The 59,579-nt window shown below is 41.1% G+C and overlaps 1 protein-coding gene across 1 annotated transcript; it reads left to right on the forward strand.

The window, feature by feature from the left end:
* Positions 1–8,832: 8,832 nt before the first annotated feature.
* On the forward strand, positions 8,833–36,933 carry LOC128139202 (ribosome production factor 2 homolog). Its single transcript, XM_052781270.1, is given in 12 exon segments — positions 8,833–8,992; positions 10,248–10,328; positions 19,263–19,405; positions 23,828–23,960; positions 24,800–24,837; positions 25,558–25,597; positions 28,308–28,389; positions 28,483–28,559; positions 29,764–29,863; positions 34,735–34,837; positions 35,819–35,963; positions 36,274–36,933. Coding segments are annotated over 12 exon segments (1,191 nt in total). The 5' UTR covers positions 8,833–8,926; the 3' UTR covers positions 36,457–36,933.
* The last annotated feature ends 22,646 nt before the right edge of the window (positions 36,934–59,579 follow it).

Here is a 59,579-nt window from a genome sequence, read left to right on the forward strand (position 1 = left end):
CACTGCCATCTTCAAAAAGGGCAAGAAAGAAGGCTCAGAAAACTACAAGCTAGTCAGCCTCACCTCAATCCCTGGGAAGGTGATGGAGCAGCTAATCCTGGAAACTAGGCACATGAAGGTCAAGAAAGTCATCAGGAGTAGTCAGCATGGCCTCACCAAGGGGAAGTCATGCTTGACCAACCTGGTAACTTTCTGCAGTGAAATGACTGACTTGGAGAGCAGTAGATATCATCTACCATGACTTAAGTAAGGCTTTAGACAAGCTGTTGAAATATGGGCTGGATGAACAGACAGCACTGTGGACTGAAATCTGGCTGAATGACTGGGCCCATAGCATGATGATCAGCGGCACAAAGTCTAGTTGGAGGCCAGTAACTGGGGCCAGTAACTGGCCAGGGTACCCCAGGAGTCAATACTGGGTCCAATCTTGTTTAACATCTTCATTAATGAGCTGGACGATGGGGCAAAGTGTGCCCTCAGCAAGTTCGCTGATGACACAAAACTGGGAGGAGTGGCTGGTATGCCAGAGGGTCATGCTGCCATCCAGAGGGACCTAGACAGGCTGGAGAAATGGCCCGATGGGAACCTCACACAGTTCAACAAGAGGAAGTGCAAAGTTCTGCATCTGGGGCGGAATAATGCCAGGCATGAATATATGAAGGGGGCCACGAGCTAGAAAGCAGCTTTGCTGAAAAGGACCTTGGGGTCCTGGTGGACAGCAAGCTGACAATGAGCCAGCAATTAGCCCTCACGGCAAAGAGGGCTAATGGTAGCCTGGGCTGTATTTGAAGGAGCGTTCCCAGCAGGTCAAAGGACATGATCCTTCCCCTCTACTCACCACTGGTGAGGCCATACCTGGAGTGCAGAGTCTGGTTCTGAGCTCCCCAGTACAACAGAGATATGGACATGCTGGAGAGAGTCCAGTGAAGGACCACGAAGATGATTAATGGACTGGAGCATCTGACATATGAAGAAAGGTTGAGAACTGGGACTGTTCAGCCTAGAGAAGAGAAGGCTCAAGAGGGACCTTATCAATAAATATAAATACCTGAAGGGAGGGTGCAAAGAGGATGGAGCCAGGCTCTTTTCATTGGTGCACAGTGACAGGACCAGAGGCAATAGGAACAAACTGAAACACAGGAGGTTCCCTCTGAACATCATGAAACACTTTTTCACTGTGAGGGTGACCAATCACTGGCACAGGTTGCCCAGAGAGCTTGGGGAGTCTCCATCCTTGGAGATATTCAAAAGCCATTTGGTCATGGTCCTGGGCAACCATCTGTAGGTGATGGGCAACCATCTGCTTTGAGCAAGGGGTTGGACCGGATGACCTCCAGAGGTTCCTTCCAACCTCAACCATTCTGTAATCTCACAGGCTATTACTCGGCTCAAAAAATTTAAATGTGTGGTTTAAGATGAACTACCAGATTAGAAGTGACATCTTCCTGTTATACAGCAGTGGCAGAAGCTGGAGACAGTAGCATGTTCAGCTGAAACAGCTGCGGCCAGAAGGGGACCCTTTCCAATTCTGAGCACACCAGCTTTAGCTCAAAGCCACGTAGTCCAATAAAACAAAGAACAGCTCAGTGAAATCCACTATCATCTCAGCTGCTGAATGGGTAGATAGCATGGATCTTCAAAAAGGTTTTTAAGGGGCTACATAGGGAACAAGTTCATATCTGTCCAGAAGCAGAACTTGGGAGGCTAAGATATGCATGGTTTCTCAGTTATTTTTTAAACAGAATAGTAAAACAATTTCTCCTAAGTTTCTCCTGCTCTTAACTCCTCTCATCTGCTACCTCAGCCCAGGAAGCAGGAAAAAAGAACACTTCCCCGTGCTTCTTCTCCCATACAGGACAGCATGCTCTGGGGGAATGGCACAAGTGGTGCCGTTTATGCTGTATGCGCATATAAGGCAGGCATAAGAAGACTCTCAGTAAGAAGCACCCACCCCTGCCTGCCTCTTCTTTACCTCTGATTCCCCAGCCCTTCCCAGCTCAATTCCCCTTTCACAGCTGAGATGTAATGGGTGGTGGGATGCTCTCCATGCTGCTTCTCAACTTTCCCTGCTCCTACCATGACAGACCTTGCTCTGAGTGTCTGTAGAGATGAAATGGAAGATACCGGGGAAGCAGAGGCCCAATAACAAGCACCTGGGCAGACTAACTGCCTTGTATAACAACTGGGTCTATGACACTTAGACTGGCATGAAGTGTCCGGACTCCTGAGCACAGAACTCAGGGAACATCTAATCCCTTCTTTAATCTCCTACTATGCTGGCATCTGATTCCAGCTGCTAAAAGTAAAGCAGAAGCCCAGCAAAATTCTGTAGGATCACCTGTGCCTGAGTCTCCCTCCCAGCCCCTCTTCTCCCTCCTCTTACTGTGCTCTTACTATGCTCATTCCAAGACAACTGGAGTGAGGCCATCTAGATTAAGAACTGGTGGAATAGAAAGGTCTCCTTCCCTCCTTCCTTCCCTCCTTCCTACTGTACTGCATCTCACTCCATAGTCTTAAACTAGAGAAAGTAAACAGAATAAGCACTGTGGAAATAAAGCACCCCTTACTTTACCCTATTCTTCTCTGACTGTGCTTTGTCTGTTAGGGTTGCTAGGATTTCCTTACATGATCTTTAAGGAGCTTTTTGAAAAGACAAAGGCACAGATGCAAAGGAATCCAGCAAGTCATTTTGGGGGGGTTTTTTGTGACACTTACGAGCTGGTTTGGCTTGCTAATTCCTAACTGAAGAGGCTCAGTAAGGTAGCTGCAGGGAAGTGGAAATCATCCTCTGTAATACTATCAGCAAATTACTTTTGTCCTGGGGCTGATTTACCTTTTGTAACCCTGGCTAGAGCCAGAAATACACACTGGTTTCTTACAAGCTTTCTTCTGCATCTCTCTGCACCTTACAACACTGTATTATTATATTTAGTCATTTCACATGGTAACATTTTACTGAGGAGTCTCTTCTGATATTCACAGGCAATCACCTTTTGTCACATCATGAATTTTAGTTACACTTCCAATTTAAAATAAGCCTAGAAACAACACCACCCTTCTCCTGAGGCAGTCAATTCAGCAAATAGTACAGATACATAGACCATATATGTAGTGTGTGTGTGTATACACACATTACATAGACTATATATGTAGTGTGTGTGTGTGTATACACACATACATATCATCTATTATCACTCTTTAAATACTAAATTCTGTGTTTTTTCACTACGTAATACAAAAGGTTTTCAACCAGAGGCACTCACAGTCTAAACAGACAGACAAAACTCAAGAACTTAAACAAAGACTCTATCTTCCTCTGTTTTTTTACAAAACATTTAACCTTTTACTTAGATAGACTAGTGCCAGGGCCTCACAAAGAAAGTAAGTGTTCAGGAGGGAATGGAGAAAGGGCGATTGCCTTCTGCAAAAGGATTGGGAAGGAATTCCAAGCATGAAGATAAAAATCAAAAGAAAATGGAAAAATGAGACAAAGTAGGAAGCCAGAATTTATTCATTATGTGTTTCAGTGAACTTTCTGATTTCCTGTAATGTACCTTAGCTGCAATAATGTTTATTTGCTACAATAGACAGTCCAAGTCTCTAATCTATGAACTTCCACAACTAAAATTTGCAAACTACAGGGCCTAAAATAAAATACGCATTACCATGCTTAAATGCAAGTGAACCCACTGAAATTAGTGCATACATATTACGTATGTAGATCTCAAACATGATCATTTTAAATTTACTATTTGGTCGTCACTGACTCAAACTGACCTAAGTGCCACCTAGGTACTTGCCTCTGGCAGTATGCACACATAAATCTGTTCAAGCACTGACAGGATTGTTAGCTGGGGCCTCAGAAATACCAACACCTGGATCCTCAAAACATGTATTTCCATATTTATCTCATCAAGCAGTTTAATCTCCCTGGCAGACTCTGAGGAGAGTCTGTTTTAAGAGATAAGTTGTTGACATACTCTCGCCAGGATATGAAAAACCAAGGCAAACCACTAATGCCCATGGCAAGTTCAGCCTGACAATGAGGTAGTCTCTTTTAAAACACATTTGGTGCTAATGCACCGAAAATTTCCCATAATCCAACTGCACACCCTGACCCCATGATAACTAGGAGACTGAGATGACCCAGATACTATATGACACTTAGGCTGGTATAAAAGCAAACAAATGTACTGGCTCCTCCATCAGCAGTTCATGCCAGTCTGTGATTTACACAGGCTGATCTGGCACACATTTATGTTCTTGTAAGGGCTTTCTGTAGTTTTAGCTAAGTCACTTAACCTCTTCCCATATATAAAAAGAGAATGATGGTATTAATTTAATGTTACAGAAGCACTGTCAGTTATGACAATTTTTAAATATATATTCAGAATAGAGTTTATTCTGCTTTATTCAGGTAGAACTTTTTTAAAACAACAAAAATTTCATCTAAAGGCAGGAAGACCTGGTGCAAAAATGTAATTGCAAAATATAATGATTTAATAAATAGAAACCAGTAGCTAAGAACTATTAAAAGACTGGGTTTACTACACATGTACTCATATTACACAGCGTAAGATCAACTAGCTAAAGTTAGCAACATTTACATACAGCTTTAAAAGTTAATAGCTCATTAAAAGCCTCTATCAGAAATGTTGAACAAGCTCTCTAAGCATAATTTTATTTATCTATCTCCTTCTAGTGGCAGAACATGAAATCAAATACTCAAAAACTTGGTTTTGTTATCTTCTAAACCCCTTAAATACAGCAGCCCACACTAGCAAATTATATAAACTATTATTTTAAAATACCTGATAATTAACACTTGTAATATTCCAAACATCTGTTCCACAGCTATTATCCTCTGTAGTCAAAATTCAAGCCTTTGCAACTTGCCTGATTAAAAGGTAACACTCCCCAGCATCTTTTTCTATATTTAGAACTAATCCAAATTTATAGGCTGTTCTTACCACAGCAGTATGCAATATCATAGAATCACAGAATGGTTTGGGTTGGAAGGGACCTTAGAGATCATCTAGTTCCAACCCCCCTGCCATGGGCAGGGACACCTTCCACTAGACCAGGTTGCTCAAAGCCCCATCCAACCCGGCCTTGAACACTGCCAGGGATGGGGCATCCACAACCTCTCTGGGCAACCTGTCCCAGTGCCTCACCACCCTCACAGTGAAGAACTTCTTCCTTACATCTGACCTAAATCTACCCTCCTTCAGTTTAAAACTGCTACCCCTTCTCCTATCACTACACTCACTGATAAAGAGTCCCTCCCCATCTTTCCTGTAGGCCCCCTTTAGGTACTGGAAGGCTGCTATAAGGTCTCCCCGAAGCCTTTCTCTTCTCCAGGCTGAACAACCCCAACTTTCTCAGCCTATCCTCATAGGAGAGGTGCTCCAGCCCTCTGATCATCTTCGTGGCCTTCCTCTGGACTCGCTCCAACAGGTCCATGTCCTTCTTATGTTGGGGACCCCAGAGCTGAATGCAGTACTGCAGGTGGGGTCTCACCAGAGTGGAGCAGAGGGGCAGAATCACCTCCCTCAACCTGCTGGTCACGCTGCTTTTGATGCAGCCTGGGATACAGCTGGCCTTCTGGGCCGCGAGCGCACATTGCTGGCTCATACTCAGTTTTTCATCTACTACTACCCCCAAGTCCTTCCCCGCAGGGCTGCTCTCAATCCACTTATTGACCAGTCTGTATTTGTGCTTGGGATTGCCCTGCTGGCACTTGGCCTTGTTGAACTTCATGAAGTTCGCATGGGCCCATCTCTCAAGCCTGTCAAGTTCCCTCTGGATGGCATCCCTTCCCTCCAGCATGTCAATCACACCACACAGCTTGGTGTCATTGGCAAACTTGCTGAGGGTGCACTCAATCCCACTGTCCATGTCACCAACAAAGATGTTAAACAGTGCCGGTCCCAATACCGACCCCTGAGGAACGCCACCCGTCACTGATCTCCACTGGGACATTGAGCCGTTTACCGCAACTCTTTGAGTGCGACCATCCAGCCAATTCCTTATCCACCAAGTGGTCCATCTGTCAAATCCATGTCTCTCCAATTTAGAGACAAGGATGTCATGCGGGACAGTGTCAAATGCCTTGCACAAGTCCAGGTACCTGACGTCAGTTGCTCTTCCCTTATCCACCAATGCTGTAACCCCATCATAGAAAGCCACCAAATGTGTCATGCATGATCTGCCCCTAGTGAAGCCACATTGGCTGTCACCAGTTACCTCCTTATTTTCCATGTGCCCTAGCACAGTTTCCAGGAGGATCTGCTCCATGATCTTGCCAGGCACAGAGGTAAGACTGACTGGCCTGTAGTTCCCCAGTTCTTCCTTTTTTCCCCTTTTTAAAAATGGGGGTGATGTTTCCCCTTTTCCAGTCAGTGGAAACTTTCCTGGACTGCCACGACTTCTCAAATATGATGGATAGTGGCTTAGCCACTTCATCCACCAGTTCCTTGAGGACCTGTGGATGCATCAGGTCTCATCAGGTCCTATGGACTTGTGCACCTTCAAGTTCCTTAGATGGCCTCGAACCTGATCTTCTCCTACAGTGGGTGGCTCTTCATTCTCCCAGTCCCTGCCTTTGCTTCTGTGACATGGGCAGTGTGGCTGGAGCACTTGCTGGTGAAGACTGAGGAAAAAAAGTCATCGAGTACCTCAGCCTTCTCCATGTCATGGGTAACAAATCTCCTGTTTCCTTCTAGAGAGAGCCCACATTTTCCCTAGTCTTCCTTTTATCACCAACGTACCTGTAGAAGCGTTTCTTGTTGCCCTTGATGTCCCTGTCTATCAGGGCTTTAGCTTTCCTAACCTGATCCCTGGCTGCTCAGACAATTTCTCTGTATTCCTCCCAGGCTACCTGTCCTTGCTTCCACCCTCTGTAGGCTTCCTTTTTCTGTTTGAGTTTCTCCAGGAGCTCCTTGTTCATCCCTGCAGGCCTCCTGGTGTTTTTGCCTGACTTCCTCTTTGTTGGGATGCATCACCCCTGAGCTTGGAGGAGGTGATCCTTGAATATTAACCAGCTTCTTGGGCCCTTCTTCCCTCCAGGGTTTTATCCCATGGTATTGTACAAAGCAGATCCCTCAAGAGGCCAACGTCTGCTCTCCTGCAGTCCAGGGCAGCGAGCTTGCTATATGCCTTCCTCGCTGCCCTAAGGATCTTGAACTCCACCATTTCATGGTCACTACAGCCAAGGCTTCACATTCCCTACCAGCCACTCCTTGTTGGTGAGAACAAGGTCTAGCATAGCACCTCTCCTTGTTGGCTCCTCCATCATTTGGAGAAGGAATTTATCATCAACGCATTCCAGGAACCTCCTGGATTGCTTATGCCCTGCCATGTTGTTGCTCCAACAGGTGTCAGGATGGTTGAAGTCCCCCATGAGGACCAGAGCTTGCAAATGTGAGGCTGCTCCTATCTGTCTATAGATGGCCTTATTCGTTCAGTCTCCCTGGTCAGGTGGCCTGTAGCAGACCCCCCCTATAATATTCTAAAAGAAGCTCTAATAAAAGAATAATTAAAAATGTGAAGCTTAACAGAAAGTGAGATGAAGCCTAATACTGGCTTCCCAAAGAAAAATCCTGCTAAACTTACTTGATATGTTTCAGATCAGTGATTTTTCTAGGAAAAGGAGAAACGCATTAGATCACACATATCTGGACGTTGTTAAACACTTGATATGTTGCTATGCTGACATTTATGTTTATCTTATGAAGGTTAAGTAGATGGTGGAAGAAAATCTACAGTGAATTCCCTTGGGATCAGTTTTTATTTAACATTTTTGACACAATGAGTAGGAAGACACTTTTGGTACAAAATAAGAAACATAGCATACAGAAGGAAAACAAGGGAGAACTACATTACAAAAAACAGTATGAAACTGAGGATTATGGAGTGCAACATCCTGCACTTATAAAGAAATAAATTAACACGTTATCTCAGAAATCCTTGTCAGAGGGAAATCAGACAGGAGCGTATTCGAACCTTACAAGATAACCAGAAAGCATCAGGCAAAGGACGTGAATATAGCAAATACAATTTAACCGTGCACAAAGCAAAACATTTCCCTTTCTTCCACTGAAGAACGGCCTGGCAAGATTTAATCTGCGATGGTGCATATAAGGCTAGCCCACAAGAAGGGAGATGAGCAGCACAGGTACAGAGACAGGGCTACTAGGATGAAGAGGGAAACCAGGACTCTGCCTAGGAGGGATGATGCGCCTTGTTCAACTTGGGAAACGAGGGCTGAGCAACGGGGTTGTGACTCCACTCTGGCAAAGTGCTGGGCCTGTGGAAAACCTCATAGTTGGCGGAAAGCTCGGGTCCAGCCGACCCGGCGCCGGCAGGAGGGCAGCGAGATACGGCTCGCAACGGGCGGGCAGGGGCAGGAACACGAAGCCGCTCAGGCTCTGGAAGCCGCTCCCTGACGCAGCCGCCCCGCCCCAGCCTAACACCCGGGGAGCCCTCCTCACCCCCCCGGGCTGCCACTCCTCCTCTCCCGCCCTTGACACCGCCCGTCCTTCCTCCCGCTCCCACAGCCCCGCATCTTACCCCCGGCCTCTGGCTCCTCCTTAGCCGAGCTTCACCTTCTTCCCCAGGGCCCTGCGCGCCGCCGCGCACCCCTGCATCGCCATACTCCCCCCCCCCCCGCCGCCCCCTGCTCCTCACGTCCCACCGCTTAACGGTCGCTGAGGCGCGCGCCTCACACCCGCCTCCTGCTGGGGGCGGCTGGGCGCGAGCGGCAGCTCGCGGGCGTTTGGGCGGGGCCACCGTTGGCGCCGTTTCCAGCCGCCGCCGCAGGGAGGGGCGGAGGGGGCCGGTCGCCCTCTAAGATGGCGGCGCCGGGGCCACGTGGTGCGCGCTGAGGTGAAGGAGGAGGGGGGAAAGTGGGGCGTTCACTGGTGACATGGCGGCGGTAGAGAGTACGGAGGAGGGCGAGAGGAAAGATGAAGCAGAGGAAGATGAGGTGGAGGTTAGTGCCTGCCGGCATCGGGACGCGCTCCCCGGGCGTTCCCCTTCTTAGAGGAAGGGACGCGGGCCGGCCCCCCTCGGGGCGTGTCCGTCCTGTGGACCCGGCCCGGCCCCCTCTCCGTCCCCCGCCGCTGAGCCGGCCGGGACGGGCTGCCTGCCGGGCGGCAGCGAGGGGCCCTCCCTGCGCCCGCCCTCCTGTGGGCTACCGGGGCCGACCACCTGCTCCGGGGCCCCAGTGAGGCAGGGGGTGGCTTTTCTCCTCTCGCCGTACCTCTGCAAGGCCTTCCCCGCTTCCCGGGAGCCGGTGCCTGCCGTCCGCCGTCGTGCTGCTGCTTGGGGGACGGCTGGTGGGGCAGGCGGGACGCCTGAGGAGAGCCGGGCGCGGGGGCCGCCATCGCCCGGGCTGGCGGTGGGGTCGGGCCCAGGGCGAGCGCCTTTCCTTGGGCCCGTCGGGCTTCTCTGCCCTTCGCAGCGGTCGTGTCCGGAAAGCTGGATCGTTTTGGCTCTTCTGCTTCAGGTTTTCCGGAAAACGGCGTTGTCGGAAAGCACTCCTCCAGTTGCAGTTGCTTCCTACCCCCATGACACCTGAAAATACAAACTATTACTTTTCTATTATTGTGTATATTTATTCATGGATGCTTAGTAAGCCGGTGATCCTTGAAAACTTATTTTCCTTGAATAGAAGATTTTTTCAAGGTGGCTATTTTTTTGTTTGTTTTTGCACTTTCCTCACCCAAAATTGTAAGGAATTGCAAACAGGAATTGATTTCAAAGCAATATGTTATAAAGAGTTAAAAGTAACCATTTCAAGCAACATGTTGCTTAACTTAACCTCTTGCTGTGGTGTCTTATTTAGGTAGGTACTAAAGCTTTGGAAAAAAGGTATTTTGGAATATGTAGCCAGTCATATTGTTACAGTTCATAAATCATTTATCTATATCCATCCTCATTTTTTCAAGGGTGAAAAAAGAGCTCCCTTCCTAGCTAGGAAGAAAAGCCCAGGAAAATCAGGTGTGAAACAGGTGTCTGATGGAGTAGTGGGTCACTGCATTCCCCTGGGTGTTGATTGCAATATGTCTGCCATTCTCTCTAGACAAAATGCAGAATAAGTCAGATCTGGGGTCTGTTTATTCTGAAGGTCTGGGTCTTTATATGCTGTTCTTTTTGTTTTGGGTTGTTTGTTGGGTTTTTGGGGGGTGCCCCCCCCAAGTTCAGGTATATCAATTACAGGTGTACATTATAAACTTATCTTGTAGGAGCAACTGGTCATGGTGGAACTATCAGGAATTATTGATTCAGACTTCTTAGAAAAATGTGAAAACAAATGCAAGATTTTGGTGAGTGATTACAGCACAATAGGAAAGGGGTAAGTCAGTACACATGTGAACAAGGGACTGAGGCTGTTTCTAAATTCCTTGAAGTGAAAAACATTTAGATCAAATCATTGATAGAGAATTGTATGTGCTGTCTTGGCTGTATTTGGCTGCATGTTGTGGGCTATCTCTATTTCAGAAATGGCATATGGTCTTTGAACATAGTATTATGTAAATATAAGGAAATATTTTCAGAAGTATTTATAAGCTAGGACCATTATCCCCTCTGATTTCAAGCTCTAAGTTCATTTTTTTTAAATTATGTATTTTACATGTTTAAAAAAATATATTATTAAGCGTACTTCTTCAAGTACCTTAAATACAGCTGACGGGTAAAGCCAAAGTCTTTCTGAATTGCACTGTATTTGCAATGGGGTTTTTTGCAGATACTGCCTGGCAAGTTCAAGTGTTGTGAATGTAAAGGATAACTGGGTATTAAGCATTTGGTAAACAGTTTTGGATGTTGTTTGCTTCACTGTGAGGTTGTTGTAAGAACCTGGCTTACCTGTCCTTCTCCTTTTGAGTTGTTTAATCACTTTCTCTGTATGGGACAAATTTTTTTTGCCCTTCAAAACTTATGTGGACTCTGAGAGCCCTATAGATAGTACAAGTACTATTGATTTGCAAATACTTTCTGAAACTAGGCCTTTATCATAGACTGAAGAGTTGGAAGAGAACATCTCAGAGTATGCCACTGATGACAATATATGTGAGGTAGTAAAGTCAATTCTGAAAATCTCAAATGTAGAAATACAATCAAAATTCATAAATTATCCATCACTGGATGGATATGCTTTTATAAGCAGATTTGCTTTCTGAATCCAACCTAAGTTGCTTGACATGTATTACACAGATGATTCATTACTGGTGGCTGAATGGCTACATATTCTTCAATAACGTTAATGGGATTCTTTTAAATTTTGTGCTTTGAGTTTCTCTAGTAATGTTACTAGAAAAACCTTTAAGTATCTATACTGTATCCTACTCATATCCAAATCTACCTGTTCTTGCTCTGCAGAGTAAGCATTCCTTGAGATTTCTCCTAATGGACAGCTGTTCTTAAAACTCCAATAAAAGATTCTGCTTTGGGTTAGTCTGTTTAGCAAGTTTTCTGTGATGCTGGTCATATAAGGGGAAGACAGTCCCCATTTTTGCATAGTCCAAAAAGGAATGCAAATTAGCCAAAGAAATAAAGTTTTGAATATTAAAAACCTTAATGCTGTTGCCTCATACTGATGTGTTCGGTTTTTTAACTTCCTGTAGTAAAAAAACCAACCAAAAATATGTTCTACACATTAGGTTAATGCTATTTTTGTTCTCAAGTTATGCAGCAGAAAGAGAATCCCAGAGCTTAAACTTTTCTGATCTTAGATACTTCTGTTTTTTAAAAGTACAGGAGGAAAATTGCACAAATTCCTATTAACCTGTGTGATATTCTGTATTTTATGCAATTTACCACATAGTGCCTCATCTTCAAAACTTTTAGCATGTGCTTATCTTCATGTCCTGAATAATGTTCATGATGTACTATTAAAAGACATTTTGCCTTAATTAGTGTATTCTGTTCAGGCATTAATTTTTATCAAAATACAATTTATAGGTATATCTTATATTAAGAATAATGGGATCCTGGCCTGTATATTTGAAAGAGCTCTGCTGTAGAGGAAGGGAATGAGCTGATAGAACTGCTGCCTTACTCTCCCACTCCTTGTTTAAAAAAGTAAAATTAGATAACAACAATTTCCAACTCCTTCACAATGTAGACACACAGTAATCACAGAAGCTTCTCTGACCCTGCAGTTGCACTTCTGGTGCTGGTGTAATGCTTCACGCCAGACTTATTCACCTTGTGTATTTTCAAAAGACTTTTGAAAGTTATTCCACTTTATAGAACTTGTATTAATTGGAGCTTAGAAAATAACATCTTTTTTCATGCAAATACATATATTTTTATTTGTTAATTTAAAATAGAGGTTAAATTAATTTCCTAGAGGAAATAACAGCACTTTAAATTTATTTACTGTAACCTAAATAGACTGTTGGCTGCAGTTTGATCTAAATTTCTTTGATCCTTTTTAACATACTAGAGCATTTTCTATACCAGTTCAGCATTGTTGGTTTTGTTGTGATTAGTAGAACAGTATTATCTGGTTGAGAGAGTCCCCTGGGAGACGGTCCTGAAGGGCAAAGGGGTCCAGGAGGGATGGACATTCTTTAAAAAGGAAATCTTAATGGCTCAGGACCAGGCTATTCCCATGTGCCGCAAGTCAAACCGCCGAGGAAACGACCGGCCTGGCTGAATGGGGAGCTTTTGCTAGGACTTAAGAAAAAAAGGAGAGTTTATAATCTCTGGAGGAAAGGGCGGGCAACTTGGGAGGAGTACAGGGATCTTGTTAGATCATACAGAGAGAAAATTAGAAAGGCAAAAGCTCAGCTAGAACTAAATCTGGCCACTATCGTAAGGGACAACAAAATATCTATCCTTTAATGGATACAGAAGGGAACGTAGCAACCAGTGATGAGGAAAGGGCCGAGGTACTTAATGCCTTCTTTGCCTCAGTCTTTAATAGTGAGTCCAATCATCCTCAGGGTACTCCACCCCATGAGCTGGAAGGTAAGGATGAAGAGCATAACATACCCCCCTTAATCCAGGAGGAATTAGTTAGGGACCTGTTACGCCATCTGGACACTCACAAATCTATGGGACCTGATGGGATCCATCCAAGAGTACTGAGGGAACTGGCAGAGGTCCTTGCCAAGCCACTCTCTATCATCTATCAGCGTTCCTGGTCAACAGGGGAGGTCCCAGAGGACTGGAGGCTTGCCACTGTGACTCCCATTTATAAGAAGGGTCGGAGGGAGGATCCGGGGAACTACAGGCCTGTCAGCCTGACCTCGGTACCGGGAAAGATTATGGAACGGTTTTTCTTGAGAGCACTCACACAGCAGCTCCAGGATAAGAGGGGGATCAGGCCCAGTCAGCATGGGTTTACGAAAGGCAGGTCCTGCTTGACCAACCTGATCTCCTTCTATGACCAGGTGACCCGCCTAGTGGATGAGGGAAAGGCTGTCGATGTTATTTTCCTAGACTTCAGCAAGGCCTTTGACACTGTCTCTCATGGCATACTCCTTGAGAAGCTGGCGTCTTGTGGCCTGGATAAGTGCACTATTCACTGGGTGAAAAACTGGCTGGATGGCCGAGCCCAGAGGGTAGCGGTGAATGGGGTGAAATCCAGTTGGCGGCGGGTCACGAGTGGTGTTCCCCAGGGCTCGGTGTTGGGCCCTGTTCTGTTTAATATCTTTATTGATGATTTGGATGAGGGGATTGAGTGCACCCTCAGCAAGTTTGCAGACAACACCAAGTTGGGAGGCAGGGTCGATCTGCTTGAGGGTAGGGAGGCTCTACAAAGAGATCTGGACAGGCCGGATCGATGGGCTGAGGCCAATTGTATGAAGTTTAACACGGGCAAGTGCCGGGTCCTGCACTTTGGTCACGGCAACCCCACGCAGCGCTACAGGCTTGGGGAAGAGTGGCTGGAAAGCTGCCCGGCAGAGAAAGACCTGGGGGTGCTGGTTGACAGCTGGCTGAATATGAGCCAGCAGTGTGCCCAGGTGGCCAAGAAGGCCAATGGCATCCTGGCCTGTATCAGGAACAGTGTGGCCAGCAGGAACAGGGAGGTGGTTGTTCCCCTGTACTGGGCACTGGTGAGGCCGCACCTCGAGTCCTGTGTTCAGTTTTGGGCCCCTCACTACAGGAAAGACATGGAGGTGCTGGAGCGTGTCCAGAGAAGGGCAACCAAGTTGGTGAGGGGCCTTGAGCACAAGTCTTATGAGGAGCGGCTGAGGGATCTGGGGTTGTTCAGTCTAGAAAAGAGGAGGCTGAGGGGAGACCTTATCACTCTCTACAACTACCTGAAAGGGGGTTGTAGTGAGGTGGGTGTTGGTCTCTTCTGTCAGGTGTCTGGAGATAGGACAAGAGGAAATGGCCTCAAGTTGAGGCAAGGGAGATTTAGGTTAGGTATTAGGAAAAATTTTTTTACTGAGAGGGTTGTCAAACATTGGAATGGGCTGCCCAGGGAAGTGGTTGAGTCACCATCCCTGGAGGTATTCAAAAAGCGAGTGGACAGGGTACTCCAGGGCATGGTTTAGGGGGCATGGTTAATGGTTGGACTTGATGATCTTGAAGGTCTTTTCCAACCGAAATGATTCTATGATTCTATGATTTAATATACGGAAACATGTATGATGATAGACTGAAAAACTGTCATTGCATTTTATTTTTACTAACAGTACACTGATTCTACAGTAAGATTGGCTAAACCCTTTGTAACAGTTGTTATCACTGCTTAACTAAGCCTCCTACAAAAATGTAAAGAAAACTCCTTCTCCCCCACCCCCGATGCTTAACAATGCAGAAGACCTCGGGGTTAATTGTAATGTCTAAGACTACTTTTACTACATTTCTTGAAAACTAATAAATACTAATTTAATTGCATGTCTTGCCATTCTTTCAAGAGTCTGCTAGCTTCTGTAAAATCATATCCTCTGCAGAACTCTCTTACCAACTTCCACTGTTTTAAAGATGTACTTTTCTTCATATGAAGCTGATGGTTTGAGAAAGCTTTACAGTCTGGAACCCATTCCTTTAATACCAAAAGAAACTTTTTATTTCACATTTCCATGTTATGCAACACTTATTTTACTGTTATTACCTTATGTTGGTTTTTTTAACTATTTATCTTTTCAAGGAATTGATGTAATCTGGATTCTGCTATATCTGTCTTCTCTGGTCTTACAGCAAGAAATTTGCCTGTAAGAGAGACCTGACATCTGTGCAATTTTGTCTCCCTCTTTGTAGGGAATAGAGACAGAGAGGCCCATTTTACAAGTGGACAGATATGTATTTGCAGGAGAATATGAAGGTAGGAAAAATGATGTGGATACAATCTCTCCTTTTTCATGTGACCCAAAGAACTTTCTTAATGTCAGTTAATTGCACTGCAAATGGAGAACATGGTCCCATGAGGTGCTGAAGTTCTGGATGGTATTCATATAACACCATATAGAGCAGCACCAGTCTGAGTTCACTGCTAAATTAGCCATGCATCCATGTTACTTACTGGAAAGTATGCCTGGAAGCTGACTGTGGGGTGCCCCAGCTGGTGTTTCTGCACGGAAAAACATGGGACGTAAAATGCCTTAAACTAAGTGCTGCTTGTCTCCTGTATGAGCAGGACTGACATGTTGTGCAATCTGCAGTTCTCCTATTTGCCTTACAGTGACAACATTGGTCTGGAAGAAAGTGATCTGGAATCCTCCCTTGTAGTGACTTTCAATGACCGTGATATTCCTGTCTTGTTCCTGATTTGGCAGTGTGGTTACCAATGCTGGCCCTTTGCGAGGTTCTGGAAATTGGAACATTCCCAGAGCTGTGCCAGTGGGTGCAGTACCTACAGCTGATAGAAATTAGTCTCTAAGACTTTCTCACTCTGTTTTCCGTAGATACCTTGGGAACCTGTGTGGTTTTTGAAGAAAACACAGAGCATGGTAATTGTTGTGATTTGATGTCCTGTTTGTTGTGGTAGCTGGGGAGGTTAAAAATACGTAGCTTATTTCAGTTGATAGTGGAATTCACTATAATGATTGCATCTGGGGTATTGTTTTTTTCTCCTCTTTTCATAGTAGATGCAGAAGGCAACCAAAAAGTACAGCTGAAATACAAGTGCCATACAATGAAGAAGTTGAACATGACACGGACACTTTTGACAGAAAAGAAGGAAGGAGAAGAGAATGTTGGTTAGTGCCTCTGCTTTTATGCATAGGAACATGGATGGATTATGCTTAGGAGTGTCAGTCTTGATTAAGTCTTTGATTCAAGAGCATGCAGGAAGTTAGAGAAACTTTTCTTCTGTAGACAACAAATGCATGTATTTAAATACAAAACAAAAAGAAAAAAAGAGAGAGAGAGGGAAAGGTTCCTTCTGATCAGTGCTGCTTCCAGAAGTGGCTACTAGGAGATTCCTACAGAAGAGTAGGGCAAACATATGCTGATGTTCCCTGGTATGTTTTTTTTGTCATCTAAAAGTTTTGGTACTAGTTGTGAAATCAGAGGTGCAGTTTAGTAGTTCTTCACTGATTTTTTTTCTTTTTTTTTTTTTCTTCCATCAATTTTTCTAATGACTGTTTGAGTCTCTGTAATTGTTAAAAATCTTTAATATCCTTAGTAAGAAGTTCCATGTTGTATGTACTACAACTGAATTGTTCTTACTGAACTTACAGTTAACTAAAGAGTGATTTAACTTACTTGTGAAGGCACACCTAGCAGACTATTCATCTTGATTTTCATTCTGTGGGCAGAACTCAGTGCTCCTATGTTTGCTTTATTTCAGTGGTGTTTTTTGGAACAGAAATCAGATATTTTACATAGTCAGATACTGAGTATCCTATATAGTAGTATTCATTAGCAGTATCATGTTACTTTTAGTTGCTTTTTTCATTGAAGTCAGTGTTACTGCTTCATATTTTAAGAATATGTTGCCATTTTACATGAAACATGGTCAGTCAGCTGGACATTGTTCATAGGAGGTATAACATGAAATGTCATCTAGAATCTAACCAAACATCAGCATTCTTATCGACACCATGTACTATTTCTTCTCTCCATATAATTAAGTAGGTAATATTAAACAGAAGCTATTATTTTAAAAGTACAATAGACTAGAGAGTATGTTGCTATCTTTTTCTGGAGGAGCAGTAACAATGATACCTGCTGAAAAACACTTTGTTTCTGTACCCAGACAGAATTTTAATGTTGTGCATACAAAGTAACCACAACATCTTGTGAATTGGCAACATGTACTGCCTAAAAATCTAAGTGGGTGGGGAATCCCAGTTCTGTTTGGAGTCTGTTGGCTCTGTGTTGTAAGAGCTTGACATACTTGAGTTCAAGAGATGACACAAATTCTTACACTATCTCTGGTGTCATTCCCTATCATATTGCCAGATGTTCTAAGATCTAGGTGAACAACCGTTTTCTCTTTATTGCATTTGTAAAATATTTTCTCAGCATTTTGAGTTATATTGAAGTTATTTTAAGAGTATAAGGGTGGAGTCTGACACTTCCATACAACAGGAACTACCATACTGGATTGGACCAAAGGTATTTTAGTCCTGTATTGTATTTCTGACTACGGACAGTAGTAAATGGGTATGTGGAAAGTAGCAGGATAGGGACATATACATGAGTACTCCTTTTTTTTTTGGCTATCCTTCCAGTGTTTAGCAGTTCATGAATATCCTGAGAAGAGTTTTCATCTGGACTACTATGTGTTTAGTCCATAAAGGCTCTGTCATCTTCACTTGCTTTTTCAACCTGTCTATACTTTTGAATTCTACCACTTTTTATGGCAGTTAGTTTTCAAATCACATTTCTGTTGTATGGAAAAAGTACAACTTTACTGTGGGTTTTCTTGATTGTTTGTTTGCTTTTGTGGTTGTTACAAATGCATGATCTGGTGCTTCCAATGAGTGCAAGTTGCTTATTTTCTTAGCAGAATTAGGAGGCAAGTCAATCCCTATTTGTTTGCCCAGTACAGCCTTATAGACATCTGCCCCCTCTGAGCTGTCTCCTTCAAGTAGAATTCTAGTCTCTGTCTTTTTTTTGCATTTTTTTGGTGGTGTTTGGTTGGTGGTGTTTTTCTTAAAGTCTCTTCCCATGTAGAGCTAACTACGCTCACCAATTCTTGTTTCTCTTTTCTAGTGTTACAGTATGGGTTGAGCAGGATACAGTACTCATGACGTGGACACAGCATAGTTTTGTATCTTGACATTCCTGCTTTTCATTACTTTCCTAATAATTTTATCTCCCTTGTGACTGCTCTTTAGAGACTGAGCTGGTGACATCAGTGAGCCATACACAATGCCTCCAGTATCTGGATAAAAACCTGTAGCTATATGTCTTGGATAAGTTGGTTTAGCCTATGCATGCTGTTGTTAATTTATCAACAGTTAAGTTTCTCTTCATTTTAAGCTGGTCCTTCAAATGCCTTTCTGTTCTTTGTAGCCTTATTTTTAAAGGACAATGAATGGTTTAAGCCCCATCATGAGACTCGCCATAAAAATTAGCGTTGGTCCAAATTCTTGAAAGACATCTTTCTATCTTAAGTGATTCTTTTACTTAAACATTGGTCAGGCTCAGCCTTAATAACAGTGGACTTTAAACTAAGAAAAAACTGCTGTTAACTCTTAACTCCTTGTTGTGGTTTAAGCCCAGCCAGCAGCTTGACACCACGCAGCTGCTCACTCACTCCTCCCCCTCCCAGTGTGATGGGGAGGAGAATTGGGGGGGGGGGGGGGGGAAGAGTAGAACTCATGGGTTGAGATAAGAACAGTTTAATAACTAAAGTAAAATAAAATGTAATACTAACAATAATAATAAAAATTAAAATGATAACAATTATAATGAAAAGGAATATAATAAAATAAAATATAAAACCCAAGAAAAGACAAGTTATGCACAATGCAATTGCTCACCTCTCACTGACTGATGCCTGAGCAGCAATCCGCCCCTCCTGGCCAGCTCCCCCCAGTTTATATATGGAGCATGACATTCTATGGTATGGAATATCCCTTTGGCTAGTTCAGGTCAGTGGTCCTGGCCATGCTCCCTCCCAGCTTCTTGTGCACCTGCTTGCTGGCAGAGCATGGGAAACTGAAAAATCCTTAACTTAGGATAGGTGCTACTTAGCAACAACTAAAACACCAGTGTGTTATCAACATTATTTTCACACTAAATCCAAAACACACTGTACCAGCTACTAAGAAGAAAATTAACTCTATCCCAGCCAAAACCAGGATACTCCTTTTGTCGCTAATACCAATTTTCCTTCTTTGCATCAGGTGGAGTGGAGTGGTTACAGATCAAGGACAGAGATTTTTCCTACAGCAGGCCTAATACAATTTGCAGCTTTCTGCGTGAAAAAGAAGATTCTGAGGAGTCAGCTCAGGCCCAAGACAAATTGACTGAAGAGTCAGAGGGAGAGGTGAGTGGTGGAGGAAATTCTGACATGAATTGTGATCTGGAGAAGCAGCACAGCTTGGAAATAGATGCCTCTATTCCTCTGCCTGACAGCCCTGCTTCTGGGACAGAGGATTCTCCTTCTGGAAGTGTGGCCTTAGACGATGCCCCTCCCTGATGTCAGCTCTGATCTTTTCAGAATTTCTCCATGGAGTTAGTGGGCCAACTTTTAAATGCCAACTTTTATAGGCCATGACATGATTTCCAGTTTATCTGACAATTAATAGTGGAAAAATGGACATTGTGTTCTTGTGCATTGCTTTTATGTTTGGATTATAGTGGGGAGGGCTTAAGTGTTTTTTAAAAATGCTGATTGAAAATGTGTGTATCTCTACCTCAAAACTGAAGAAGAGGAAATGGTTACATAATAAAAAAAAATCCCTACCTTGGAAAAATGTTGATGTATTGTACAGTCTGGGACATTTTGTAAAAAGAAAAAAAAATTGTTTAAAATAAAGTTCTGAATTTTTCAAGTATAGCTTCACCTGTGTGTCATATTCAGCTGCATACTATCTCTTCTTGTGCTGCAGTTATTGAAAGAAAAATTCAAGTAAGTGTGGCTTTTATTACTTGTTTGATTAGTCATCAAATTGCTTAGTTTGGATTTTCTCTAGCGTCCTTTGTCAGATCTTAGAAATCCTTCACGTGGGAAGGGACTTCAGGAGGTCTCTGGTCCAGTTTCCTACTTAAGATAGGGTCAACACTGAATTCAGGCCAAGTTGCTCAGGGCTTTGTCCAGTCAAATCTTGAAAACCCCTGTGGACTAGTCAGCAACTGAAATCTAGGTCTTAATGAGGCATCTGTCACTCTTCCTTCCTCCATTTTCTATATAATATAATGTGTGTTACACAAAAGGAAGTATCTTAATTTTCTTCCCGTTTTGCCTCCTGTTTTCCTATTTTTTTTTTTCTTTTTCTTTTTTTTTTTTTTTTCTCCTTCCCCATTAACTTCTTGGCTCTGGTCTTCTCCTCTGGCATTGTTCTGAAGGCTTTTATGCCTGAGATCCTGTACCCATGCATCAGTTGTTCCCAGACTGATCCATGTGACTGTCTTGTGGCCCCTGGTGAGCCTGTGTGTTGATACTACATACTGCTACATCATTTTTATTGTCACACAATATTTCATATAAAAGTTGAGTATGTGGTGCATTCATGGTAATGTTTTTAAAAGCACAGCATTTTTTTTTAAACATAAACTGTTTTGAGGGAGGCAGAGAAAGGTAAGAAGGAAGAAAGGTCAGGAAGAAAATGTTTTAACTGCAACAACGCTGTGAGGGTGGGGATGCCTAATTAAACCCAGCATAATTATGTAATACTTTAATTAGTAATGACCAGAGGAGAAGTTCACCCCCAGCATTGTTCGCAGCACAGGATCAGTAAAGATAAGCCATCAAAACAGTGCAAGAGTTTCAAACTATCAATCCCACTGTTCTGTTTTTCTGTGTAGAAGCAACTTGGATCATGGGGGAAGGGGAGGAAGGTGAGGAAGAAGAGGGGACACCTTCTGTACTCCTCCAGCCTGGGTGCAGATCTTTCGCGTGGTAGTGTCTGCGCTTCAGGCTTCAGGGAGATGGCTCAGCCTTCCCTCTGCATTTAACTGCAGTTGTGGAAGTCTAAAAGCATTGTTCAAACTTGATTTGTATGGTGCTGATAGACAGAGGGTAACTACGACTGGAATAATGGTCTTGGGACTATGAAGAATGGGTATAATGTGTGCTCTTGTCTGCAGTGGGGAGCGTTTGCGGTGCTGGGCTGCGCTTGCTGACAGCTGAACCTCCTGCGAGGGAGCCGGGCGGACAGGGTGGGCTGCCGATGGACAGTCCTCACTGTCATAGCTCCTGCTGCTGAGGACAGAGACACGCTTCTGAGAGCTTATCCTCTGTCAGCGTGTGAATGTAGCAGCTCTCTCAGGTTTTGTTAACCGACTGCTACATCTGTCACCGTGTACATGTAAATTTTTTTTTTATGTGCAAGGAGTATTCTAGCAGAATTGGTTTTTGACCTTTTTCAGCCTTTTCTTTCAGTAATATACTGGAGCTGGGTTTTTTGTTCTAGTTTATCTGGGAATCAGTATTTATTTTTTTTTAACATTTTATGTATATCATAAACTATGAGTACCTTCATAATAATGTTTTTTAGTTTTTAAGTGTTATTTATAATGCTTAACCTTTTGTTTCTATTATTATTAGCCCTAACTTTTGCAACCATGCTCGCTCTTTACCCATGTTTTCCTCCCAGAAAGCAGGTGCTGTTAAGTCCGCTGCTGCTGCTAGCAAATTCTTCAGCTTTACTGATTTCACCTAAAAAAGCCCAACAAGTTGGTTATTTCAAGTTCAGTTCGAAACTGGTGGGTGGGGGGGTGTGGCGTAAAAAGGGTATTGGGCAAGTATGATAGCTGGACATAGGATTACTGCTGTAATCATCCTTGCCTGGTTATTATGGGTTGTTCACAGCCCTGTGCCTAGGTGCTGGGCCATCCCCGTCGTTCCTTGCCGTGTCTGGTGTAAAGCACGTGATGACAGTTACCTTGTGTATAGGATGTTCAGCGCTTAAAAAGAGATTTTTTTGAAAAAAAACTTTGGGGAAGGTTCGGAGAAACCCGACTTGGAGAAGCAGTGTGCAGCAGCACGTCAAGCGTTTGGCTTATGGGGACGCTGGGAGATGGGTATGTTCTGAATTCAATGTAGGTAGGCAGGGGAAGATTTTTCTGCTTTAGGTCTTTGGATTTTGCTGGGTATCTTGGCTTTCTTGTACCTTCAGTTTTCAGGTTGCAATCAAACACGAACTTGAGGAGGAAATGCGAATTTGAACAACTCTGACCAACTGACTGAAGGCCTGCAGGCTTTGAAATAACCAGAAACTTCTTAGATGAAGGATAGATACTGGATTAGAAGTGACGCTACCCCATCAGGGATTTTAGGCAGAAATAAATCCTGGGCGTTTGGTTTCTATTATGTGTAAGGTCATGTTCCCCGCTCCTAATAGTTGCATCAGTTGTCCCAAGTAAGTAAATCTGGGGGGAAATTTGGCTGAAAAGGGCCTGTTTTAGCTGTACCTCTCCCACGCGAAGGGGCGGGAGGAGGGTCAGCGTGACGCTGGGACGCAAAGTGGATCAGCCGCTGCTGCAATTACCTGCAGTCGCGTGACCGCATCGTTAGTCGCGCCTGCCTTAATGGGCGCCCAAAGCAGGCGCGGGGGCGCGGTCAGGCGCAGGGCGTGTCCCTCAGCGCCAGGAATGACGTCACACGCGGGCGGAGTGCGCAACGCGGGGGGGCACGTGCTCGCGGGGCGGGGCACGCCCCGGGAGGGGAGGGCGGGGCTTGCTCCGCGCATGCTCAGTGCCGGAACCCTCCCGCCCTTCCCGCGGCGGACGTGAAGTACCGGCTGACGTTGCCTGAGGGCGGCGGGGCGCGCACGCGAGGCGGCTGAGGAGCGATGGAGGCGCTGGACCGGGTGGTGTGAGTGTGGCGGGGGGGGCGGAGAAACGGCGCGGCTTCCCCGGTCTCTGGGAAGCGTGAGGGGACCCTGCGGGGAGCCGGGGACGGCGGGCGGCTGTGGGGCCTGGTGTGGGGAGGGTCGCCGGGGGGGAGGCCAACAGAGAGAAAAGGGCTGTGGAGAACGCGCGGGAGGGAGGGAAACCGGGCGCTGCCGTCTCTTTCTTGGTGGCCAGACAGCCCTTACGCGGCTGGTAACTTAAAGGATCCGTGGGGACCAGTTGGGGTTGGATTTATGCGTTTCTGTCTATAGTTGGAAGTACCCCTGTGGGGTACTTTTGTTTGTTGGCGTTCTAAAATAAATATAATGCTTTGTGGAGAAGATACTAAAAGCCTTACATTCATCTAGTGGAGAAATGTAGTTCTGAAGCCACGTAGTTACTAATTTATGTAAGCTCTGCGCCCCTGCTAAGGCAGGTGTATTTCACCTAAATAATGCTCTGCGGTTCCTGCCAACGGATGGTCCATACTTGAGCTTTTCTTTTGGATGCCATTGATGACCTTTGAGGAACTGTGTTTTCTTCTCGTATGGGAGTCTCTGACTTGAGGAGGGAGCTGGAGTGAGGAGAAGCTTTCAGCCTGTCAGTAGTCTGTAGGAATTCTGGTGTAGCTTAAGCTCTAAATCGGCAGAAACCGAAAAGCCCAAGACTGTAAAATCACCTTTGCTAGCTTGGCGGGGGGGGACAGAGAGGAAGAGGAGTGGTAGTAAAACGCATTCATCCGAGACTGGGCTTTTAGCATTGATTGTAATTCTGCAGGTTGGGATTAGTTTGAGTCACTGAAACAAGTTACTTGAACACAGCTGGTTCCAATTCTTGTTTTGTTTTACTGCTTTCTGTGGTCTCTGGTATTGTTACTAATATTAAGTTTTTAACTGTTAATTTATTGTTACAGAAAGCCTAAAACTAAGAGAGCAAAAAGATTTCTTGAGAAGAGAGAGCCCAAACTTAAAGAAAATACAAAAAATGCTATGCTCATAAAAGGAGGAAATGCAAACTTAACAGTGACTGAAGTGCTTAAAGACATTGTAAGTTGTTGGAAATAGTATGCAATCTTTAATTATATAACCTTTTGTGCTGCACCAAGAGTATCTTTCTTTCTCTTTTCCTTACAAGTTGCACATTCTCTGCTGCAAGATCAATATTTTATACTCTCCCCATTCCCCAAATCTCAGATTGACCAGTACTCCAAAGGTGTCGTTACCTACCCCTCGACAGAGATTATTTTCTTCCAATTTCTTCTTTGCCAGAACTTTTGAGCTTATTCTCTTTGTTATTATTTTTTCCACGATTGTCCAGTATATAACGTGAAGTGCTGCAAGTCCATTTGAATACAAGGGGATTAGGTACAGAATTGGGACTGGATCGCTTGGCTGAAGTCATATCCCAGAATCCTGTAAACTGATATGGAGCTTTCAACCTCTCCTAAAACTTAAACTTACCAATCCTGTCTCCTAACTCTATACCAGAAAATATTATAGCTGTTCCTACACTCTTTTCTCTCCTTGCTTTGTCATTTTCTTACCATCTTATGCTGATGATAATCAGGTGGTTGTTCATTCCCTGTTTTTCCTCATGCCCCTAGAAGCAGAGAGATTCCATTACATGGCTTTGATTTCAGCTGTGTCAGTTATTTTTTCTTAGTTTCTAGAAACAAGTCCTTCTGTAATTAATCGGGAACCAAGATTGCCACCAACTTGAAGGGTATTATTGTGAGCAGGCCTTTTGAGGTGCCTTCTTCTAGAGTCATTTGCACAAACAATTACTCTATTTCCTGTGATCATATGAGTTGTAGGGTTTTAGAAAAAGCAGTGCTGTGCACTTAAATGTATTAGAGATAACACCGGTTTAACTTTTTCTTTTGCAGTATGCTGTGAAGAAGCCCTTTGCTGTACTGTATAAAAAGTAAGCAGTCTCACTTTGACATCTTTTGAGTCTTCTGACAGGACAGCTTTTGGTAATTTCAAAGCATGAATAGAGATGCTGGCTAGCGCGGGAGCTTGAACAATGGAAAGGGTTGCAGAAGGTGACTGAGATTCATCATAAATTTGAATAGACTGGAAACAAGCCACGCGTGATCAGTGTTGGTGCTGAGCCCAGTTCTGTGCCAAGTGTTATAGAGCAGGATTCAGCTAACTTGAACAGTCGGCTTCTCTGACTGATCTGTGCAAACAGCTAGTGAGGTTCTGTGTCAGATGGGTAGGCTGGAGTTCTTATATCCGAAGTCTTACAAGTTTGAGTTACAGATTATAATGATAGATACATCTTGCTCAAAATGGGAACGCAGTATCTGTACAGATGTAGTGCAGAGACATTAATTGTAATAGCTAAATTTAACGTTGGATGAACAAGCAAACGCAGTTGTTCATGAAGTGTTGCTGGTGGTGGTCTGGAAGTTGGGCCCCAGGAGACAGGAAACATGGAGTAAAGCACTTAAAACGGCAATGGCAACACTAAGGAACTTCTGGCAGTATTAATATGGCTTATGGTTTGAACTAGAACTGAACCTCTACAGCTGGAGTTTCCAGCAGAATGCAGAATTTTAATGCTATCAGAGAACCAATTAGAAGTGCTTATCTGGGCCTGTTCTTTTTTTTTTTTTTAATTTTTTTTTCCTCCTTTCAGGAAAAATATTACTAGGCCTTTTGAGGATCAAACATCATTGGTAAATATAAACTACGTCTTCTCTTGTGACATTTTACAGCCATAAAGTCATGAAAAGCTTTATTGGTGGATAATTTGCTGAATTCATAGGTTAAAATAGTTAAATGGAGGGGTCATAGCTTTCTGTGACTTCCTCATGTTTGAATAGAGGAAGAAAAGCCCAGCAGAGTACCACATGCATCAGCCGTACAAGTGTGAGATGGTCGCCGAGAGTTCTGTTCAGACAAGAACTGTCAGAAGAATGCACAATTTCAGTTAGAGATGGGTATTTGGCTTGCAAAGAGGTTGCAAAAGTGGCTCTCCAGAGGCTTGGAGGGTATTTTGGAAGGGGGTGTGTGTTTGGAAATACACTTGCTGATATGCCCCTTTCTGGATTTGGTGTTGATTCAGTGCTTTAAGGTCAAGATAATTTATGAGCAAGAAGGCAAAAAAAATAGGCTCATCCTAAGATTCACACATTTGCACTTCAATTGAAGCATTACTTTAACTGTTGAAATATATCTGTTGTAAAAGCAGTATACGTATTTCCTTCAACAAAATGAGAGAAAGGAGATAGTGATGCACAGCTGTGGTTTTACAATAAAGATAAAAATGAATTATCCCAAAATAAGTTGTTTGGTTCCCAGTGATTGTGATTTGGTAATGTTTGCTCTGTGCCACTGCTGACACACAGGGAAATAAGGGTCAGATGTCCAATGTGTGAGGCAGTTGTTGAAATAACTCACTGAAAATACACGTTGAAGTTGGGAATTTGGGGGTATTGTATTAAGTAAATCTGTGTGTGAATTTAAAAAAACCAACTCATGTATACACACCGGGCACAAATGCACTTTCTTGTCTGAAAGGGATTGTGAAAATAGAGGGGAAATGTATCTAAGGAATTATCTGTAAATAAAAAGGGAGGGGAGGAGAGAGTATCCTAAGTATCCTTACTGATCTAAGTATCCTTAATGATCATTAAGGATCTTTTTTATAAAAGTGAAGGTAGCCAATAGTGAGTGCTAGAGGAGTTGCTGAAGTTGTATTGGACAGCTGAGTTAAAGCATTTTTAATGTGCGATGCTGAGGTGTAGTGTGTGCTTCTGTTCTGTTCTTGGCATGAAGCACAGTAGTGCCACCATCCCTAAAATATTGTGAGTGGAATGGAAAACTTACTGTAGGCAGCAAGGAAAGATTTGTGACATTATTTGCTGAAACTAAACCTCTTACAATCCCATAGCTGGATGACTTGGTTTCATAGTCATACAGGAACTAGCTGATCATCAGCTGACCATTGGTTTAAATTTCTGATAATTTCTGGGAAAACATGGTAGCTGAAATCATTCTGGTATTTTAAAAGGGGGTCCTTCAAGGAACTTTAATTCTTGTAACCTCAAAACAGTGGGCTTGGGTCATTGAGAACAGTGTCAACAAATAATCAGGCTCTAGAAAGATATGGAAATTCAGATCAAGCTAGGTTTGGGTTTTTTGTTTTTTTTAACTTGCTTACAGGCATTTTTTTTAAATGGCAGTTTTGCAATTTATGTGATGTTGCAATATACGCAGGACACATTTGAGGCATTTGAGTTTGTTGCATCTTTTTGATAAAATATCGTACAGCTGTTAGAGAATTTACATATATCAACACGCAGTGATTAACAGAGCTGTATGAGCAAGTGTTTCAAGAGGATGGTTCTGTTCTTGATCTGTCTACAGTCAGTATTTTTCAGGGACTTGGTGGCAGAGCTCAGTGCTGAGCTGTGTGATTTCTACGTGCTTAGGATTGCTCCTGGGGATGTCTCTTCTGACCTCGCAGAAGGGCAGAGCTGCAATGTCCGCTCTGAGCTGCTGCTGTTGCCGGGGTGGAAGGAGATGCAGTGGCTTTTTCTGCTTCACAGCTGCTAAGCGCAGGCACAGAAACTCTGGTACTTCTGGGATGTACTGGATAAATAGCATGTGTGTTTATCTAGGAACTATGGTTGATACACAGAATGAGGGGCTGCCTTGAGAAGCAGCAGTGCATAAAAAGGCTTTGGAGTTGGACGTTCTCAGAAAGAATTGCTGTAATGTTGGCTCTGGATATAATACCGTAATAGGTTCTCTGTCTACTCCACCTAGAGGAAAGATATTCTCTATGAAAGTCACCACTGGCTTGGTTTTAAGTAACATCTTAGTCTTAAATAATAAATTGACGTGAAGTTGCTCTGTAGCAGGACTCTCGTGCCCAAGTGTGAGAACATTAGTTATTTGCAGATGTTCCTAGGCTTGCTGTTGAGGGAATTAACTGGTTGTTCAGAAGCTATTAGGCAAAGCTAATATGCTGCATAAAGCTTAGCTGGGTAACTAAAATGAGGCATTACAACTGCAGCCAACTTGCAAATACTTACCCTTCAGGCAAGGAGAAGTGGTTGAAGGTATCTTATTTAAAAACAAATAATGAGGAATTATGAAAGAGGGCATTACAGATAAAATGGCAAGAAAAAACTGCCTGGCTTGATCTTTAAGACTGCGATGGGAAATTAAAAAAGAAATGAATTGTTATTTGAACCTTGAATCCAGCTGTCCATTTTAGCTTATGTGGACCTGGACACGCTCAAAACTCTTCTGGTAAGTGCAGTTGCTCTTCTCATTAAGCAGCTCCTAAACTCATGTGTTTGTGACATATACCTTCACCAAATACTTTAAACACTACAAACTGCAGCTCATGAGTTTTGTTCTTTTCCTCAAATGTAGGAATTTTTTTCCAAGAAATCAGATTGTTCTTTGTTTCTGTTTGGCTCTCATAACAAGAAGCGACCTAACAACCTGATAATAGGTAAGATGTCTCACTTGGGTTTTTATTTGGATGAAAGGTCTAGTTTTCAATGAATATTTAAACAGTTGGGATTTCCTTTTTTTACTTTCACAGGTCGCATGTTTGACTATCATGTCCTAGACATGATTGAGCTAGGCATTGAGAAGTTTGTATCCCTAAAAGATGTTAAGGTAAGGACTCACAAATTCAGTATTTCAGTGACATCTACTGGTGGATTTTTTTGGTGCATTGGCTTTTTCTGTGCTTTGAAGTAAGGACAGGGGTTGTTTAAAAAAGCCTTTCATGCAGTATATGAGGATTTCTAATTTGTGTACCCCAGAATGTTATTTTTATGCTCTGCTTTTTATTTTATTTTGGTTGTTTTGAGCAAGCTTGGAACTTTCTTTGCAAATTCTTTTTTTTAGACTTGGTTTATTCCTAATATTTTCCTTTGAAATTAGAGTTTCATTTACAAAATGCCTTAGGTTCTGCTCATGGTAGGTTCCTATATAAACTGGTGTAGGCTTTGAAAACTGAAATCCCACTTCTCAAATTGTAACCAAAGGTGGTCACTCTGCTGACTGAGATGATTCTGAAACTTTCTTTAGCTTTCAGTAGCACATAAATGCCAGTTTTCAGGGAGCTATACTTAATTCAGACAGGGAGCTAACATCTTGATTATTTTAACCCAGAGAAAAGTCACCTTTTATGGCTATGTTAGACTCATTTTAGCAAGACTAAAACATATTTCATGTGTGTGTACTTTTGTATCAAGCGGTTCATACACTGCAAAAATAAGGAATTTTTATGGTCCTTATTCTCATCACAGTATATAAATTGGCAGGACAGTCTAGAGGGATAGTGAAGAAATTACGGTTTATAAAGGTGAATCTTCCCCTTGAAGTCAGATTGTAGTGTGTATCTTCGTAACATTGTTTATAGCAGGGAAGTTATAGTTAAGTAAATGTATTTGTTGGCCAGAATTAAAATTAGGTGAGTGACTAAACTATTCCTTTAGTCTTTTTCATGTACTCTGCAGTGTCAAAAGTACAATAGACTTGTTTGCCTCTAACTTTAGTTTTCTTGTTAGTAGTTGCAGTCAAATTCGCTTGTTTTCACTGGAAGGTGTTATCTTATACAATTTATAGTAAAGAATCTCTCTTTATTAATCCAGCACAAAGAATAATACAATTCACCCTTTTAAAAACGAAGTCCTTCCATACACATACAGTGTTGTTCAATGACAAAAAAAAAAGGTGTCTATTCTGCCCATATTGATCACAAGTCACAATAACTTTTCATTCAGTGTTGAATGGCTAACCACCTATTAAGTCGATAATATGTTCCCTAACACCATCTGAATTTTTGTTCTGTTTTAAAATTCTTATTCTGCAGAACAGTAAATGTCCTGAAGGAACAAAACCGATGTTGATATTTGCTGGTGACATGTTTGATGTAAATGAGGAATACAGAAGACTGAAGAGCCTTCTTATTGGTCAGTATTTTGATTATTTGAGCAGTAGGATTGCATAAATCTGTAGTAATACGATTCGTTGGGAAATGCTGGTTTGTCAATAAATGTTTGCTTATGTTCAGCACAGAAGGAGAACAAGTACATGCACTTGTGAGTTTCATGTCGCATGAAATTAAAGTTAACTAATGATCATGAATGTTAGGGGGGAAAAAAAGACTAGCCTAAAAGACTCTGAAGTTGAAACTTTATGTTCACTAAAATTCATGACTTTGTAGGAAAATTCTGGCATTCTTCAAAAAGTCTTTACCTTGTAATTGTACTGGATCATCACTTTTCTAACCAAATATTTTTGAAGTATCTAATCTGAAATCAGTGGATTAATTCAGAAAGTGGGATATTTTTGCTTACAAAAAAGTCAAATCAGTATAACTGAGCTTGTGTTTTTATAATGAAAGCATTTTCTGTTGGAAACTTGACCAATTCTGACAAAAGTGCCATTGATTAGAGTACATGAAAAGAACATGTGCAGTAAAAATCAGATAGCTGTGTCATAACTTCAAGGCAGGCTTGGAGCTTAGTAAACAAACTGGTGTAAAGTTTTTTACTATGTCAAGGTGTAGAGAAATTCCATGCGGGGACGGACGACAGCACACCAATATGATGATCAAAGTCGCCAGTTTATTGAGCATAGCAGATCATTCTTATACAATTCTCTAAGTTCCTTGAAAGCCCTGATTGGTTGCCGCACGCAGGCATACAGTGTCCACACGCATAAACATAAGACATAATTGGTTATACTAACTCTGTACACGCGCATAAACATAGGACATAATTGGTTATATCAACTAAAACATGCGAAACTTGTCTCAGTCTAATTGGTCAAGATAAGCTGCCGAATTGAGGTTCTTTGTGCCAAGTTCCCCTTATCGTGGAATGCGCACCTGTGTTCTTCTAATTGGTATCTTTCTTTTTTTGTCTTCTTGTTTATTCTGTTCAAGGCCTTCTAAAGGCATCTGGAATGCTCTTACTACCATTAGCTAAATATGTGTCCACAACATCAAGGTTGGAGGCTCTGGAAGAAAAAGCACATTGTGTTCTTTTTCTGGGAAACTACAAAAAATTACACTTTTCTTAGGGTAGCTTTTGGTGACATAGAAGTCATATGGTGCTGTATCTCTTGACACGTAAAAAATGCATCTTGCTTGGTAGAACTAGATCTAGTAAGTAGGGTGGTGTGTTTTTTCTTTTTAATAGGCTTCCTAAAAGTAGATTACTTTTTTTTTTCTTTTTTTTAAACCTCTGGTGAAATACTGAAACTGGCCCAATAAGAACAGTATTGTTCTTTCAGTTCCGTTCTTGGGTTGTACCAATTCATAACTTTTACAGCTTTGCAAGATCTCCCTGTCATGTAAAATAAATATTGGTTGGGCTCTTTTTTCTAGGCAAACAGATAAATGAATGCTCTTTAGAAAGAGACTTTAAAAATGAGATTTATTCCCCCCCCCCCCCCCCCCCCCCTTAGTATTATAATTCCTTAAAGCAAGGTGTTGCATCTGGAATGAGCCTGAAAAGGGAGCAGGAGAGGAGAAAATTTGTATCCTCTCAGTACTGCTGACTAGTTCTTGGGGGTAGGTGAAAGGCTAGTAACTGTACTTATAAACCTTTGAACGTGGGTGAATATTGAATACAAAGATAAGTGAGTTTTAATACTGCATGTTTGTGTTGCTCTAAATGAATATTTACACTGCAGGAAGCAGGTGCATTACTTTCTGAAGTGTATCTTGTTCAGGCATCTGCACAGTGTTGGTGATTGGCATCCAGATGTGCTCATGCACCCCATGATCAAACAGCTCGATACCTTAAATGGAAGACATGCATCGTTAGGTAGTTGCCAAATAACTAACTGGTCTTTCCTATTTATTTTGATGTTCATCTGTCCTTTCTCCTCTCCTATTTATTTGCCTTTAATGACTCTGCAGTCAAATGTACTCAAATTGACACCCTATCTTCTTGAATGTACTCCAAGTACTCCAGGTCTTAATGTTCTGCTGACTTCTATGAAATACCTAGATGCAAAACAATTTACAAAGGGAAAGGTTAAGGAGTGTAAAGGCTTGAAGGTATCACTAACCAATTAAAATCGTTTGGGTAATAATTTGATCTGCTTCAAAACTGCCCTTAACTGATAGGCAAGAACTGATTCTTTCCTGCAAAAGATGGTGCTTTTAAGTTGCCACTCTATTGCTAAGAAAGACAGAAAAATGTCTTTATAACAACAGCAGCAAATATTTTGTTACTGTAGCAATATTGCTGGGATCCCAGAAGGAATATTAGATAGCTAACAGCTTCTTGTTGCCAGAGCAATGTGATGCCAGTGATGCTGGTGAACAACCAAGCTTTAATTGGCTTTTGTGGTATCAAAAGGGTTTGTGCATGTTTGGAATATCATCTTACAGCAGTTTCTTTGTAAAATTAAATGCAAGGGTGAATTATTGTCTTCATGGTAACCAAACCCTATAGTCCACTTAAATTGCGAAGTGGGAGGAGTTATTTAGGAGCAATAAATGGCAGCTGCATTTTTCTTCAGGGACCTGAAAGACAAAGACATCCCATTCTTTCTCTTTTGGTTTTCGTTGCCTACTGATGTGGTAGCGTAGGAATTCATTTATGATGTAAGTCCTTGTAATGCAGTTCATGAAATTCTAATAACTTTTTATACTTGTATTTATAAAATGTTTCATTTCTTACAACACTGCCAGCTTGCTAGTTCTGTTATTGCATACCCATTTCATCCTAAAAATGGCTAGGTGCTACGTGACTTGTTATACGCTTTCTAAAATGCTCGTTTCCAGGAGATCTCTACAATTTCAGATTGACCATCAGCTTGTTCTTCACACAGCCTTCCTCACACAGACTTTTTTTGAGTGCCTCAAAAGATTTGTGGGTTCCTTCTGGCCAAGAAAGGGGATGGCTGGGAAATGGCTGGGATGGAGTTTGAACTCAGCTAATGCTAACCTTAGCTACATAGGTTACAGTGTTACCAGCTTTTGGATATGAATTGATACAAAAAGAAGCATAGACTGGTGTTCCAAAATAATTTAGGAATTTAATCTGGAAATGGAAAGATCCTGTGAAGCTCTCTGCAGGAAAAAGTAAATTAGAAGTGCTGGAAACAAGTTGAGGACAAGGGGGAGAAAGAACTAGGAATGGAAAGAAAGGAGAAAGCAAGTCTCTAGTCCAACCAAAGCAAGAGTTGTAAATTAAGAGTACATTAAAAAAACTTCAGCTCTCTGGGTATACTGAAGTGTACGGTTTCTGCAGCTGTTCAGCATTGCCAGGAAACAGAAATTCTTGACCACCTGCATTTGTTGGAAGAGATAATGCTGTGGGTAGAAAGATGTATGATGCCACAGGAAAATACGAAAGGGAGATGTTGCCAATAAAACCACTGTAAATGTAAGCTTGTGTACCCGCAGAGAACTAGTCGAAGGGAATATATATGCCAGAAGCGAACAAAGTACTGTATTTACAACTCTTCCTCTAACTACAAGCTCAACCCACAAGAGGAGAGAATTTAATTGACCAAGGACATTTCCTGGCTAGACTCCAGCTGATACCTGCCAGCAAGACTTTGTTTTGGATGTCACTCCAGTGCTGATACTCTTGAAAAGGGTAGTGGAGGAAAAGTCAAGGGATCTGAAAATGGGACAGAACGGAAAAGACTGATGTGTTTTGCATGTTAGCAGTTCTGCTGTGTTTCAGCATTGCCCTGTCATGTTTATTAGCACACCTTGTTCCCCAAGTCAAGGTCACATTCTTTCTCCACCCTCTGCATATGTTGGACAGATTGCTGTGCTTATTGCAAGCTCTCTGATTGCACAGTATTTTTTTGATAACCTGATAAAAGAACCTCACTAGAGATGGCTCATTTTGTATTTAACCTGTATTTCAGTGTTCTCTTTGCAAACTAAGCAAGTATTTCAAGTGTCTTATTTTTATAGATATATGTTGCTTATTAAATAGAGAAAACATTGTAATGATGAATACTGCTTTACATGGAGCACAGAAGTGCTTTGTTGTGGGGGAGGTTTGAAAGAAACGATATATCTAAACTAAAATTTTCCCCAAGTCAGAGAAAGAAAAGGTAGGTAAGAGTAGACAAGATACAGTTTTGATCTGTTTTGTGCTGGGTTTGATCCTTCTTTGTACTCTTCCAAATCTGGCTCTGATTAAGAATGTTAAGTATCAGTTTTTTGAATGATGTCTTTAAACAGATACCTGAACTAATGGTTTCTCTGTATTGATCTCTGTTTAGCTGAGCAGCACTGGCCTAAACACAAAATAAGATACATTTCATTTTTCTGACTTTAGAGCTGAATATTTAGAAGAATAGAAAATGCAATTATCCCAATTAGCTTAATAAAGCTAAGTTACTGCTCTGAAAGTATTTTTGCTCTTCTCCATGCACTTATTTTTAGGTAGCATGTATATTGCTACCAAATTATCTCTGGGAAGTCACTGTATTCCTGTCGGGATTTCCATACACGTTTGGTATCACCAGTGCAGGAGCGAACACATGCAGTGTTAAGTTTCTGTCCCATGTTTTGGCAGGGCTGCAGTTTTAAGTTGCAGTTATTTTGTGAGATTCCCATTAAACATACAGATTCAGCTTTTCTAGAGCCATCCCATGTATAGCCTTGCTTAGTTGGATGCAGTAAAAATCCTTATATAGGTAAGGAGCTTACATCAGTGATGTGATGTGCGTCCATTATGAAATAAACCAATTTGTTACAGTCATCTGTAAGCAATTTGTTAGTCATCTGTATGTTACAGTCATGCAGTTTCTTGTTGCCACGAAACCTGGCATCCATTCTTTTAAAATATTCTTTCAGATTTCTTCAGAGGTCCTAGCGTGCCCAATATTCGTCTGGCTGGTTTAGAGTGTGTTCTGCATTTCACAGCTGTAGATGGGAAAATTTACATGCGAAGCTATAAGTGAGTATGTGTTTTATCTATTTGTTTGCTTTTTGGTACGCTTGTCAACTTTTCCCCAAATTTAGCCTGTAGTTGTGTAATTGAACTGGCTTGAGCAATAGTTTGCTGCATTTAAAACGTGTACTGTGTAGAGGTGTTCCAGCATAACACAGAGTAACTTGTACAGCAGAAGGAAAACACTTAAGCCCTAAACCTGCTGCTTCCTTCCTAGTTGAGCTCCCCTTCTAGTGAGGAGGATTGCTCGTTCATATGGCTGGATTAGTAAGGTGGTGTGAATTAACTTGGTGAATTCAGAGTACTGTCTTAGGCTTCATAGACTTAGTCTGTTCTCAGGCTGACTTCTAGGACTGTCCTCACTGAGGGGCTTGTCAGAGAACGACAGGTGGTAGGCTGCAGCCAGTGATGCACACAGAGAACCAGGAAAAGGCAGGACAAGACAATCTTTCTTGCTGTGTTGGTGTTTACCCTCACAGTTCATGGCCTTGCCTTAGGAGGTTGTGAGCATGCACAGCTTGTGTTCCATGAGATTTTGATTTCCCTTATAACAAAATCACTTTTATCAGTCTCATTCTTCAAAACAAATAAACAAAAAGCTTTCTCGGTTAGCACTCAGGTTATTTTGCTGTAAACAATAGTAAATATTTTTTGCGTCTGTTCATACCCAGGGCACTATTTTGAATTTGAGGAGTGATAGGGCTTTCAGGGTACTGGGACTGAGTTTTAACAGTAATACTGGTCTCATTTAAAAAAAAAAAAAAGTTACATTAGCCAGGTTATATTTTGGATGTGTTCAAATTGTGATGGGACAGATTTAATACATTATAAATTGTTATTGACAGGCATCTTTCTCAATAATAGAGTTAGCAGTAGCAATTGTTTTCAATAGCCTTCCGAACTACAGGATTGAACCTGCCTTTTAGGAAGACAGATTAACCTTTATCACAGAGGACAATGTTGATTTTGGTTGTTTTGCCCTTCTAGGGTGCTTCTGAAGAAATCTGGCTGTAAAATACCAAGAATTGAACTGGAAGAGATGGGACCTTCATTAGATCTGGTTATGAGGAGGACACATTTAGCTTCGGATGACCTTTATAAGCTGTCTTTAAAACAACCAAAAGCCCTGAAGGTATGTACCTTGGAAAGTATGTTACTTCCAGATCTATCTGTGAATCAGAGCAAAAGCTGAAGTATTAATTATTGTATATCTGACCAAAGCTTACTGTTATTTAGGCCAAATGAGATTTCTGGGGCCACAGCACTCTTGCGGTGATCAGCTGGCATACAAACTCTCCCCTGGAAGCATATAGAACATACAGAACAAAGCTTAATCTCTAAGCTCCAGACAGTGTATGCGGCCTTGCTTTTAGGCACTTGATTCTCACCAGAGCTCTTGGCACTCTCTACTCAGAAACACTAATGTTGTTCTTCCCTTACAGCCTAAGAAGAAAAAGAATATCTCCCATGATGTGTTCGGTACAACTTATGGTCGAATCCACATGCAGAAGCAAGATCTTAGTAAACTGCAGACACGGAAAATGAAAGGTTTAAAAAAGAGGCCAGCAGAGAAGTCAACTGAAGATGGTGGGGTTAGTCCCAAAAAGTCAAAATCAGCTTCATAGTCTGTAACAGCTTTGAAAACTTTGTACCTTCACATTTAATATATATATATATTGTAATATAAATGTGTTGGACATAAAAGATTCAGCTGCTGTTAGCTTTAGTTTTATATAAAACAAAATCTTTTTAATTGTTTGTCATTTTAAAGGGAACATGCGAGTATTGAGCTTTAATATGGAACTTGGTAATTTAAAATAAAAAAAATTGATATAACTTGCTTAGTTTTCCAAAGCTGAGTATTTATTCTCTTGGTGTTAGCAAACATATGCTACTCAAGCAGGTGACTCATTTCCCGAACAGTTTTATGGCTATTATGTTGGGAGCCCTTGATCAATCAACTTGTCTTATAAATTCTGCACAGGACCAGAGTAGTGTGTATGCATAATATACACAACACAACTTCTCTGTTCATTTATTGTTTATTTCATTTAGGTTTTGCACAACTGCAATACTCAATAAACTATAAACCATTTTCTAAAGTCTGAACTCGCAATATGTGTCTGATGCCAGACTATGTTTTTGACTATTGCACCAAGCCCTACTTTACACTTGCAAAATCGGGAGCAATTAAGGTGTTTTTACTGTGTTCATCACCATGGTAGCAAAGTACCTGATGTTTGCTTTAGGCATAAATGAAACCTTTACAGTTTGAATTTCGATCTTTGATGCTTGATTTGTGCTCAGAATGAAAGTGTGTGAAGCAACCATGAAAGGTGCAAGTCTTTTCTTCTTACCCTGTTTTCCTCCTAAGTTTGTGCTCATGAGTTAGTGAAGACTCAGTTAAAGACTTGGGTAAAGGGGATGAGAGTTTAAGAACTTAGACTTTGGCGTGGTGTTCCTTCCATGTTTTGGAACATACTGAAAAACCTTGCTTTTTTTCTTCTACTTGTCTCTTTGGAAGCTATTACTTTGCCCTTTAGCATAATTATGATAAAATTGTACACACTTTATCATGAACACAGCAAGTTTGCTCATCCTAGTTACATTTTTTAATACTTCATCTTTTCTTGTTAGTTTTCTCAGTGTAATCAGCTGAAGTGTCACATTAGAAATAGGCCGTTTGTTATTTTCACTTGTCTTCTGCATCCTGGATGGAAGCTGTTGGGCTTGTAACTGTGGTTGTGCAAATGCCACACATGATGTTCTTGCTGTGCTGGTTTGATAAAACTTGTAGTGTGAAAAAGAAAGGGCTTTAAAAGTTTGGGATCTTTTTGAGGGCACAAACGTAATTATCTTCAATGTATTACCTTATTTTTTTTGTGTATCATTACACAAAATAAATTGCATAGCTGTCTGTAAATCTTTTTCTCCAATCTACAACTGTGTGTTTGAGAAATTGATAATTCCATAAGCTAGATAAATTAAGATTTGTATTTCCCACCATATCTTTCTGAAGTACAAATCGCTATGTTTTTGACTGAAAGCCATGTTTGGTAATAGCTGTAGAAGAACTGTACTCATGGGCATGCTGTATTTTAAGAACTTTTACTATTACTTTTATGACTAAAAGACTGTAAGTTTGTAAGAGATTATAAATTGTATCTTCCTAATTTGGAAGCTAATTTTGGTGCTTAATTTGGTGTTTAAAAACTGAATTTCATAGCATTAATGTAGATCATCTAACATGCTGTTGCCTCTTACTGTAAAAAGTGAGACAGTTATTCCGTAGTAGCCCTCGGAGAGAAGCTGTTGCATCCTGGCACTGGTTTTGTTTAATGCTGCTGCCGGTTTGCTCCTTGTATGAAGAGGAAACTGGGACAGGTGAGGGCTACTACATCTTCCGACAGCTCAGCGTTGTTACTGTGCAGCTTCAGAGAGATGCAAAGTCCTTGAGTGTGCAAAGTCCTTGAGCCCAGGAAATCGGTCTATGGGGAGAATGCAGGTGCATTTATTCACCCTTTGCAGGGTCTCTTGTCTCTGCTGCCAAGAGGTGGAACCTGAAGTGCCTGATGTCCCACCCCTGTGGCTGTTTGTGTGAATACCCTTTTATTCTTAGTTTTTCTACTGGTGAAATAAAGCCACGTGGTGGACAAAATGCACTAGATATGCGAGGCAAGGGGAAATACTCCTGGATGTAGTGTAAGGATATTTAGGCTATGCTTTTTCATACTAATCAGTTTAAAGTTATGTTGCTAGCAAGGATTAAAATTTGCTCCATTTCTAATAAATACTTTGTACAACTTGAATTGGTGCCATTTTGGTGCAAACTCTGAGTGGGAAGTGAAAATGCTCTCCTGCTTTTCATGGCAGAAATGAACCACTCTGATCTCTGTATGATGAGATAGGATGAAGCCAAATGAGCAACTGAGTTCACCTCATTTCTTTCAGAGAAGTTTCAACCTTGCTGCACAGCACTGATTAAGCCACAAGGCTGGTGGCTAATGTGATTTCAGATGTACGGCATGTACAACTGCACCTCTGCATGGTAGGCAATTGCTACATTCTGCGTATCTGATTTAACTCGAGAATGGAGATAGGAAGGCTAAATATAACCTTTCTAGTGGCATGTTCTTATTTCCCAGTGTCTTCTAAAGTGCGAGCAAATTTGTCAGGTGCTGCAATGCAGCTGTGTGCATGGGGAATAGAACATGCGGTGCTCAGTGGGAAGCTGATGAAAGGGGCTTGCCTAGCCTCAGTTGCGCCTTGCTTCCAGAGTTCACCAGGCTCTGAAACCATAAATATGGCCCCAGGGTCTGCTTGGCTTGGGCAAGGCATAGTTGGCATGTTCACCCCTTTCCTCTGGCTTTCATCTTCTTACCTCCCAAGGCACAGCAGATAGCTTTATTTACGGGTGAAGCATAGTAATAAATTTGTTTTCAAGAAAGTCCCTGTGGGCAAAGCATGGCTCCTGAGGCTGTACCTGTGCGGTAAAACGGAGGTGGAGTTGCAAATCAGCAGTCGAGCCCATGCTGTCTTTAGTCTAGCTGGCAGGATGGCAACAGCAGGGAGGGTAAGATTTGTGCCTTCTGTGGACCCTTGGTTTGCATGCTGATGTTGCCCAGCTGTGCTGCTGGCATCTTCATTGCTACTGTTAACTAGGCTAGTGTCTTTATAGATAACTAATGATATACATAGAATTTATAATCTACCTGCACTGTAAATTTACTTGGCTTTTTTTTGTGTGTGGTGTAATTAAAAAAGGCAGGAAGAGAGGTAGATACTGTTGAATGGCGTGATGTGCTAGGTTCTTGGGATTCCCACATTTTTGGGAATCAGTCCTGGGCACACACAACCACAGCCTTAGCTCCGTGCTAATGTGACAGACTGAGCACTGAGGGCAATGAGTGGTGTGTGTTTGAAAAGAATGCATGAACTCCCTTCTATTTCCTGGATTTTGTGTTTTGAGTTTATCTTTATGGTTCCTTAGCAACATTATTTGTTTTCACTAAGTGCTTTCTGGGTTTGACTAGGAGGGTTTCCCTCCCCCACTGGCTTGGTTGCAGCTGGGGTGGGTTAGAAAAGAGTGTGAAGGGAAGACATCGCAGGCATACCTGGTATCGCACGGACTGCTGCGTCCCCCAGCCAGGGGAAAAACAGCTGATCATTGCTTTTTTCAGATGCTATCAAATATAAGAGGGGGTGTAAGGAGACTAGAGCAGAACTGTGTTAGAGACATTTTCATTATTAAAGAGAAGGAAGTGGAAAATGCTAGCTGTGCATAATGTATGTAACATAGCCATACGTATTAATGTGTGTATTACATGTGGTGCAGATAGTTCTCCCCTGTCTCAAAGTGCAATTTATCTCCTCCTTTTGGACTTTGCTAAAGTGCCTCTAACAGTGCTGACACATCCCAGGTGCAATCCAAAGACGTAGCTGAGAAATAGGTCAGTTGTATCAGAAGTTAGGTTTCCTAAAAATGTACAAGGAAAAGAAACATGAGGCTCCTGAATGTGATGAATGTTCAAAGTGAATGTTACGGCTAACACTGTACAGGAAGAACAGCTTTGCTGCTCATGCCATCTATGCAGAAGATAGTGAGGAGAAGCTGGCAAAGACATTTTGGGAATACATAGGGTTTCTGAGGGACCTACCTGACAAGGTTGGGAATTTATTATCTTGGAGGTCATGGTAGGCAGGAGGGGCTTAATTGCTTAATTGCTGCATGGGCAAAGAGATGAGGATAGGTGTTGGGAGAGGAAAAATTTACAGGTAATCTGGGATTAAGCCCTATCCTAAATAACGTGGGAATCATCTACTCGGAGCAATCAGTGAACACAGTAGATGTAAGATGATCAAGAAAGTTCTAAGGTGTTTGTTCCTCGTTTGTTCTTGTTTTCTTCGACTTTCAGTCATAGTCTGTCTACTTGATCTTTTTTTTTTTTCCTGCTTCTCTAAGATAAGCACAAAGTAATTCAGGGGAAGTAGAGGTAAATTTTGAGCAGAACTTAACAGAAAGCATGTGTGGTTACTGACATTCCCCCAAATTCTCATGATGTTCCCTCTTTCCCCCTTGGTAATCCCGTAATTCTTCCTGTGATGCAACACAACACCTATAAAATTTGGATTTTTCACTCCGTCCATGATACCCAAGTACACCCATGTGGGCCCTAACTGTCTTCTGTTTTGTTTGCTGCAATATTCTTCTCTTGACTTCCTTCACTCTTACGGCCTCCAAACCAAACCAGACACAGCTGCAGTGACCCATTTCCTATTGTTTGTCCAGATCATCTCTTTGTGCTGGCAAGAAGTTGAATCTTGTCCTTTATTGCTCATGGTGATTTTTACATGTAATCTCTTCTTTCTGCTCAACTAGTGGTCACAACATTGGTCTCCCTCATCTTTCTCAGTTATCTTCTGTACTCTGCACTGATCATTATTTGCTTAATTCCCTGTTCAGTTGATCACTGTAACAATCAAGACACCTACTGAGAGCGTCTGGACATACTGAGACAAGGAATCAAGAGCCATGCTCAGCGTCAGGAGTCAAAACTCGAAAGCCAGAGGTCATGAGCCAGAGTCAAAAGAGAGGATGAGATGAAGAGCTGTCCTGTCAACTACAGTATTAGGCATGTCGGTCAGGCAGGGAAATCTTCAGGAAAGGTCTAAGCAGGCTCATTTCTCCAGTTGTTACCAAAGTAGGAGGATGTGAGCAAGAGCACTGACCTGTTGGTGCCAGTGGAAGGGATGCCAGGCTTTGGTCAGCGGACTCAGAAGGAGATCCTGGGTTGATTACCTCCTGCCAGGGAGTTGCATACATTTGCCATGTGCTACATTGCCTGCAAAGATCTGAGCAATGCATGATAAACTGGATTTTTTTACATATACAGTGCTGCAATGCAAAGTAAGATGAATTTAAAAATCTACTTCCCTCTTCCCTAACGTTAATGTGTACTCCATGGAGAAGGCAGCGCTCAGCACGTGCTGTGAAAGGGCCTTCACTTAAGGCTGAGCCCTGTATGATCAATTCTAAGGCTGCTTTAGGTGCTGCCATTATTTCTCCCCTTTTTAAATCTGCAAAATTAAACCATTGATCACTGCTGCTGGCCTCTAGGCAGGAGAATTACTGATGCTGCTTTATGCTCTGGAATTACTGCTGCAGCAGCAACTATGTATGTTAGCCATAGATAGGCACACTGGGGCCTAATATCAGCTGTTGCCAAAAGGTAGTTTAAAAGCCTCTTCCCTCCCTGCCTGTTTTTCAGATAAAGGCGTGTTCCTTGTACTAAGTCAGGGTTCCTGTTTTCTTAATCCAAAAAAGTCCTTAAGTAGTTACATCTTTTCAGTTTTGGTTGCAAGTCGCTAACCTTTTTCTCCAGTGGAAATTGAGCTCCCTGGCTCAGAAGTTGCTCTCTCCTCTGGGGGGAGGCGAGGGCGGGCACGCAGAAATGAAGTGGAGTAAAAGATTCAGGCAAAATATTTCCTCTCTCCCCTGGTGTGTCATGCCTTTGTGTGTGACAGAAACTAGTCCCAATGCAACAGAGAAACATAAGGTATTTAGCAGTATAAATTCACACCAAACATTTCTAAGCAAAGTTGAGCTCTCCTGGTTCTTATGAGCAAAAAGCTGTTTGGCATGCGTTGCTGCCAAAAGACAGGCAGTCACATCTGCTGTATCGGGAAGCTTGTATTGGGATGGTTTGCTGCAAAAAGTGCGATGCAGAACTTGCATTCACCTCCCATCACAGCCATTTATTTTTTTTAAGTGAAAACAGATTATTATGAAGAATTAATGAGACCCTCCAAAGTGCACATGCAGCATGCCAATAAAGAGTAATAAGCTTTTAATTCATAAGAGGTGGTAGATTTCAGCTCCTGTTGGCTTACTTTACACACAGGAGTAATTCCTTACTCATTAGGGTTATCTGAATGAAATATTAGGCAGGCTTTATTTTTTACATCGTGAAAAGAAGTTTGTAGGTGCTTTTTCCTTTTTTTCTTTTCTTTCTTTCTTCTCCTTTCTTCTCTGTACATACCTGAGATACCTAAGGGCTTCTAGGATATTGTTGGCAAACAGCTATTCAACTCAAGTGCGCTGTGTAGTTGATGAGTGAGGGGTTTCTGTTTGCATTCCAGATGCTCGTCTCTTCAGGGCTGAGCAGAAAGGCTCACTTAAAGAAAGATTCAGAGAGCCGGTAACTGCTGAGCATTTCCTTCTTGCTTTCCTTGCAGAGAGAGAGGGATACCCACCCTTCCTGCCATTAGCCTTCTCCAGTTTCTCAAAGGTAGCAGGTCATACATAATGATATTTCTTTAAAAAAAAAAAACACACAAACCCAACGCTTTATAGATAACACCATGTGGGAAGTTCAGCAGGAGTGCTGACGTAAGGAGTTACGAAGGTGCGGCTGTTTGTGGGACTGGCAATCAGATCAGGGAATTGAACTGGCTTTAAAAGGTGGGGGGAGAAAAGGGGGGGCTCTTTGTTTTGAAGCTGGATCAGTTCCCCAATCTGGCTCACAGCACAGCTGGGTGGTGCACTGCCTCACTGGGGAGGAAGCAAAAGGCTGGGAGTGGGATGGGAGACGTGACGGAACTCCTGCCGCTTGTATTGCTGCTTACAGAAATATCTGTAAGATGGTGCCTGAGTTTGAGAATTACTATGGTTCTGAGTCTGTTCTTAAGGAAACCAATAGTTTTGGGGACCTACATTTGCCATTAAGCTTCATCACAACTTTTCCAGTGAAGAAGATGACTTTTAACACCATTTTACTGATGTGACAGCAAAGGTTAACTGACTTTTTCAGAAGGTATTTGCTTTGGGAGCAAAGGTAAAATGTGAAAGTTGTGAGTTTCCTGTGTCGGTGTGGTCTGTGTTGGTAGCTTTCACGTACCTTCCCGTGGCCAGAGTCTGTGCTGCCTGTGCTGTGGTGGAGCTGGAGCAGCTGCAAACAGTGCTTGGCCAGAAAGAAGTTGACCTAAGTGGAATCACTCACAATTTGTGATTTTCTTTGCAAAGAAAACCTCTCAGAAATTTTGAGGTTTATCAACAAAGACCAACACGAGCCAGCCCTGGTCAGTGGTAAAAGAGACACTAGTTCATCTGCGTGCCTTTTAGCAAAACATGAAGAAACCTGTTCAGATTGGTTTTAAGGCAACCTTCAAAATAATATTCAGGAAACTTCTCCTTTCCATCTGGAGTAACCTTCTGACAAAACTCCTTATGTGGCTTCTCTTTTAGCTGGAAGGATTTTCTCCACTATGAAGATTTTTCAACATACTTATTTTCGCTCTGATGCTATGGAGCTATGGCAATGAATGAGACCTTTTTAGCTGCTTTGAATGCTTTTGTTTAATGAACTTGAATAAAAGATTAAGTTCTGCTTGTTCTAGTCTGAGCACGATCAGAAATACTGCATGGTGGTATGTTATGTTTGGAAAGCTAACACTGCATCTTAGCACAAGCCTCAAATCTTTTGAAGACAGATTTAGTTATTTTCTCCAGTTATGAAAAATATTTTAAATTTCATTTAAATTCCAGTAGACCTGTGCTGCTGTTTTCAGGAGGTGATAGCTGATTAGGGTCTCAGTTACTTTTCTTTCAATTCCTGGAAGGAAATCTATTCTGTAGCTTACGTCGTAAAGTGACTGAAGAGTTTAAGTGTGTATAGACAAAGCTGTCCCTGTTAAGGAAAAAGTATAGTTAAAGGAATATTATGAAAAAGTGAAAGGTGAAATGCTTTTTCAGCATGTGGGCTGCATAGGACATGGTAAGTCTACCCTAAAGATGGTCTCATGAATGAGATTCTGTCAAAGGTAAGTCTTGTTCCTTTAGAGACTCATGCTTGTGGCAGATTTATACTACCTGACTGGTATGCCTGGAGGAAAAGATGTATTAAATGGTAGCAGAGAAGAAGGAAAAAACTTGTCAAAATTTGTGGTTTATTAAAATGGTGCCAGCAGTTAGTCAGAGCCAGTTACACTAGACTTGTAATCGATTCTGCAAGCTGAGTTTGCAGGAAAGTTTTGGTGTTCTATTAAAAAGGAGAACAGGATGAACTTTTCAACCTAGTAGGTAAAGAGCTGGTTTCCATGGGCCTAACTCTGTCAGCAAAACAAATGAGTGTTAAGAAAGAACAGACAAACTATTAAGACAAGGCATTAGCAGAGATGTTTTCTCACAGCAAAAGCCAGATGACTGAAATCAGAAACTTTCAGGTCTTCTAAGTCCCCTCTTGGAAATTGAACTAAACGTCTGACTCGGAACATAGGAAAAAAAGAGATAAAAACTTATATGATACTTACTCATATCTGCAAAAACAATTTTGAAACCTGTATGAAAAAAGTTTTTTGCAGGAAAGAAAGAACCATCAATTGTAAACTGAATGTTGGAGCAAGATCTTTAAGACTTTTTCCCATATGTCACACAGAGAAAGCTGTCCCTTTCCCACACACACATAGCTGCATGGGTCTCCATAAGTGCATTGCAGTATAAAGTGACATATCATTCCTACCAAGGTATCATGAATCATGTTCCATTTGTAAAAGGTCTTAGGTCCCATTGAGACTTACGTAAAAAAAAACCCAAAAGCAAACCACAACTTCCCAACTTTATATTTACTTGACACAGTGTTTTATAGCAGATTTGCTGGAGAGGTTTGTCTTAAATCTTATTCTATTCTTATCCAAATCACAGTCCAATCTTCAAGAAGAACAAGTTTTGAATGCTTACAATTATTTATTTATTGTAGGACAGTAATATCCAGGTTCCTCCAAGAAGGATCCCAGAACTCTGTTGTGCTAGGCATAGTAAAAAACAGTGTAAAGAAAAAGTCCTCACCAAGATATTGAAGTAGCACATGGCTCTTCAGAGACGGAACACGGCTCTCCTGCACTGCAGTAGCTTCTCCTTAAAAAAAACAAAAACCAAGACACCTTAAGATGTTATCCTTCAAGGGCTCCCATTTACTTGCAATCACACATTGCAGAAGAGTGTTGAACACAGTCTGCCCTGGAGAACCCTGTTTCTTATTACTGCTGAGTAAAATTCAAGGGAAACCCTTAATGAGAACAAGCATTCCTGTTTCTTTGTTTGGAGAATCGTTATTTCTCTTTTATATTTTGTGCTTGCCAAGAAGTACTTGCGTGATTAAAGTGGTTTGTTGTTTTAGATAAATAGTTTGGATCTGGGATATGAGAATTGCTGGGTCCAGCTTCCATGGACCAGAAAATCTAAGTGAGCTCACTGCCACTCCAGCTTCCTCCTGAGGGAGAGATCTCAGTGGACTTACTAAGGATTAGCAGTTTTATGAATAAAGATACCTATGACACGAACCTTCCCTTTCCAGACAAACACACTGGCATTTCATAGTCAGTCTGTGATGAGGAACGAGCTGTTAGGAAAACAGAATTTCTGGGAATTGCAACATTTCAAACCTTGTGTTGTTCCAAATCTGAATGAAAAGCCAAGGCTTCCCGTTGAATGAAAACTCTGGGGATAAGATAAAGTTGATGCGTGACCATGGAAACATTTCATGCCTTTATATTCAGTATAACGTGCTGATAAGGCAAACATCAATGCTAATGTTTCGTAAGTTGAAGAAAAAGAAATTCAGTTAGGTGGAAGCACAGTGCTTGCTTTTGACATTTTTACTTCTACCCATTTCAAATTTTCACCCATGTCACAAGACCAGAAGAACAACCAGGATCAAATTCACATCAGGAGTTCTTTTAATCTGCGGGGACATATTTAGAGAGTGACTTTTCCAAAGGTAAGACTCACTCCTTTTGTGCTGGATGGGTTGTCTGTGCGCTTTCCCCAAATATGGGAAAATAAACTGCAGTGTCTGTGGTAGCAGAGAACTGCATTTGTGCTTCACCCTGGAAGTTTAAAATGAGTGTAAGTGTCCTGTTCCAGGTGCTTTGGAAAAGAGCATGAAAACAGGGAGAAGCTCAACAGAGCTTTATTTCAATACCTCTCCCATTGTTTCCAAGTATAAGGATACCTGCAGTTTATAAAGTTCTTGAGTTGGAGATAATCTCCAGTTTGTTGTATTTTGTTGTTACTGCATCTTTCTTGTATGGCTTCTCCTACTGGTTAGCGAAGTACATAATTTTGGCATCTTAAACACTTTGTATTGATTAGTTACATAATTTAGTTTTGTTGAATGAAATAGTAATTTGGGGGTTAAACTTGAGGCCTGATCATATTCTTGGATGTCCATTAGGTCTTTTATTTGAGAGTTAGCAGATAAACATTTCCCTTCACCTGTCTCATGCCAGTCATGATTTTACAGGCCTCAGTTTCCTTCCCAATTTCTTTCCCAAGCTGACAAGTCCTGATCAACTTAAATGCTTTTCACACAGAAGCTGTATCATATTGCTAATTTGTCCTCTGTATTTTTTCTAGTGCTGTTATATTCTGAGAACAGACTTGTATGTAGTATCAAAGGTATTGTTGCATGACTAATTCTGATGTGTGCAACACTCTCTTTTTTATTTTCTCTTCTTAATAATGATTAATGTTCTATGTGCCTGTTAGACATTATTGTTTAGGGAGCTATTGCTGCCAGAGAAGGAGCCAAAGTAAGTCCAAGATTTCTTCTCTCTAATGAACTTTCTAATGACAACAACATACTAGAGACCATTATTTTATGTACCTAGAGAAGGGGTTTTCCACATTTATGTTTCTCAGTATTGAATCTAACCTGCTATTTTGCTTCCCAGTTACTGGCTATATTCAAATTCTTCCATAGCCTGTAGTTTGATAACATGATATGACGAAGTTTACTGATGATGTTGGATAAGTTGGTGTTGTAAAGATGAGTGTCACCTGCAAAGATATCCAGAAGACTCTTCTGAGGGTGTCATTTTAATGCCACTCAAATTAAATTCAGTGTTGGTATGTACAAATGATGAACAAACCTGACACTAGCTGAAAAAAAAGTGTTCTGAGCTAACCATGTCTATACGGGAACGAGACCTTGAGATTACATTAGAGAATGAAAAAGTCACTCTGATACTCACAGTCAAACAAGCAAAGGAAATGTTAAGAATTAGTACAGGGACGTAAGAATTAGTAGGATGAAAATGAAATAGAGTACAAAAATTTGCTGCTGTATAAATTCATACTGTGCCCATTCCCTGACTGCTGTGTGCAGTTCAGCTGTCCCTGTCCTCTACCTTGAGAAGGGCTGTAACAGAACTAGTTCAGAGCAGGGCAAAGGTGATATGGAATGGCTTCTATAGGAAGAATGGCTGAATCAGCTCTTCAGCCTGGGAAAGATATAACTGAAGGGGAATATCACAAAGGTATATGAATTCATGGATGACATGGACATGGTTAATAGAAAAAGGTTGCTCTTGTATGGGAAGAGACAGTTAATTTGGGGCTATCCAATGAAGGTTACAGGAAATAGGTGGCACATAAAAGGATGCATTTTTTCACAGACGCAGTTAAGCTATGGAACTCCTGCCAGAAAATATTATGAGTGATAGAACAAGTCCATTTATCATAATTCCACTAAGACCGGGGAATACTAAGAGGAAGCTACTGCTTTTCTTCTTTACCAACCACCTGTGCAGTGGGATGGTTTGCACATTCACAAAGCTCATGGATGACACTGAATTGGAGAAAGCAGTCAGTCTATTGGAGGGTGGGATGGGTCATTCCTCCAGCTTAGCAAGTTCCTTCTGAATGGCCAATAAAAACCTCAGAGTTCAATAAAGGTAAATGCAAAATCCTGCAGCTGGGATGTCATAATCCCATGCACCAGTACAGGCTGGGGATACACAGGATAAAAAATAGCTTTGCAGAAAGGTGCTCGTGAGCAACCAGCTGAATAGGCATCTGCAGTTTCTTCCGCAGCAATGAGGACTAACCACATACTGGTCTGTATTAGCAAGGGCATGGCCAGCAGGTTGAGGGAAGTGATTGTTCCCCTGTATTTGACACTTATGGGGCCATGTTTGGAGTACTGTGTTTGGTTTGGGCCACCCCAGAGCAAAAGGGACATTTACAAACTGGAGAGGGTCTAGGGAGGATCACCAAGATGGTCAGGATGCTGGAGGATACACTGCACGAACAGAGGCTGAGAGGGCTGGGTTTGTTCAGCCTGCAGATGAGAAAACTAAGAGGGGGATCTAATTCCCGTCTTCTACCACTTAATGGGTAGTTATCAGAGAAGAAGTATTCAAATAAACCTACCTCACATCTGTGTTTCCCAAGACTTGTCATGGCTTTCCACCTCCTGTGTCTTACCAAGGATGACTTTTAGAGAAGCAGACCTGCTCTGAGCAGGCAGAGCAGGAGAAGTCAAGGAGCTGGGGCAGATGCGAGGGCCTGCACTGAGGACTGGCGGCAAAAGGTGTGCCCTGTGGCCTGCGGTTTCTTGGAGTAGGAAGGTTGGAGATGTGGAGGAGTGTGAGAGTAGGGGAAAAGGAGGAAGTCTTGGGAGGCAAGAGAAGTTAGGGAAAGGTGGGAAAGAAGATGGAAAATGTCGCAAGTTCGGGATTGAAATGATGAGGAGAAATGGTTTGACTCAGAGAGTTAGGGTGGGTTGCAAAATGAGTGTGGAGACAGAAGGGCTTGGGAGATAAAAAGTCACAGCTGGGAAAAAGCAGATGAGAGGGCTGATGAGCATGCTGTGCTACACAGGATTTTGGGTGAGAATGGGCAGGGATTACTGTGGTGCCTCCCTGCTGCCTCTAGCCAACTCTGATCTGGAAACAGAAATTTGCAGAGACCTGGCCTTCCTCTCCCAGCAGCACAGGGTTTGCCTCCCTTACATTCTCTTTTTGTCACTCAAAAGTATAAAATTTCACATTTAATTTCCGGATGAGAAGATAACAATAATTTTGCTGGATCTCTATTTTTTCAATCAACATCTCAGCAAATCATAGTAATGTCATGGATTCCCCAAACCCATCTCCTCCTCTACAGCTTTTCTCTTCCTTTTCCAGCGTGAGGCAGAGAAGTATGCGCACGCTTCTGTCCCAGTGTGCAGCCTCAGCTGCCGGTTGCACTGTCCTGCTCCCACGTTGCACTGTCTCCTTTGCTCAAATCCGTTTCCAAATTTAGCCAGAGAGACGAAGAAATAAATTGTGGACAAAGACCATTCCCTACTTGGCCGGCAGATGGCAGTTACTGCTCTCTAAGAGATCCTTACCTTGCAGCTGAGCTTACAGAAACAGGAGTTTGCAGTAGATGAGTCTCCGTAATATTATATCGAGTGTAAAAACACCTCTGGAAATTGAGTTCACCTTTCCTGTCATCTACTAACAGATCAGATATCGGAGCTTCTCAGTCTGTGAAATAAGTACCGTCATACATTACGGAGAAAAGCACTTAATGTTGTTCTGAGTTGTTCACTCAGCACTTAACTCTGTCATGCTGTCGTAACATGCAGTACAGGAACTCTTGGTCCCTTTTTAAAGGTATTGTAAAATCTACGTTGTTTCTGGGATGCTTCTTGCCACATCAAAGGGTCCTGATATGCATTAACATGGAGAGTTGAAATTAAACAACAATTTAATGTAGGTGTGTGTTTCCTATTGTTACAGATCTAGGGGAAATGAGCTGTTTAGTTTCAGACAGAAAAAAAGCAGAGCATGCAGGTACAGAAAATATATGTAATAAATGACAAACTTCTGGAACAGGTTAGCAGAGAAGGCTGCTGCAGGAAAATAATGTAAACTCAAGTTCAGTTCTTTGCTGAATAAGGAGAATGTTTCAGGGATGATGCAAAAAGACAGCAAGTTGGAACTATGGTTAATGGACAAATATACCGATATTATCCTGAATTTCTCTTTCATTTTCACAGTGAAATGGCTCTGTGGAGCTAAATACAATCTGGTATTTAGGGAATGCTGTGAATTTTTACGGCTCAGGAGTGATAACTCCCAATGTGGGGAGGAGGAAGGGGTAAGAAGGAAGTTCAAGCTGGCATTACAATTTGGTTCCTAGCTATCACGCTGACTGGGCCAGAAGGGAGTATGGAAGTCCTCAGTTAAGTGTGGGGCAAAACATTTCTCTGGTGACCTTTTTACCTCGAGAAGCAAGCTTTACCTAGCTTTGTGTGGCTCAAAGTTTTGTTGCCCTGACGTGAGACTGAGGGCAGAAGGGAGCAAAGAATGAAAATTAGTGGGAAGAGGAACTCGGGGTCATGCCAAAAAGGCTGGTTTGCTTTTAAACACTCAATATTTCAGACTGACTGAAATACTATGTTTTACTTTCCAGTCATACTGATAAGATCAAACTATAATGAGAGAACGAATGCCTAGACTGAGAGTGTGATTAACAGTTTTTAACTCGAGGTCCTTTCCCAAGCTATTGCAGACAGACCAGAAGCATGGGATGTCCGCCCATGTATTTCTGTCGTTAGTGGCCAGTGCTCTGTGAAACCCCGAGTTACAAGCCGTCTCATTGTCAGAAAAGAAAGTGCTTCCCTGAGTAAGAGAGAGTCTATACCACCAGAAACAAGCCAGTCGAAGCGGAAGTCTGGAGGGGCTGTCTGGCCTCGGGCTTCAAAGGAAGCCCAGGATTTGCTGGTGGTGAATAGTTTAAGCAGACCGCAGGGACTATGTTCAAAAGTTTGTTTAAAAACAAACAAACCTGTAACTCTTACATGTTCATGGGTAAGAAATTCCTGTACTAAGCCTGTGCCCCTTGCTTTAACACCAAAGTTGTTTCTGAAAACTGTTAGGAAACCATGTTATTAGGAAACAGCAAGGTAGACTCAGAAGGAATTTATCCAAGTAATTAGGAGGGTTGGTTTGGGGGTAGGAGACAGAAGAGACTCATGGTGGGGAGAATGGGGTTAAACATGGGATGTGTACCTGGCAATTTGCTTGAGAAATCCAGAGTTAGGAACACTGGGTCTATCTGTGTCAGCGAGTCTTTGAAACGCGGGAGATTGAGGTTGGACGCAATCACAACAAATTGATGTCTAACCAGAGAACAGAAATCAACCCACCTGTGATGATTAGTGCTTCCAGTTAATATCTCATACATATATTACTCCCCAAAATGAGCTTGACATCTCACCTTTATAAGAAGCATATATCTTGCCTAGAAAAAATCAGAAGTCTAGCTCTTTCACATTGGTCCTGCATATCAGGAAAAGCAAAATGAGAAAAAAGGGCACTCAAATCCCCTTGTAGGTTACCCTGAAGTATCAGTGGTACTGTAAAAAGCTGAAGTCAAACACAAGGTTGGGGTTTTATGTTTGCGCCTTTAATTCCTGACTATGATTGGACTAATTGCACAACCAGAAACCTGCTTTTTCCAACTGATAGCCTTGCAAAGTCGTACTGGAAACAGAAAATACTGTGTACTTTGGCTGAGGTATTATCATCCATAAAGATCTGGCTACTGCAGCTTGCGTAACAATTTTGCTAATTATATTTAAATTGGAGTGAATCAACCCTTCTAACACTGAATAAAGAACAGCTTTATTTTTCCCAAGGAGAAAAGCAGATAGGAGACTGGATGTATTCAGGTGAGAAGGTTTTTAACAACTGTTTCCACACTAAGACTTAACACCACTTTAACTATGCCCATTCGTTAGGCTGGTGCAAATTATTACACTGTGTAAAGTAAAAGATGGTCTGAAGTTAGAGCTCTGTAGTTACTCCACAATAGTTCATGTGTGAACAGAAGTTAAAGCTCTGTAGTTATTCCACAACAGTTCGTTTGTGAAGTCTTATATCAGAATAATTTTTTTTCTTCTAGTTCAACTTTTTGCACATGTCCATGATATATTAAGCTAATTCATGGAAAAATAAACCCTCTTCTGTACCTGGATGTACATCAGTATGTATAAGAAAGGGCCGTTAGTCCTTTAGCTTCTGCTTTTCTACTGACTAGTGGCAGTACATAAAGTATCCTGCAGAAGTACAATTAGCAAAATGCCTTAAGATCAAAGGAGCTACAGAATTACAATGTCTGGGAACAAAGTGGGTCATAAAAGGTCAGAAAACATTCTTTCTGTAAAAATAAGGGTCCTGGGTTATTTTTAAGATCATCTTCTTATGTCGGTGGTGACTTAGTGAGAATACTAGGCATGTTTGGGTAGCGATACAGAAATCTGAGATGACTTTATGATTAATAATGCTATTCTCCATAGCAAATTTACCTCAAAAAGAAGAATTATACATCATTTAGTACACAGTTTTCATGCCCAGTCAGTAGCATTATAGGTCTTATTAATTGTAAAATCCTGTTAGTACACAGTAGTATCCTGCAGTAAATTCCAGCAAAGTGAATTTTGGCACTATGATACTGCTGCTTGTGTATGGTTATAAATCAGATTCCTAAGTGTTTAGGAATCATTCCTGTGGTTTAAGTGGCTTGGGTTTATATCACTCTGTTGCTTATTTGGCCCAATTTGAGCACATGATCTTTCCCTTAAAGGGTGGTACTCTGTGTACTATATTATTCAAACAGTTGGCAACTTCTTAAAGGTTTAGAAGATGCTACTTGGAGACCTTGGAGGAGTTGAAGGCTTTTAGTAAAATAATTTAGGTGGAGTGTCATTTAATTTTAAATATTACTATCTCAGGGAGAATTTACTCTTAGATAAGATGACCTTGATTTCACCCTGGTGAGAGAAGGAGGGAAGACTCACCTTTTTCTTTAAAGTGTTTGTAACTAAAATATAAGACACAGACAGACAACTAAACAGTTAGACATTTTATATACTGAATAATTCTGCCTGAAAACTGATACTGCATCTGTAGTGTCACATCTCTGTGATCACATGCTGCTGTAATGCAGAATCTTTTCATAGTCTTTCTTTTAAATAATTGGGAGGATCATTATGATGATAAAGCAAATTGATTATTAATTTTATCCACCTTAGGGAATGCAATCTAGGTTTCCCAGAGAGGAATCTTAGTCTCTCTGCATCCCTTGAGTTACCAAAAATGCTGTTTCAGAGGGAGTGCAAATAGCGCTTGGGAGCTACTGAATCTGGACAATATACATCTGGCTTTCAGGTAAATGCTGCACCATGAATGGCCAGCTATTTGGTAACCTGGTAGTCCTTGTGAGTGAGGCTAGCCAGGGTTAGCATGTTGTCTTTCTCAACCTAAGCAATATGGGAGGCAATAATAACTAAATTTAGAATTCCTTTACAAAATTGACTTGTGTGAATGTATGCTATACTATAGATCGTTTTTTTCTGTATTCATTTATTTTATTTCTATATCTAAAGTAAGGGTTATGCCATTAATCTGGTAGGGATGGATTTTTATCAGAGTATAAATAGAAAGTGCAGGGCCTATGTGTGTGCTTACTTTTGAACAAGTAGTGTATTTTTACTTAGCCACTAAGTAAATATATATTTAGAGGAAGGGCATTGATATGGGATTTATTTAACTTTAAAAAAAAAAATCCCTGTCAATTCAAGGACTTAGTTCTGCTTTTGAAAGAGATGAAATATTTGATGGTACTAACAAGAATTGTTATGTTTCACAAAACACAGCTGTTGCAAACTGAATGAGGCGTTTCCATATGCCTTTTTTTGAAATCTGTTTTACCCATATTACCAGATATGGGATGAATTGTGGGCTAAATAATCTCAATTGGAGAAAACTGAACCAGAGTGATTATGTAAATTTTGTTCTGAAGTGACCTGCAACAGACTGGATTCTTTGCTGTGGGATACCCAACTTTAAATTCAGGATTTCAGATGATAGTTAAGAAATAGATGTAGACCTAGCAGAATAATTTCAAAAAAATAATTTCAAAAAAATAATTGAAAAAAGATTGCCTTTCTGTTACTCTTTCATATTCAAAGCAACTCTTTGTGAGTAGAAAGCTAGAATGAAATGAAGCTCTTCTGTGCCACCTGCAAGGTAATAAGCTGCATGAAATGATTTATCACATATTTAGTATGTCCTATGTAGTTTAAGTATTTCAATGCAAATATGTACAACCTGAAAATATTCCTTGATATATTTAGTATCCTTATACTACTCTTAAAATGTCAGATTTTTTAAAATGTTTGTATTTCTTGACAAAAATCTGTTCAATTTGCAAAAGCAAGTAGACTTTCTACATGGAAGATTTTATTAACAGCTTTTATATGCCTTAATATTTGAATTGACTCACTTAGATACACAGTTTTGCTTATCTCGTAAGTAAAATGCTGACAGTGTTGTAAATCATATCTTGAAATGGGGGCACTAACACCTGCTAACCCTTGCTATAGCCTGTAATAGAGAAGCACTTTCAAAGTGACAAAAAGAAAATGGTGATAAACAAAGTTAATTTAACTTGAATAGAAATTAGAATTCTTAAAAAGCAAGCAAGCAAAATCAGTGTCACTTCTATTCCCGGTGGTTTGTTACTTAGGTAGTATTGGCAGAAGTAGTAGCTCTTCACTTTTTGGACATTTTTTGCAACCTGAAAAGTCAATTGAGTAGCAACTGAGCAGGCAACCAAAATCTGCTTCTAGACAACAACTGGATTGGGTTTATTTGATAAAACATTTGCTTCTCTGATGCTCTGAACTTTTGTTGAAAACAAAATTGAGTTCTTGAGATTGCAAAGGTGGTCTGGAAGATATTAGATCAATGTAAACAAAGGAAGGAACTTTGAGGTGCTTAGATCCTATGATAATGGTTGCAATATGAAATACTTGACCTGGATAGTGGTATCAAACCAAGCCTGAAGACAGCCTAAAACAATGGCTTGAAACAGTTCCTGCTCATTTGAAAGGGATGTTAACTTTGAAACTGAATGAGAATGTTGCTAACAGTGTTAGTTATTTCACTGCCAAGAAAGAGGTGCATGATCATGCTAGGACAATGTATTCTTCATGCTTCCTCATTTAGCAATAGGATCAAAACATATTCCATGTTTGGGGTCTGAATAAAAATTATCTTAAGATGTTCTTCAACTTAATATCCGAGGGTGGGATTAATTTCACCAAATTTGAGGTGCCTAAAGTTCTCACTTTTACATCTAAGCTAGTCATCTGGGCTCCTTTAATGTCACTTATCTCATCATAATTGTTAATGTTTAAAGTAATTCATCCCCTGGAATTCCCTATTCCCTCCTACCAACACGATGCAGATGACCAGCTCTGATCAAATGCTCACAGTGGAGACAGTGACAAGGTAGGCTAGAGGAGTCCTACACTGCTATCAAAAACTTTGCTTTGTGCAACTGGAGATTTGCAGGGGGCAGAGGGCTTTTACAGTTAATAACTGTCACTTTCTTTCACTTGCTTACCTTTAATAATAGCAGTTATATGTTAACTATGTCCCAGATAACAGCCTGTCAAGTCCCATCTACACTTCATTGAATAAAAAACTAAAACCGAATTTAATTTGTAAAGGAGCCAGACCTGAGCCATAACCCCTGCTTTAGGTGAACCTAAAAGAGGAAAATGTTAAGTCTGGAACTGTTGTTTTAAATAAACGTAGAAGCGGGAATTGGACCTGTTGCTTACCCTCAGCTTCACTAGTTAGATATTTAAGCTACTCTCTTTCCCTCTCTCATTCTGCTCGCTCTTTCTTTTTCGAAAGGACAAAAAAGAAAATTCTCTAGCTATTCGTGAAGTAGGAGGGAACCTCTATCTTGACAACTAATAGCATTTTAGGAAACTTTTACTGTAGGTATTATCAAATGCTAGAAGTAAGGTTAGATGCTCCCAACGCTCCCCACAGTAAACAAGTAAAATCTGTGCTTTTTATCTTTGAAAATGTGATTCATTTGCTTCAGCAGTGAGATGCAGTCCCTGTGCTTCATACAACTCAGCTGGAGCCCAGTCTGAAACATCAGTAGAACATCCTGTCTGGCTGCGAGATGCATAAACACTGCTTACTGAATGGGATTTAATCTAATGTTGATCTTCACACAGTTGATGATACCATATGTTTTTGTATTTTAATGGTTATCCTGTTTATCGCATCTTTCTGACTTAAGGCCAAATCCTTTTGTTGAATAGGTGCATATTAATACTAGCTGAAAATTAAACAACAAAAAGGCTTAATCATTAAGAGCACGCATTAGTCTAAGGGGTCACAAAATTTTGTGTCAGCCTCATGTCCTCTCTGTATAGTGCCTAGCTTTATTGGTATTGCATCTATTGTACTGCTTGTTGCAAATCTGGGACAAAGTTAGGCATTTTACTAAAGACTTTTTTTTCCTGGATGATGTAGGCATACCCTTTTCATTGATTACAGTACAAATTCTAATCAGATCAACAGAAGAAGGAAGAATTAAACTCTTTGAACATGTACTCTTCAGGCTTGGCACCCTGTCCACTTTACCTTTGCAAAATACTACATAGTTTTGAAATGCTCTACAAATAAAATGATTTATGGAAAAAGCTGTCTTGGTGTGTCACTAACAGCGAACTTCAACTATACAGGTAATTTTTTTTAAAGTAGTTGGCAATCAAAACATTCCTTATGGTCGAAGAAAATGCTGCATGTGAGAGCTACTGAAGTATTGGCCTATTTTCAACAGCTTGTGAGAAAGCAAGTGAGTGTTATAGGGAGCTGGCTAGAATTTCAGATAGGATTGCAGAAGATGCCATTTCCTGGTCCGTGGCTTTGGAGAGCCCACAAATGACAGGGCAGATTCCTCCTTTGGCACTGGCATTTTATACATTGATACTAAAATAGGCATAACCTAAGTACCACCACAGCAGATGTCTGTTGCAAGGTTTATGTCTTTTGCATGCACAATTGCTGTTCGTTTGTTTTATCAGCTGTGGGGTATTAATAAAACATGTAAAATAATAAATTACTATAAACAGGAACAAATCTTAGACAAAACCAACATGTTTCTCACATCACATTTCTCAGCTTATCCATTCTCACTTGATTTTCACTTTCCTCTCTCTTTTGGTGTTGGTTTTATGATTTTTTTTCCCTTGCACATAACAACAATTTAGCTGAAATAGATACAGTTACCTGTATACAAGTCTGTAATCTCTTCATTGTCACTATTTTTATGGCAATTCTCTCATGTCCATCTTCCTTCTTTTTCCCTTTCTTTTTTAACTGTTTTTCTAGTGATCATGCAGGGTTCAAATAACCGAGCCACAAGGGTGGCTTTCCTTTTACGTATCTTTCCAGAGTTAGGTTGTTTTTTTTTTTTTTAATTTTAAATAGTCTTTTTTTTTTTTTAATTCTTTGATAGCAAGAATTTAAACCCCAATGCTTTTATTGTGAATTGTTGGGGTTACAAAAACTTTAGAAATCAAACTGAAGTCAAACCTGCCCATATTCTGTTTGCAAAGTACATTTTCTATGGAAGGTGGGGATTGAAAATTATCTGACTATGAAGAGTAAGCCTTTATTGTTCTTGTTCTTGGGAACTACTAAGGAAATAGCTGAGATCTCAAGCAATCTCTCTTGAAAGGGAAGACGCTTAGTTCTTGGCAGGAGCAGAGTGTACCAAAGAGCCAAGAGGTGCAAAGTTTCCCTAGGTAGCTACTTAAGGCCTGTAAATTAAGGCTCCATGTGCCCTATTTTTTTTAATAATATAAACCTTTTTTTTTTTTTTTTTTAGTTTAGATAAATAGCAATAGGACAATAAGATACAGAACACTGAAGGAACATGCAGAATAGTTATAGCCATCAAATTTATAAAAATTCTATGTACTGGAGAATCAGATTTTGTGACTCTCCATTTCCTAACGATGTGAGGAGAAAGGGAAAATAGTTATTTAATACTAATCAGGGGACAAGAAACACTTAACAACTGGAAAATAGAATCTATTTTAAAAAATGCCAAGAAGTTGCACACAATATGTTCACAATGTTTTTTTCAACAAAACACATCCTTTACCTTAAAAAGGGAGGGGGGGAGGGGTCATCAGGGTGTTTATGGGAAACAGGGAAGTGAAACTGCAGTACATAAATATTATACTGAAAAACATGCGGAGAAGGAATTAGTCTTGTGCTTAACTGAACACTGTCCAAAACAGAAAACATACATGGTTCTTCCCTCAAGCTGATTTGACTATCTATTATACAGTTCACAGGCCCCCATTCAGGAAGGTAGCTGAAATAATCTGAGGAGTCTAACTAAAAGGTAGAAACATATTTAAGTGCTGGCAGACCTGGGTTCCTTCTGATCAGTCATATTAAGATCCAGTCTTGGATTTTGCCCTTGTTTATTCCTATGCGACTGAAAGTTTAATTAAGTTAATCATTGCTGGCAAACGTAATGAAGATTGAATCTGGTTCCAGAAAAGGTTCGCTCTGTCATAACTGTTCAAAAATGTTATATTGTGGTGCGCGAAGCTTGATTTATTGTAAGAAAGCTCAACAGATTTGGCCAACAGCCTCTGGACAAAGACTTGCTGGAGAATGTGAAGCGTTAACTTTCGCATGTTAAATTGCTTATGAAATATTCTGAGCATATTTAAGTTTATGATAGGCCTGGGGTTTTTCATAAGCATTAAAACTTGTTCCTTGGTGGGAACAGATGTGTTTTTCAATGGTTGGCCAAAAGTTCTCTCTTTCCTTTGACAATTATTATGTATTTCACACAGCTATATTTTGCTTTGTTACGGGCTTTTATTTTTTCCGTATTCTACTGCTGTTTTATGTGTATGTGTAATGTTTTTATGTTTAACTGAGATGGGCATGGATAACAAGACAAAGGGAGTATGCAGGAAGATTAGTGCATCTATAAAATGCACTTTGTTACTATCATAAATGTATTTGTGAACCTTTTAAAAAAATTCTTATTTTAAAACAAATTGGAGGACACTAAACA

The sequence above is a fragment of the Harpia harpyja genome, chromosome 3 (genome assembly GCF_026419915.1).
Source record: "Harpia harpyja isolate bHarHar1 chromosome 3, bHarHar1 primary haplotype, whole genome shotgun sequence".
NCBI lineage: Eukaryota > Metazoa > Chordata > Aves > Accipitriformes > Accipitridae > Harpia > Harpia harpyja.